General features: G+C 39.8%; 1 protein-coding gene and 1 non-coding gene across 7 annotated transcripts; both read left to right on the top strand.

Moving 5' to 3' along the window:
* The first annotated feature begins 16,113 nt into the window (after window positions 1–16,113).
* Window positions 16,114–68,423, top strand: KLHL24 (kelch like family member 24). Of its 6 annotated transcripts, XM_053565280.1 has the most exons (9): window positions 16,128–16,237; window positions 22,957–23,000; window positions 31,031–32,011; window positions 49,288–49,472; window positions 50,552–50,670; window positions 52,059–52,247; window positions 53,607–53,795; window positions 56,486–56,549; window positions 59,566–65,127. In XM_053565280.1, exons 3-9 carry the CDS (start codon window positions 31,092–31,094, stop codon window positions 59,595–59,597), a joined length of 1,698 nt encoding a protein of 565 aa, XP_053421255.1. In that variant the 5' UTR covers window positions 16,128–16,237; window positions 22,957–23,000; window positions 31,031–31,091; the 3' UTR covers window positions 59,598–65,127. The 6 variants fall into 6 exon arrangements, with proteins under 6 accessions (XP_053421251.1, XP_053421255.1, XP_053421256.1 ...); XM_053565281.1 differs by lacking the exons at window positions 56,486–56,549; window positions 59,566–65,127 and adding an exon at window positions 68,064–68,423; XM_053565275.1 differs by lacking the exon at window positions 56,486–56,549.
* LOC128568295 (small Cajal body-specific RNA 11) lies at window positions 46,203–46,341 on the top strand. Its single transcript, XR_008375102.1, has one exon. It is a non-coding gene; the product is annotated as a small Cajal body-specific RNA 11 (non-coding RNA).
* Window positions 68,424–72,089: the final 3,666 nt, after the last annotated feature.

Raw genomic sequence — 72,089 nt, 5'->3', positions numbered from 1 at the left:
TGGCTGAAGGGTAAGCAAGGGAGCCCCCTCGCAGGAGGCTCCAGTAGCCAGAGGGGCCAGACAACTGCTGGGGAGACACCAGCACCTTAGTGTCTCCCTCCCCTTGCACCTGCAGCTGACTAGGGAACCCCATTTCCCAGGCCCGGTCAATTTCATCTAGGTTTCCAAGGCCTGAGAACCAAAGGGATTGTAGCCAGCCATTCATTTGCTACTGAGTCCAGGCTAAATGTAACTACCGAGGACCCACGCACATTAAATGTAACTACGGAGTCCCTGCTAGATGTAACTACAGAGGACCCATGCAACCATATATACATACCCCTAGACAAAGAGCCTGGAGAGAGAGACAGAGAGAACCAAAGCTCCTGGCAGAAACAACCCAGTTGGGGGCGGGGGGAAGCTCTCTCTCTGTCTCTCTGGGTTCTTTGTCCAGGTGTGTGTGTGTGTGTGTGTGTGTGTGTGTGTATGTGCGTGTGTCTCTCTCTCTCTCTATAGTTTCATGGGTCCTCTGTAGTCACATCCAGAGGGCACTCGGTAGTTACATTTAGCCTGGACTCTGTAGCAAATGAATGGCTACAATCCCTTTGGATCCCAGGCCTAGGAAACCTACATGAAATTGACCAGGCCTGGGAAATGAAGGTGCCCTATTCAGCTGCAAGTGCAAGGGCACACTAAGGTGCGGGTGTCTCCCCAGCAGTTGTCTGGCCCCTCTGGCTACTGGAGCCTCCTGCAGGGGGGTGTCCCCTGCCTACCCTCCAGCCCACTGGTTTCTCTGCTCTCTGCCACTGCACCAATACCGCCAGGGCGGAGGCAGCAGGTCTTCCCCTCTGTTCTGCCGAGCTGGCTGGGAGCCACCTACTCCTACTGTATTAGCTTCAGTAGGAGTTTGAGTTGGCCCAGGCTATAGTTAATAGCACAGTAAATAGCTCAGACAATTCAAGTGATTTCTATTTTTTGTTTCTATTTCTTTGCACTTTCTGCCTCCTCCCTTTTCCCAAGCTTTGCTGTTACCATTAAATTTTGTTTCAAGTGGAAGATCTCTGATTCTGAGCAGAGTCAGATCTATCAGCTATACCTTAAATACCTTAACATCTATGGTTCCCTAGTACAGCTTGGATGCTCATGTAATAAACAGAGGAAAATGTCCCCAACAGCAATGCCCAACTTAAACTTTACTCCAGGAGGGGGAGGAGGTTGGGGTGCTCTCACTGAATGGGCAGGGGGGTGGGGGAGTGGGGGTATGGGGGCACACCTTTTGTATGTAGAACATAACTTCAAGACAAACTCTACCTAACAAAAGCAAATATTTTGACCTGGTTGCTTGTGCCCTCACATTAACCTGAAATAAATTTACTTAAAAAAATAAATTTTACGGGTGGTGCCTGTGGCTCAGTGAGTAGAGTGCCGGCCCCATATACCACAGGTGACAGGTTTGAACCCGGCCAGGCCAAACTGCAATAAAAAAAATAGCTGGGCATTATGGTGGGCATCTGTAGTCCCAGCTACTTGGGAGGCTGAGGCAAGAGAATCACCTAAGCCCAAGAGCTGGAGGTTGCTGTGAGCTGTGACACCAGGGCACTCTACTGAGGGCGACAGCTTGAGACTCTGTCTCAAAAAAAATAAAATAAAATAAATAAAAAATAAACTTTACTCCATCATCTTGGATGCAAATTCATCTTACCTTTAGGCTTTAAGGCAAATTTCATTTCCAGACAATTTGCAGTCAGGCAGTCAATTCTCTGTATCCCTAATTTTATGGCTAGTTCCACTCTGAACCAGCTAATGAAATGGAAATGGCTTGTTACTAAGCCCCTACCTTGAAAGCCTTTCGTGAACCAGTGCCAGAGGGAAGGAACCAGAGTGGAAATGGTGGGGAATGAAGAAATAAAACACACAAGAGGCAAAGATGGGATCCGCAGGACTGGAGCAGCTAAGACTGCAGCCAGTACTAAACCGTGAAAACAGTTTTATTATATAGTGTCTACACAAGGTCACTTATTTAAACAAAATTGCTTGCTAGAGGGAAATTGATGTGAATCTAGTACATGGAGTAAAGATTAACTTTAGGGAGGAAAAGCTAAGTGGTTTCCCCCAAAAGATAAAAAGGAAAGTATGCAAGGGCTATGTGAGTTCTCCCAGAGGAGAAAAGCATGCTGCTGTTAAGAAAAGAATCTTGTTGTTCAAGAAGGAGAAGCAGCTGGGAGTCGTTCCTTGAACGTCTCCCCAGGCTGTGGGGACCTTGCCTCCTCACATCCACACTCCACAAAAGCCCTGGGAACCTTGATACCCTGCCTAGGTTCCCAATGCCTGGTCAGCCTGGCATCCCAAAGATGTGAAGGCAGTTACCCTGCAAGAGGACTAGAATCTTCTCAGTCACTGTCACAGGACTTGTGGGAGCTACTGTTATTGTAATGTGAGCAAAGGTGAAAGGTCCCAACCTGGAGTCTTGGCTCAGCTTACTCATGGGCAGACCATGGGTGGTAACCAAGGGGTCAAACAGACCTCAGGGAAAAAGAAGCCTGAGAGGCTGATCTCAAGCCCACCAGCTGCTGAGGCTCTGCCCTGTCTCCTGCCAGGCTCTGAGATGGTTCCTAAATCAAGTTGGAGTCACAAAATCTATGAATACATTTGGGAGGGGTGGGGACAGATGAAGCCAGACTCTGCTTTCCTCGTTGGCCTCAGTTTCCTCAATTGTATAATGATAAGACTGTATCTGATCACCTCCAATTTTATTTCTCATTCTATAAACTCACCAGAAGGTCTAGCCAATTCTATAATGAGACAGAATAATAATATTATTTAAAGGTATGTCCCATGATAAATAGGTAATAATTGTGAAAGTGCTCTATGAAGCAGTAAAGCCTTATGCTTATGAGATTATTATTGCTATTAATTGTCATAATTATCATTCTTTCTCCAGGGCCATTAGCCATTACACTCTATTAGTTAATGCCACTATTACTGTCACTTAAATCTTTTTTTTCTTTCTTTTTTTTTTTTTTTATTAAATCATAGCTGTGTGGGCGGCACCTGTTGCTCAGTGGGTAGGGCGCTGGCCCCATATACTGAGAGTGGTGGGTTCAAACCTTGCCCTAGCCAAACTGCAACAACAAAAAAACAGGGTGTTGTGGCAGGTGCCTGTAGTCCCAGCTACTCAGGAGGCCGAGGCAAGAGAATCGCCTAAGCCCAAGAGCTGGAGGTTACTGTGAGCTGTAAAGCCATGGCATTCTACCATAGGCGATAAAGTGAGACTCTGTCTCTAAAAAAAAAAAAAAACAAAAAAACATAGCTGTATACATTAATGCAATCATGGAGTACAATGTGCTGGTTTTATATACAATTTGAAATGTTTTCATCTAACTGGTTATCATAGCCTTCACGGCATTTTCTTAGTTATCGTGTTAAGACATTTATATTCAACACCTAGTAAATTTCACATGTAGGTGTGGTCCCACCAATTACTCTGCCGGTCACTTAAATCTTACAGCTCCACTGTTCCCTTACATTGTCACAGTGTTTCATCAACCACCATCTCAGTCATTGTCACTTTAGCCCCTTGTTTTAAAATGTAGGTTTTATGGGGCGGCGCCTGTGGCTCAGCTGGTAGGACGCCGGCCCCATATGCCAAGGGCCCCGGCCCAACTAGGGGTGGGCGCCTGTAGTCCCAGCTACTCAGGAGGCTGAGGCAAAGGAATCGCCTAAGCCCAGGAGTTGGAGGTTGCTGTGAGCTGTGACACCACATCAAGGGCAATAAAGTGAGACTGTCTCAAAAAAAAAAAAGTAGGTTTTATTATGATTCAGGTATTATGAGGCCAAGAGAAAAAGAGACGAATGCCATTAAGAAGATGACATGTAACTTACCGTTCCCAAGAGAAAAGGGCACATCATGCCATGCTGGGCCACACAGGGAAGCATAGGGTTGGTCAGAAATCAGAGGAACCAAGGGGTACACATGGACAAGAGCTTTTATTGTGATTTTCGCAGGAAAGAAAGATAAGGCAGGGTAAATAGGCTGAGGATTAGCTAGTTTGGATAATTTCAATGGGCTTTGGAGTATAGAGGCTGTCTCTAGTTGCCTGTTACCTACTTCTGAGATACTTGGAGCAGGGGGTTAGTGTCCATGTGTGAGAGCCCTTTGAGAGTCTCATAAGGTAGGTGATTGAGCTGAGGGTGTTTGGGTTGCTTGGTTTACATATGAAAAGCATACTCCTGGGCAAGGTGTTTGCTATCTCTAAGAATTAGTTCACACAGGTTCAGGCAGTCCCTTCCAATGTCTGCAAGACCTCAAACTGTCAAAGTATCAAAATAAAACGATATGCTTACTAAATACCCCCAAGTAGGTATTTTTCCTAACTATCACAGTTAACCTGATTGAAAATAAGAGTTCACAACTGGGGCGGCACCTGTGGCTCAGTGAGTAGGGAGCCGGCCCCATATGCCGAGGGTGGCGGGTTCGGACCCAGCCCTGGCCAAACTGCAACAGAAAAATAGCCGGGTGTTGTGGCGGGCACCTGTAGTCCCAGCTGCTCGGGAGGCTGAGGCAAGAGAATAGCGTAAGCCCAAGAGTTAGAGGTTGCTGTGAGCCGTGACGCCACGGCACTCTACCGGAGGGCGGTACAGTGAGACTCTGTCTCTACAAAAAAAAAGAGTTCACAACTGAGTGAGGTCTTTCTTTCTCTACTTTCATTTATTCGTTCAATAAGCATCTGATATGCTGGGCAGTATGATAAGCCCTGGGTTACAAAGAAGAAAAACAGTCTTTTTATTTAAGCCAGAAATGCCATAAATGTCCTAGTGCAATGATGGTTTACTCATAACATAATGAAATAAGTTACAAAGCCTGTGGTAAAGGTTACGACAGTAAGAAGCCTAGACTGTCCCATGACAGGAGAAGCACCAGATAGCCTAAAATAGATCAGATTCCTCAATGCCATCATCCCTACCTCTACCCTGACCCCATAGTGGGCGGCTCAGGAGTGGAACCTGTGTTAAAACTGCAAAATTCTCCTTGCTTCTCCCAACAGTTTACCCAATAAAGTCCACTGAATAAAATGGTTCTGCCTTTCCATTTGGGGGAACTAATCACAAGAAAATCATGCAATAAAAGCAAAAAAACTATATACAGAAAGATGACCTTTCAGAGTTATCAAAATAGAGGAAAAACCCAACTAGATGTAGCATAAGTGTCTAAAACCAGTGGAATAGTTGAACAAAGTATAGTCTATCTCCCTAGAGACACTATGAAGAAACAGATTGTATACTGCTTACGAAGAGCACCAGCCCAGACTTTCTAACTTCAATTCTTTGGGCAAACTAGTTAATAATTCTGAGTCTCAGTTTCCCTGTTTATAAAATGGGGGCAGCATTAGTAGTTACTACCTCACAGTGTTATGTGGAGTTTAAATAAACAGTGCAGGCAAGACATTTAACAAGCACCTAGAATAGTGCCCAGTAAGTGTTGACTGTTACTGATATTAATGTGAAGTTAAGGAAAAAATTTATCTGAGTGGACCTAACAAAAGATGGAAAATGTTCCTATCTTAAGGAAAAATCTTAAGTGAAGAAATATATATAAAATAGTATGTAAACAAATTCTGAGCCTGTGAAAAATATAGGTGAAATATTTGAATAGTTGAATGGATAGCATAATGTCATTATGAATAATATTTAATGAAAGATTTATTTTAATCTTATTGCAAATTTCTCTTCAATAAGGAAAGCAGAGAATATAAAAATAAAATTAAACATAAAAATATAAGCGAATACCAGAAGTACTGGTATGCTAAGAAATTTGAAAAACATCAAAAATAAATTAGTTCTAGGATTCATGTCTACAGAATTGATGAAGCTAAATCATCTTCATTTTGGAGAAAGGCATCTTTTTTTTTTAGCATATAAAACCCTAATTGATCTTAATATTTGGTAATAACAGGCTCATGGAATCTAGTTCTAAGTCACACAATCATTCTCATTGGGACTTGGAAGAGGCAGCAGATAAAGACAGATCAGAGAGAAGGAAACAGAACACCTCGTATTAAATAGTGACATGTGAGTTTATTCTATATGTGTAGTACTAACTTTGACATGTAAAAGTATTTATGAATAGACATAAACATACCATAAGTATGGATATAAAGGAATAAAAAATTGGAAAAATGTTTCTAAACAGTAGCTATCTCTAGGTCAGAAGATTGTAAATGATATCCAATTCCATACTTAACCGTTTCAAAATTTTTCTGCAACTGGTAGGTAATATTTTTTAATTTGAGGGAAAGGAACTTTATTTTAAAAACTATTAATTTTTTCTCTTTAAGGCAAAGAGATAACTAATGAAAGATAACAGGGAGTACACACAGCCAGCAGTGTCATAAATGACTTAGTGCATGTGATTGTTTACTCTAAAAAGTCCCTGAGTTAGAAGCTAAAAATAGAAAGCCCCAGCAGAACTTGGGGAAGCAAATTGTCCCCACCAGAACTGCTATGAGCAGAGAAAACTTCCATTAAACACGAGAGTGGGTGGCTTGGAGGATGGAAAGGTAGGCTCAGGGGCCTCCTGAGGAGTGCGGTCTGTGTGGAATGAGGTGTTCACCCAGGGACCCAGCTCAGAAAGCCTTTGGGGAGTTTGAGAACTGCTATAAACAGATTTGGAGCCAAGCACCGTGATTTGCACCTACAATCCCAGCACTTTGGGAGACTGAGGCTGGAGGATTCCTCGAGCACAAGAGTTCGAGGTTACAATGAACTATGATCATGCCACTGCATTTCAGAGTGACATCTCACCTCTACAAAACAAAACAACCCATATAAGTTCCAGGTAGGAACTAGGTTAATTTTGATCCCAAAGTAAGCAGCTATGTTCCATCTCAAATCTCATCAACCTATAAAGTTGTTGGCTTTTCATTCCTAGGACTAGAACCTGACTTCTGTTCATTTGTGGCCTCTGATGTCCATACAATTCCTTCCCAAAGAATCCTATGTGTTCCCAGGTATGTCCTGATTTGGGGGCTTCCTTAACCAAAAGAACTTTTCCACTAAAGCCCCTTCAATCAAAAATTACCTGTACTTCCAAAACTAGATGGGCTTTTGGAAATAGTTTAGCTGAACAGCCTCATGGGTGCAAGGCACAGTGCTCTTTTAAGTAACAAGGAAATTGGGACCAAGGGAATTAGGCAATTTGTACAGGATAGCTGAGTAACTTATGAGAGGGCTCCCCAGTACCACCCTCTTTTTCTGTGTATTTTTTTTCTATTGCCCCTGGATATTCTCTGTTAAAGAATCTTCCTTTGCTAGGATTCACCAATGCAATGTTAAGTCTTTTTACAACAGTACTTATCATTACAGCGTGGCAGAATACTCACTACTGGGTCTTGACCAAACATACACACCATTTATTGAAGACTATGCACTCTTTTTTATAAGCTATTTCATTCTCACAATAAGATGTTACTAGATTCTATTTTCAGACAAAGAAGCCAAGCATCAAAGCAGTTAAATAAACTTCCCAACATCACCCTGTTGGTGGTACCAGAGCCAGAATTTGAATCTGTCGAACTGAACCTAGCTGGGATTATAGGCTCCCACCACAATGCCTACCTATTTTTAGAGATGGGGTCTCACTCTTGCCCAAGCTGGTCTCAAACTCCTGAGCTCAGGTGATGCACCCACCTGGGCCTCCTGGACTGCTAGGATTATAGGAGTGAGCCACTGCTCCTGGGCCCCCAAAGTGACATTCTTGATTTTCTATAAAGATGCATTGGCAGGGTTGACCTTGCCAGGAGCTGGTTCTTCACTAAAGTAAATTCAGCATTCCTTAAATGTTCTCTCTTTAATTTCTTTTTAATTTATGTTGAAATTATCTTTTTCCTCAATTAAAATGGCAAAATTTAAGCATCAAAACATTGTGTTAGAATTAAATTCCTAAACTGTCTTAATTCTAGACACCCCCATAAAGTTTCCAAAAAAGTATTTATCCTGGATTTGTTTTTATTTCACTGAGTGTACTAAGTATTACTATAATATATTATTACAAGGTAATATTTAGAAAATGAGCAAAATAAAAACAAGCCCAAGGTAAAATTTTTACAAGAACTATACAGGAGAAATCTTAGATACTCCCTGTTTGTTTTATTTTCCCATAATACAGTACTCTTCACAAGTTCTGCATTATAAAATATCAACTCTGGCATTTGAATTAATAAATAAAAAACTAAGGGCCCTCTAATTTCTTATTAGTCTTCAGGACAAAGATCACTCAGAGTTCATCCTGAAAAGCATCTAAATTTAGAGGTTTGCTGCAGGAGCAAAACTTTCATGTACCAGTAATAGAACCAGCCTTTCCAAAGAATGTCAGGCATGTGCTTGCAATGCTGTCACAAGCAGGGTCAAGAGGCTCTGTCCTTATGCGCTGGTGACCTGGGAGGCCTTACTGTTTTCTAGGCCAGTCTCAGAGTGAGCTGGGGTTGGAAGCAAAGGAGATTGTGAAATAGTGGACACGGGTACTTATTTTTATCACTTTAGTAGGGTGAGGATTTTTAGAAATATTTTTTAAATATGTAAATAGCGCAAATATGTAAATAGTTGTGTTCTTTATTTTTTTCCTGTCAAAGGTTAGTGAAAGACACAGAGGTCTTCTCAATCCCTGACTCTTTGTCCCTTGGTCTGCGATCCAGAGGCAACCATGATTCCACCTCAGTTATGTGGCCTTCCATGTGAAAATTTTAAGAGCAGAGGTAGACTGCTCTCCTACATCTGGTTGGCCATCTCTCTTTAGAGGACAGGATCCTGGCTGGGTGTTCAGAAAAGCTGGCTTTGGTTTCTAGGTTTCTAAATCACTTCATTTCCTCAGGCTTGTTTTTCACATCTGTATGTTAATAATAAAGGTTATACATTCTTTTTTAAAATGTAATTTTATTTTATTTTTTCAAGCCTTAAAAGACATTTCTTTAGAGACTGGAACAGGACAGGAGGTCTGCTGCAGACATCCCGGGATGGATACAGCCCCTTCTCTGCACACCTATTGCAGGGTTTCCAGGAGAGCTGCCCGTAAAGCAATTGAGGAGACCACAGGTGGACAAAACACACTCTCCGAAACTACAAACATTTGGGAAAAGGGAAGTGCCAGGCGCAGCGGACACAAATCAAGCTGGTGTTAGAACATGCCTCTTAAGTGGCATGGGGATGGGTGGAGCCTTGGAGGAAAGAAACTGGAGATAAAGGCACAGCCTGCTGGGGCCAGCAGCAGGAACTCTATGTGGGCCCCAGATTTCTTTGGGGCCCAAGAAAAAAGAGTAGCTGAGCCTGGCATCTCAGTGGAGGAAGGACCAAGTATGCCTTAACCCTCTGAACAGTCAGAGCCCAGGGCTCACAGTGGTCACCTGTTGCCCTTATTTGTCTAGTGTGGCAGGTTTGGTCTCAAACAAGATCCTGAGGCCACCGAGGCATCAACCACTTGGCAGTTCATCAAGTTCAACCTGTGAAGGACAGTTTCAGGAACAAACCAAGGATGGCCATCCTCTCCCCGCCCTCCTGTTGGAAAGCCCTCCCCCCATCCCCCAGGCTTCAGCTGTGAGGAAGCACACCTGTGGCAGCCTGCACCCACAAGGGGACAAGCTCGGTGAGGGTGCAGGGGCAGCCTGCCTTCTACGGAGCAGAAAACTTACCTCTTTCCCTAGATCTCAAAATGGGAAAATTTCCAGCTACATCTTTCCTTGCTAAAATCTAATGCCAGTATGTCTGATCTGAAGCTTTGCCTGGCCTAGTCAGGCCTGTGCCTGGCTGGGCTGGGGTAGCATGGGGCCCCAGAGATGCAATTCGAATCTTTCCTAGTATCTAAATATTATACTAACCAGGCAGAGGCAGACCTCTCTAAAGCTTTGGAGATGAATCATATCTTACCTCACCAGAGAAGAAAGGAGAAAGGAAGTGGACTTCAAGACTGGGGAGGATCAGGTGGCACCTGTGGCTCAGTGAGTAGGGTGCTGACCCCATATGCCGAGGGTGGTAGGTTCAAACCCGGCCCCGGCAAACTGCAACAAAAAATAGCCAGGCAGGCGTTGTGGCGGGCACCTGTGGTCCCACTGAGGCTGAGGCAAGAGAATCGCCTAAGCCCAGGAGCTGGAGGTTGCTGTGAGCTGTGATGGCACAGCAATCTACCAAGGGCAATAAAGTTAGACTTTGTCTCTACAAAAAAAAGACTGCGGAGGATCAGGTGCCATGAGCAAATAATGAACTGTGTTTACTCTTCTGTTCTCTCAGCACTCAGAGTTGGGGGGGCGTGGTACTATGGAGCAGACTTGCTGAGAGGTGAAATGTCTGTGGTGAGAAATGGGATGAGCATAGCATGAAGGTCATGGGCAGAAATAATTTGTTATTTATGATTTTGTCTGTCTTCTGAAGAGTGGAACTGAACTGTCTTGTTTGACCTTACAAAAGCAATTGATGTAACCTAATTGTATGTACCTTCATATTACTAATATTAACCTGAAATAAATAAATCAGAAATTAGACAAAAAAAAAAAAAGAACTGTCTTGTTTGAAAGGTGGTGAGTATGAAAATGCAAATTACTGAAAAAGTGATGGGAGGAGACAGTGTGTTTGGGAGGAAGGTGGCAGAGACGACTGGAAGGGAGGAAACCCAAGCAAAGGCTATCAGTTGAGAAAAGAAAAGCAGCTGAGAGGAGGGAGCATTGATGTTTAAAGGGGGTTGCTATGGAGTTTTGCAGTGTGACAGACCAAGTAATTCTCTCATCATGAAACCATCAGAAAATCTCCATTCACCAGAGCTTTTTAGCTGGGATTTGTGGGAGAGGAGCTCAGAGTACAGAGCCTGGAGCTTGTCAGAGGTACGTGGTATAAGCACAGTGTGAGTGTCACATGCTAAAGGACTGGAAGGTATGCGTGACTTCAGAGCAGGTGAGGGAGAAAGGGGATAATCAGAGACTACCCCACAGAAGTCTCTGGAGAAGAAGGGGGGGGTGGACCTTAAAAGATGACCAAAGTCGCTGTCGCACTGGCTCGCGCCTGTAATCCCAGCACTTGTGACTGAGGCAGGTGGATTGCCTGAGCTCGCTGGTTTGAGTCCAGCCTGAGCCAGAGCAAAACCTAGTCTCTAAAAATATAGCCAGGTGGGCGGCGCCTGTGGCTCAAAGGAGTAGGGCGCTGGCACCATATACCAGAGGTGGCGGGTTCAAACCCAGCCCCAGCCAGAAACTGCAAAAAAAAAAAAGAAAGAAAGAAAATATAGCCGGGCATTGTGGTGGGTGCCTATAGTCCCAACTACTTGGGAGGCTGAGGCAAGAGGATCACTTGAACTCAAGAGTTTGAGGTTGCTGTGAGCTAAGACATCATGGCATTCTACCAAGGGTGACCAAGTGAGACTCTGTCTCAAAAAAAGAAAAAGAAAAAAGGATTACCAAAGTTTCTACTACAATTACAAACAGGGGAGACTCCAAGTACTGGAGGCCAAGACAGGGAGCAGGGAGGTCTGACTGTATCTGGTGTGTCCAGGGAGTGGTCCTGACCACTGTCTGCATGGGGAAGAAAGATAAACCTGGGGAGGGAGAGCAGCTAGTGGAACTATGGATACTTGGCCATCTTTAAATCTTAAAGGCTGTCATGGGTGCTACAAAGAGGAGAACAAAGACTGCTGTGTGGGACTTGCAAGAAGACGCACTATGGCTCCACATTCTAAATCCCTGAAAGGAGAGAAAGTAAGTCTGAAGACCTTCTGGCTACCCTGACTCCAAGCATTTTCCTCCTTCAAATGACTAAAGACCTGGATTATAAACACCACACAAAATAAACCACATAATGTCTTAATCTCACTCAGGCATATTCGCCCTGGACTTGACAGCTTGGCCTCTATTCCAGCCCTAGCTGAGGAAAAGGCTCGGCCACACTTACTGACTTGTGGAGGAGGTGTAACTCCCAGGGCCCTCCACCAATGCCAAAACCACCCCTAGAAGGCCTCTGCAAGCGTGATCAGATGTCTGTCTCCAAAGTTGCCTGCCTGTAGGTTCCTCCCCACCCTTCTCTCTCAAAGTTGTGATTGATCACCCTAAACTTCCTCCTCCAAGTGTCTGAAGACCTCATCATGCAGGCCAGCTCCAAGTGGATCTCAGTTGCTATTTTTCTCTCTCAGGTCCCCTTAACTTCAAAAAGTAGAGATCATATCATTAGTTAACAAATACTTACTGGGCACCTACCAGGTACACAGGGATACAAAATGAATAAGATGATCCTTGATCTCAGGGGCCTCAGAGAGTACTCAGTTGGGAAAGGCACATAGATAAACCTGGACAATTAGCGTGACAACTGCTAGGAAAGAGGTAAGCATGGCTACTGTGGAAAAACAAATGGGAGATGCCTAGCCCAGAGGGCAGTGGGGGAGGAGGGGTCCCCAGGAGAGAGGACTCAATAGGCTGCCTCCTAGAAGGAAGAGTTAGGGGCTAGCCTAGAGAATGGGGTGAGGGAAGGGAGGGGGCATAAGAAGCCAAGAGAGCAGGGTATGGATGGGAATAACCTGGAGATCAAGAGAGTAGGAGTCAATGGGCGACTGTGGGTAGTTCATTGAGGCCATGTCCAGGTGTCAGAGGTAGCCCCTAGGGTGCATCACAATGGACCTTGTATGCATTGCTGGGGAAATAGGACTTGATGGAGGCAGTGATTGATACACTAGATGCTTAGTTTTCTGCCTCTGACCCCAGGACACTGATCCAGCTTAGTGCTATGTACCTGCACACATCCCTAGACACTCCTCCCTGAGTCACTGTAAAGTACAAGTCACCAGGGCACACCCCAACTTGGCTTGAACCCCATGCACACCCTTATTCTGTCTTTTACGTCACCAAATTTTCCCAGTGTAATTGTGCAAAGAACCCTGAGGTTTCAGGTCAAGATCTTCCTATTCAGGAAGTTCCTACTCAGGATGACTTATAACCTTGTGGGCTGTACCATATGGAAGCAATATATGCACAAATGTAAACAAGTGGAAAACAAGCTAACATCACATCCCAGGTCAGGTGTGACTATTCAAAAGCTGAAGGATCAAGTTTCAAAGTCCAGAAGTACTATCATAAGTCACTAGGAATAACAAAGCTGAAGAGCAGTAATCAGTGAGCCTGGGTGCTTATAAGTAAAGGAGCTGCTGAAGGAAGACCATGTTAACCGGCTGAGTAATTACCCCTGAGGAGAGGAAATAATTAAGTACGCACACACCCCCCAAGAAATGTAAAATCAGTATAAAAGCAGCATTGTACTTCTCAACAGCAATACTGGAATTTGAGACATTAAAGCAATGTATTCAAAATCCTGAATAAAAATAATTTATCATCTAGAATTGTATATCTAGCTAACAGTATCATCCAAAGGTAAAAGTAGAATAATTACATTTTTATACATGAAAGGTTAAAAAATATTTACTTCCCCTGGACTTTTTCTTAAGAATATGCTCTCTAAAATGCAAGGCAGCACTAGATACCACAGAAGAAAACCCTAGGATGCTGGGGAAAGGAACTCCTAAAATTGTAACTCTGCAATCATGCTAAAGAGAAGCTTCCCAAAAAAGGAACTGGGGACCAAATGGCCCTGAGAAGAAAAAAATATACATCTATTACCTACAGACATGAACATACAGATTTACACACACACGTGCATATGATGGATATTCTGTTGGGTTTGATTGTGTGAAGATTATATTGAAAGTATTTTATCATTATTTTAGAGAAACTCAGAGGAAATGTGATAGATACATAACAAAATAAGTAAACAAAAACAAGGACATTTATTAACTCCAAGGAAAACAAAAAAGAAATTGTATACTAATTGACTCAAAGATAACTAATAGTTTCACTAGCAAAAATATTAATGATTTAGCTAGATTATAATATCAGAAAGATGAGAAACAAGGATGATAGCTTCCTTGAAGAAAATAGTCATACATTATTTGGAAATACAGATGTAAGTACTAGTAGAAACAGCTCGAATAGTTGAAAGTGTTAGCGGGCATTGTGGTGGGTGCCTGTAGTCCTAGCTACTGGGAGGCTGAGGTAAGAGAATCGCTTAAGCCACAGCACTCTAGTGAAGGTGGCGTATGAGACTGTGTCTCAGAAAAAAAAGATTATCAAACAGTTGAAAGTGGTTGCCTATGGAGAATCAGAAATGGAGATGGGCAGGAAATGGGATTGCTGTTTCACTATTAGCGTTGTAATACTTTTGTAAATAAACTTTTTAGAAAGTTAATTGTGTACCTATACTATATTTTAATAAGTAATGTACCTAAATTATTTAATATATATTTATCCTCCAGCTTCATCACTTAATAACTGAGTGACCATGGCAACTCTTTATCCTCTCAGTGGCTTAATTTCTTTACCTATAAAATGGATAATGCCTATCTCATGAGGATTAAAAGATATATGTAAAGTGCCTAGTAGAGAGCCTGGAGCTTAGTAGGTATCATATTTTGCAATGTAAAATGCACTCCATGTGTTAATGCACACCCATGTTTTTGGCCCAAACTTTTGGAAAAAACCCCTTGAGAAAATGGTCAGCTCTCCCCTCAGAGAGACACATCTGGTGAGGGCTAATGCTTCCCTGGTAAATGTGAAAATTACCCTGCCCTCCTGGAACTTCCTGCTCTGTGAAGGCTGCTCCTTCCTTCTTTCCTAGGAGCCCTTTCCTCCCACCCCAGGTCAGGGGCAACTGAGAGGGCCACATGGGTGGCCAGTGGGGCAGGAGCTTCTGTGGTCACTGGCCCACAGGCAGTCAGGCCTATCCCTGAGACCTGTGCAGGACTTTTAGTCTTCTCCATGGAAACGAGCTTTGGTCCTGGCCATGGCTTCCCTTGTTAGCACTGCCACTGTCCCCTCCCATGATGACTGGCTAGGCAGAAGCAGCTCACCAGCTTAGATCTTCCTGGACTGGAACCTGGTGAGCCTGGCCAGGAACAGGCAGGAGTACACGGTACCCTGCTCCCCAGCGGTACTACCCAAGTATAAGGTACATTCTCATTTTTCACTCAAAAATGTGGGCAAAAAGCCGGGTGTTGTGGCGAGTGCTTGTAGTCCCAGCTACTAGAGAGGCTGAGGCAAGAGAATCGCCTAAGCCCAGGAGTTGGAGGTGCACTCTACTGAGGGCAATAAAATGAGACTGTGTCTCAAAAAGGGGGGGGGGGGCAAAAAAAAGTGCATTATACATGGCAAAATACTGGGTACTCAATAAATGGCAGACATTTCATTTTTTAAAAGAGATCAAAAAGAGGCCTAAAAAGCATGCTCCTTTTGAAGTCCTGAATACAGGCTTTCCATATTATTTCCGCCTCTGATCACTGGAACACACTCTCTTATTTAATAGAGGCATGACTGTATTCATGACGTGTAGAAGAGGGACGTAATTTTCATAACAGAAACCAAAAACTAGTTTAACGGCTGCAATTCAGGAGGTACTATATACTCATTCTTAAAAACAATATTTGCAGAAACAAAACAGTAAAATATTGTCCTTTTTGAACTCTAACTTGGGAAATAGGAATTTGCAAAAACTTAGTTCGATTTGTGTGTACGTTTAAAATGAAAAGGATTTGATATTAGGATTTGATACCAGTGACATTAACAGATTTACCAAAAAAGGTGATTTTTCTTGAGCCTTCTAGTGACAGGGTCCTTCCTAGTCCCTTCCACTCCTGAGGCCCTCAGATTTGCCCATTGTGTATCAAAAGGTCAAATAAAAAGATCTCTAAGCCTCCTCCCAAGCTCTAAGGTTCTGAGTTCCCGGTCAAGGCCTTTTTGCCTTGGGATGTGTGTGTGTGGGGGGGGTCTTTTAAAGCAATGAACATAATGATTCCGCTTTCCCACCAGACTCCTTACACGGGCTCCGTTTCCTTAACCTGCCTCTATTTAAAATTTAGTGTTTCAAGTCCGCAGCCCTTGCATTGGGTCTTGCCAAGTTCTGCGCACAACAGCCCCTCTGTTAGGGGGAACCCCAGGTAGACCCGAAGGCCACCCGGGGAGTGGTAACTACAACTCCCAGGTTGCCCCTGGGCGGGGGCGCCCACCGGGATTGGCCAGGGCTGGGTGACGCTCACTGTTTTGGCCCGGACGATCACATGTTTCCTTTGTTGTGAGCTGCGGCCGAGACTGGTGGCTACAGGAGACGCCGGGCTGGAGAGTGCGCAGCGCCGCCGGCCGCTGAGGGACCGCGGGGCCCACCACAGCTGGCTGCTACCAGCCTTTGCCTAGAGGTACCCGGGAATGACAGCTCTGGGACCCGTCGCAAGGCGAGAAACCGGCCGGAGCCTGAAAGCTCGGGGGCGGAGGGGCTGCAGAGGTCCAGAACACCGGGGTGTCTGCGGGAGGGAAGCCAGCGGCGGCCAGAAAGACAGCGGGTCCGAAGCGAGACTGCAGCTGAGGCTACAGGGCCCATTTCTGAGGCGAGGAGCCCCCAGAGTTCAACTCGGGGTCTTCAACCCCAGCTCGGTAGCGACAGTCCTGCGGGAAGGCACCACCGCCTCCCGACACTCCTGCCCTGGAACCGCGGCGCGGCCTGCGAGGGCGGGGTGGGAGGGGTGGACGCGGGCGTTGGGGGTAGCAGCAGGCGCCGTCACCTCGCCGCCTCGGGGCCGGGGGCAGCTAGGGAACTCGGCTGGGGAGACGGTCTTGTATGTTCTCGAGGGGCTTCGAACCGGGCGCTGCTTTTTATTACGGGAAGCGCCGACAGTGTGACGGTCCAAAATCCAGCCTCTGCGTTTGGTGGGGCGACTGTTGGTCCCCGTTGGGAAGGACTGACCGGGTCATGGTGGGTCTGAGGAATGCGGGCCAGAGAAGCCCCAGCAAAGGGATTGCGAAAGGTGCTCGGCATTGTCACCTGACCGTTACCCCCGCCCCCCGCGAGCCTTTGTTTACCACGGTCGCTACACCCGGCCTGCGGCGGCAGTCCCCGGGGAGCCGTGGCGGGCGGGGGCGCGGGCTTTCTGCCGGCCTAGTCCCCGCCTCAACTCCCCTCCTCCCTACCACTCCAGGATTTGGTTTCTTAATTTAGTCCCTGGCGTGCCCGCCCGGGAGTTCTGCACACCCCAGGCTAAGACTGTTAACGCCGCTGGGATTGGGCGCCTGCGGCAGCTTGTGGGCGGAACCCCACGGGCCCGTTCCGAGTTTTTATTGGCAGATGTCTTGTCACTAGCTGGGCCTGGCCTGGCAGTTTTCCCCGCCCCCTTGAAGGTGAGCTGGAGGACGCGCGGGAGCGCGCACTCTGGCCGCTGGCGTGGCTGCTCCTAGAGTAGGGCCGTACGGGCGGCGCGCTCCCCCTTCGGCCGCTGGCGGCAGGCAGCCTCCGGGCCCCAGCGGATAATGTTCAAGTCGGTAGGACGTTCTGGGCGCGCAGCGCTCGGCAGCCGCGGCCAGTTCTCCGTGCACTGGAAAATTTGCCCTTTAAATGGTATGGGGTTAGCTGACTGGGTGGCGCGAAGGAAGTCCTGCGAATTTGTTCTTGCGGATTCTGTAAACAAGGTTTACACAGCTAAATATAGACCATAACCCTCCTTTTCAGGGGACCTCACTGTCGCCCCAGAGGCTGTGACTATTTACACAGTATTTCAGTGGATTTTAATCATTTGCTCTTGTGACCAGTTTTTCTTTAAAGTACGTCTTCGTGCTTATAACTAGTACTGTTTAGGTCCACCAGCTAAGAGATTAGTTTTTATCACCCTTGTCTCGCGCACGCCTATGTATTAATCGCCGTGATAATTACAGTTTTTGAGAAGTGAATTGCAGATGTGTTTAAGTTAAGATAATAGATAAAATCTGCAAGACAAATCGCTTTTAGGCTTGGTGTGTTGCAGATGGTTTTCCTAATCTCTTGAATTAACAGGGTACTTGGGTTTTATCAGATTTCCTTTTTTTCTGTGTCTGTAGCAAGATGGAGCTGTCCTGGGTGAAGCAGGAATTGACTATGAACGGTTGTTGTTGGCTATGCATTCTTAGTATGTTTTTAAAATTCACGTGGAGATGGCTACCCCAGAATTAGCGGCTCCTGGAATTGGAGACTTGAAGGCATTTTACTGTACCTAAATAAGTGTAAATGCTTAACGAATGTTTTTTAAAAATAAAACCATTACTGGCTCGGGGTCCGTACCTCAGTGAGTAGGACGCTGACCACATACACCGAAGGTGGCGGGTTCTAACCCAGCCCGGGCCTGCTAAACAATGACAACTGCAACCAAAATAATAGCCGGGCGTTGTGGCGGGCGCCTGTGGTCCCAGCTACTCCGGAGGCTGAGGCAAGAGAGTCGCTTAAGCCCAGGAATTCCAGGTTGCTGTGAGCTGTGACAGTATGGCACTCTACAAGGGGCAACAAAGTGAGACTCTTGTCTCAAAAAAATAAATAAAAATAAAACCATTACTTTATAAAGGTCTGCTTAATTTATACAAAGCCAGCAGCATAATTTTTAAACAGGAAAACGGAATAATATTCTGAGTTAGGGCTATTGGCTTTAATTTAAATTCACCTGGCTTTTGCTCAAGTTGTTAAAACCTTAATGCTTTTTTCAATAACTTTTTTATACTTTCCTTTTTTTCCTGCCATTTCATTAAAACTCCAAAGGTCAGACCTATGAACAATACTGTTAATTAAATATGCAACTGCAGTTATTTTTGTATATACTTTTACCTAAAAATTTAGAACTTGTTTTTCAATTTTTAGGAATGGACTATAAAATGAAAACTGTAATTTTTCATTTGCATTTAAATAAAACATCCTCTGAAGTATATATATGAACAATCCATTTTGTGTTATTTTATTTCTGTTATGGCGAACAACTAAGGTATGTAGCTGCTCGAAAACTGTTGACATTTTAAAACCCCTGTTCTTTCTCCTACTAAAAACACAATAGCTAAACTTTTTTAGCAAAATAATTTATCATCTGCCTAAATTCATCACCCAGGAGCTGTAATTTTTCAAAATTTGGCCTTTCTTAAAGACTTAAAAATGATAACTTTACTCTTCTCTAAAAGTTGCTGTTAGTACTTTGAGTCACCACTAAGGTAAATAAGTTACTGACTTATAAGTGTTTTTGCACATAGAGAAGTCATCTAGAATACTAGATCTCAAATTTGTTCAAGTGCCAGAGCACCTGGTGGTATCCTTGGCAGATTTAATTCTAATTTTTAATAAAATAATTTTGCTGACAGAAAGCATAACTATATCATAATTCTGTAGGATTTTCAATATTTAAATAAAATAACGCATTAAATACTTAAAAGGCACTACATGTTTGCAGGATAAAACTGACCTTAAGTTTACATGTCAAGTCTGGGGAGAAACATAAGTAGGCTCCATAGGGCAGTTTGGTATGCCAGGTGTGATGTCTGCTTAACTTTTTTTTTAGGGTTTGGGGAATATCAGTAGCCAGAAGTTTTATGTCAAAGGAAACAAACACTTAAGAAAAACTGAAATTTTTTTTTTCCTAGGGTTAGGAGAAGATAATACTCCTTTTTAGTTATAGAAACATATTGTTTAGTCTGATGCATTTACCTTTTCTAATTTGTTTTATCAGATGCCTCTTCTATTTCTTTTTCTTTCATCAAAGTCAAATACTTAGGATAGAAAAAAGTGTACACATTGTAAGTGATATTATCTATATATTATATGTTGTATTATGTACATATTTTGAGCACCTCTTACAATTGCATAAGTCAAACATGACTTGTATCCATCTTTTGTTATTGGTATTTATTGAGTATTAGAATTTTAATACAGTTTTTCCTTTCTTAAATGTGCATATGTATTTTTTGGCACCCTCTGTATTGTTTTGCCCATCTGAAGTTCTAGTAAACATGGAATAATCTCTAGTTGCTATAATTCTAGCCAAAGAAACTTGAGGTTTTAGGTGGTTTCTGATGTCTTAGGGTGAGTAAATACAGTCTTGGTGATTCTATTAGGGAACTGGACATGCTGAAAATTTCACGATGCAAATATGTAATTTTTTAAAAGTGGTGATCAAATAACCACTTGAATTAGATTTTTGAGACGATTGGGGTGAAAATATATCTTGAAGTGCATAAAAACTGGTTTGCGGGCGGCACCTGTGGCTCAGTTGGTAAGGTGCCGGCCCCATATACCGAGGGTGGCGGGTTCAAACCCGGCCCCGGCTGAACTGCAACCAAAAAATAGCCGGGCGTTGTGGCGGGCGCCTGTAGTCCCAGCTACTTGGGAGGCTGAGGCAAGAGAATGGCTTAAGCCCAGGAGTTGGAGGTTGCTGTGAGCTGTGTGATGCCACGGCACTCTACCGAGGGCCATAAAGTGAGACTCTGTCTCTACAAAAAAACAAAAAAAGCAAAAACTGGTTTGCATAATACTTTTAAATATAGTATCTTTAAAGATAAACCTGTTCTTGGCTAGCTCCTCTTGTCTCTTGTTCTGCATTTGAGGTTAAATTTGAGCAAATGGAGTTAACGTGAATATAGCATGTGGCAATTCACTATTATGAATATGGGCCATGATGGTTAGGGTGTTCTTAGGGTTTTTTTTGTTTGTTTTGTTTTTTGAGATAGAATCTTATGATGTCGCCCTTGATAGAGTGCCATGGCGTCACAGCTCACAGCAACCTTAAACTCTTGGGCTTAAGCAATTCTCTTGCCTCAGCTTCCCAGGTAGCTGGGACTACAGGCGGCCGCCACAATGCCCGGCTATTTTTTGGTTGCAGTTGTCAATTGGTGTTTAGCTGGCCCAGGCTGGGTTTGAACCCACCAGCCCCAGTGTATGTGCACCCTAACCATTGAGCTACAGGCACTGAACCAGGATATTCTTATTTTTTTTTTTTCCTCTGGTATTAGTCTTTAGAAGACCTTCAATAATCCATATCATCTTTAAGACTGATGCTAACCTCTTTGTATGGCATTTCTAATTCTAAAAGAAAAATAATCTTGTACACTACTACAGTTATGCTATAAATCAATTCAGATATTATACATCTCTTTCAAACTTTGTACCCTGACCTCCTCTGTTCCTTGTCCTTATCTGTTAGGTTAGTAAGGATTACCTAAAACTCCTGGGGAAAAAAAAAAAAATGCCCAGGTGAATTACTCTGCCCTTTCTATTCAATAAGGTATAATTCTAGACCAGATTGGTCATGAGAGGCTCTATTTAAAATTTGCACCTGTGTTTTCTGCTAGAGAAATGCTGAGGATTTGAATCTATTTTAGTATCAATCTTGGAGTTCTTGTTTGATTCTAATCTTAGCCAACCTCACAGAGTTTAAAATTGGATCTGAATCCAATTATTTGTGAGCCCAGTGCTAGACACAAACTAGATTCTCGATAAGTGTATCTTGAATTGACCTAAACCCGTACATTGCTTAGGGTTGATCTTTTTTATCCATTGGAAAGGAACACTTACTTCACTAGGGCTAACAATCTCTTAATTTGACCTAGTTGTGATATTCTTTACCAAGGGTACACACAGACTGACTTCTGAAAGTGAGGAACCACAAGATAACATTTACTTCATAATCATCCCACTGTCGGGATAGGTATAGAGATGTGTTTGTGTATATATGTAAAATCAGTAGGATATTTGGTTTGGGGGTCAACTTTTGAATTTGCCTAAATTTGCTAAGAATTTATGAGTTCTATTTAAAAGTATCTGGGCCACTTTGTGTTTAAATGCTGTTGCTATTGTGTGCACCGCTCAAGTTTCGGGTATTTTCTCTTAAGCATTGTTCTCTTCCCCTTCCACCAAAATAGGGAGGAATTGTTCTGAATTAGTTGATTTCTATAGGAATTAAGTCTATATGTTTGAACAAAGCAGAAAAATGTAATTTATATATTAAAGATAAAAATTATTTGACAACTTGAGATTCTCTATGGAAAATCTAAATAAGAATTTTAAGAAATGGTTTTTTTCCTGAATTATCTAGAATTCTTGAGATTGTTCTCAAATTAGTTTCGTAGGTATATAATACATAGTGACTAAACTGTTTATTTCTGGTAATACTGATAGAACAACTCTTAGAATTATTTAATGGCCCAAAACCCAGATGAAACATTGGTTTCCAGGGCGGTGCCTGTGGCTTAGTGGGTAGGGTGCCGGCCCCATATACCGAGGGTGGCGGGTTCAAACCCGGCCCCGGCCAAACTGCAACAAAAAATAACCAGGCGTTGTGGTGGGCTCCTGTGGTCCCAGCTACTCGGGAGTCTGAGGCAAGAGAATCACCTAAGCCCAAGAACTGGAGGTTGCTGTGAGCTGTGATGCCACGGCACTCTACCAAGGGTGACAAAGTAAGACCCTGTCTAAAAAAAAAAAAGAAAGAAACATTGGTTTCCAGATACTCTTCAAATGTCCAGTACAGACTTATCGTGGAGTATATATTTTTCGTTTTTTTGTTTGTCTGTTTGTTTTTGAGACGTGGTCTTATTATGTCCCTCTCGGTTGAGTTCTACGGTATCACAGCTCACAGCAAACTCTTGGCCTTAAGCAAGTCTCTTGCCTCAGCCTTCCAAGTAGCTGGGACTACAGGCGCCTGCCACAAAACCCGGCTATTTTTTTGTTGTAGTTATCATTGTTTAGCTGGGCTGGGCTGGGTTTGAACCTGCCAGCCTTGGAACATGTGGCCTGCACTGTAACCACTGTGCTTTGGGCACTAAGCCAAGTGTATATTTTTCATCTCAGTTGAGATTAGCTTGCTGTTGACATTAATATTAGTTGATTTTTCAAATCTTAACTGCAGGATAAAATTGTTGAGTAAGGAAGACGATAAATAAGAAAACTACTTTGTATGTAAAAGAGCATAAAATTATTGATTTGCTTTAATGAGGTATTATTCATTAATTTTTTTATACAGAAGTGAACACCTAGTCAGAAACTGGAATTTACTAAAAACTTTGTTCAACATACTAGTAAATAATACCAAGTGTTTGTGAACTGATTAGTATCTGATTTATGTGTTGCTATTCTCTTATTATATAGGTGTGGAAATTCATTGGGGCTTTGATCAAGCAAATGCTAAAAAGGTATATTTATTTATACACTGTTTAAACATTGTTATTAGAGAATTTAAACTATTTTCCTTTCTTTAACCAGGAGTAACGAGGAACAATTCTATACTTCAGATCACGAAAGAAAGCAGTGTCACAATCAGTTCTGTTACTCAATATTTACCCACTCCTTTCTCCTGCTTCCTGAAGGCCTCAATCCCTCTTCTGCATTTTTCTCCAGTGTTTGAAATACCAAAATGGGTTATCTGCACTCATTTTTCTGGGACACAGACCAAAAGCATGTAATTTTCAATCTACTTAGCAATCAGAAACTAAATCTACAGTATTCATGTGTTCTACAGTTGGAAATAAACCTAGACTACGCTTAACTAGTAGAATCTTTCTGTTAAGAAAGGTCATTCTTTTTAAGTGAGAGTATAGCTCTGGTTATAAAGTTCCTGAAGAAATGAGGGAAAGAAAAAAGGGGAGCTTTTTTAGACAAATCATGCACCTTAACTTTGGCAGCCATTTGTTAACAGTCTGATGGTTCATATACAACTAACTCATCAAGATACAATGTTTACTTGTACATTTCTTTAGAATGAAATGAGTAATTTTTCTTTACATTTTTAACCATTACTAGTTAAAATGAATTTATATAAAATGGGAAGGCAAAAGCTAGTGAATTATATCTAGAATCCCAAAAGATACACTTTGATGCATCTCAGATTTCTAAGATGCCCCTATACAAATCATTCATCTAATCATAAATAGGAAGAATTTGTATTTGGGGCTATTGTGGAGACTGGCTAATAGGACAGGTCAGAAAGACCAGAAAAAGTGAAGATGTCCAGAAAGCCAGGAGGCAGCAGGTGAAAGCTGTTTGGATAGATCTATGAGATAATCTATCTTATGTACAAAGCAGTAAACAAGGATCTTTTACCTTTTGAACAGAAGGTGATTTTAAAGGTTTTCCAGGATTTTCAGTATAGTACAAAAAAAAGATCTTTTTTTGTCAGTCAATAAATCAAAATCAAAAAACCTATGAGAATAAGAGGCAGAAAATAGCATAAAAAGACAGGCCTTTAACTCATATTAAGTCTAATCAATCCCCCTTTTAATAGTACTTCACTCAATATGCTATCCACAAATTTAACAAATTCTAGATACAGTTAAGATCATTGGCCACAGACAGCAGAGTGCGTTTTCATATATATTTTCCTACTTGTCCATTTTAGCCAAAGGGAAATTCTTGGTTCTTATAATATGTTCTTTTGCTCTGAACACTTTCATTTAAACATTGAGAAAATGAAAATGTATAGGCTCAGCGCAGGTAGCTCAGCGAGTATGGCACCAGCCACATACACTGGGGCTGGCAAGTTCAAATTGAGCTCAGGCCTGATAAACAACAATGACTACAACAGTAACAACAACAAATAACTGAGCATTGTGGCAGGCACCTGTAGTCCCAGCTCCTTGGGAGGCTGAGGCAAAAGAAACCCCAAGAGTTTGAGGTTGCTGTGAGCTGTGACGCCACAGCATTCTACCACGGGTGACAAAGTGAGACTCTGTCTCAAAGAAAAAAAAAAAAGATCACTAGTCAAAATCTAGCCAAATAACTTCAGTGAGTTTTTCAAACCTGAAATTAATGCAGCAAGAGTTTAAATTAGATAAGCTGATATGAAGACTCTAGATTGGGGAATCTGACTTGTGGCTAATTCAACCGTAATTTGAATCTAGATTAGTAAAGTGTTAAGAATAAAATGAGTTATATTCCATGTCACATTTATCATAATTAAAACAAGTGATCCTTTTGATCACTTGTGATATTATGTACTTTGAACTTTATATAGTTTCAATAACAAAAAAATTAATATTCAGGTACAGTAGTGGTCTGTCTTGATATGGATAGATTTCTGCATATTGAACTGTTACTGAGGTAACTTATAATTAAAAGCATATTTTACGTGTGTGCTAATGCCCACACGTTATGAGAGCTTGGAATCTGAAAGTGATTCTGTGCATAAACAGATTTTTAAAATGTTAGCATGTGTGTGCACGTGCACACACACGGGCAACCTTAACCCGTGAAGTTGGATGACCCATGATGAAGTAAACATGAAGTCTAAGTGATTAGAAAAATCTTTAAAGAGGTAGGAAGAAGCCACTTTTTTTAGTTAGTAATAATAAATTTTAAAACTAATAAAATATTTTTCTTTGGACTCGGTGCCCATAGCACAGTGTTTATGGTGCCAGCCATATACACCGAGGTTGGCAGTTTCAAACCTAGCCCGGGCCACCTAAACAACAATGACAACTGCATCAAAAATAGCCAGGTGTTGTGGTAGGCACCTGTAGTCCCAGCTACCTGGAAGGCTGAGGCAAGAGAATCGATTGCTTAAATCTAAGAGTTTGAGGTTGCTATGAGCTGTGATATCACAGTACTCTACCCAAGGCAACAGCTTACGACTATCTCAAAAAAAATTTTTTTTTTTAAATATTTTTCTTTTTGGGTGGCGCCTGTGGCTCAGTGGGTAGGGTGCCGGCCCCATATACCAAGGGTGATGGTTTCAAACCCGGCCCCAGCCAAACTGCCACAGAAAAATAGCCGGGTGTTGTGGCAGGTGCCTGTAGTCCCAGCTACTCAGGAGGCTGAGGGCAAGAGAATCACCTAAGCCTAGGAGTTGGAGGTTGCTGTGAGCTGAGACGCCACATCACTCTACCAAGGGCAATAAAGTGAGACTGTCTCTAAAAAAAATAAATAAATAAAATATTTTTCTTTATATAAAGCTTATTAAATTAGCTTTAATGTTAATGATAAAAGTTGGTTTATTGGGCAGTGCCTGTGGCTCAGAGGAGTAGGGCGCCGGCCCCATATACCAGAGGTAGTGGATTCAAACCCGGCCCCGGCCAAAAACTGCAAAAAAAAAAAAAAAAAAAAAAAAAGTTTGGTTTATTTTTTGAAATTTTGGATTAATATGAGAGTACATACAATTAAGTTGCACTGTTTGTAAGGTAAAGTCTGAGTTGTAGTTGTGTCCTTCACCAAGGAAGTGTACCATATAACCATACATTGTACCCTTTAGGTGGGAACTTATGAAACCTCCCCTCTTTCTTCCCCCTTCTTGAATTTGATTATGTTTCTCTTTAATGCAGACCTATGGTTGTTAATCTACTAGTTTCAATTTATTACTGAGTGCATGGGATGCTTGCTTTTCCATTCTTGTGATATTAGCTTGGGGCAAAAGTAATTGTGATTTGGACCCACGAATTTTAAATCATTATAACTAGACATAACATCTTTATTAATCAAAATAGGCACTATTATAATCAACACATTCTTGGCAATGAGAGATAAGTTTCTTTCTTCTTATGGCATAAAAATTCGTGTTATGGAATCCATAAAAATTCCATAAGCTCTTGGAAAGCATTTTCTTGTTTTTTGTTTTTGAGATAGAGTCTCACTCTGTCATCCTGGGTATAGTGCCATCGCATCATCATAGCTTATAGCAACCTCAAACTCTTGGACTCCAGTAATCATCTTTCCTCTGTTTCCCAAGTAGCTGGGACTACAGGTGCCTGCCACAATGCCTGGCTACATTTCTATTTTTATTTATTTATTTTATTTTCTTCTTCTTTTTATTTATTTTTTTCTTTTTCTTTTCTTCTTCTTTTTTTTTTTTTTTCCAGTAGAAATGGGGGTCTCACTCTTGCTCAGGCTGGTCTCGAACTCCTGAGCTCAAACAGTCTACCCACCGCAGACTCACAGAATGCTAGGATTACAAGCGTGAACCACCAGCCTGGCTGGAAAGCATTTTCTGCATCCTGCTGGTTGTGGAAGTATTTTCTATGCAAAAAAGTTGTCAAGATGCTTGAAGAAGGGGCAGTCAGTTGGCAAGAGGTCAGGTGAATACAGCCAAGGAAGCAAAACTTCCTAGTCCAGTTAGTTCAACTTTTCAAGTATTGGTTGTGCAACGAATCAGGCCCTATCTGTTGACCAGCGCGAGCTGCAGGTCTTGCAGGTTTCTGTGCTGCCTCTCGTTGATTTGCTAAGCAGACTTCTCAGATATAATGGTTTATATTATACCTGAGAATAATATCAGACCACCAGCAGGTCACTGAACATTGACCATGACCTTTTTTTGGTGCAAGTTTAGCTTTGGGAAGTGCTTTGTAGGTTCCTGTCACTCCAGCCACTGAGCTGGTCATTGTCAGTTGTGGTATGAAATCCATTTTTCATCACACATCATAATGAGTTGGAGAAATGGTTTGTTGTTGTTGTGTAGAATAAGAGAAGATGACATTGCAAATGACAATTGCTGTGATTTTTGGTCAGGTCATGAGGCACCCGCTCATCGAGCTTTTTCACCTTTCCAGTTTGTATCAACTGTTCCAACAATCGTAGAATGGTCAACACTGAGTAAAGGCAACTTCATGTGTACTTGTCAGAGGATCAGCTTTAATGATTACTCTCAGTTGGCTGATGTCAACTTCCCATGGCTGGCCACTACGCTCCTCATTTTCAAGGTTCTCCTCTCATTTGCAGAACTTCTTGAATCGCCAATGTGCTGTGGGTTCATTAGCAGTTCTGGGCCAAATGTTTTGCTGATGTCCCTGCAAAATGCATTGCAAGTTGTCCCTGCTGCTTTACAACTTACTTTGAACTCAAATAAGAAAATTGCTCAAATCTGCTTTTTGTCTAATAATATTTGCATAGTCCAAAATAAATATAAAATAAACAGCAAGTGATAAGTCATTAGCACAAAAACATAAAATGAGAAATGCACATTAAAATGGTGTGTAACATAACCACATTTATTTAAGAATGTATTCCAGTATCAAATGTCAAATTTTAGCAATGCAAGCACTACAATTACTTTTGCACTAACTTGATTCTTTACTTAAGAGAATGTTCTCCAAATCCTTACAGGTAAACACAAAAAACACAAAGTCTCCATCTTTATTTATGGCTGAATAGTATTCTGTGGCATACATGTACCACAGTTTACTTACAAAATATTTTAAACTCAGATGAATTTTTATTCAAATCGGTTTTAAAGTGAACAAAATGAAATGGAGCTTTTATTTGTTTTCAGAGAAATGTGTTACCTGAAATCCCCAAACCATGATTAAAGTTAAAAATCTAGTTTGCTGGGGGACGCCTATGACTCAGTGAGTAGGGTGCCGGCTCCACAAACTGAAGGTGGCAGGTTCAAACCTGGCCCCAGCCAAACTGCAACAACCACAAAAAAAAAAAAAAATAGCTGGGTGTTATGGTGGGCATCTGTAATCCCAGCCACTCGGGAGGCTGAGACAAGAGAATCGCCTAAGCCCAAGAGCTGGAGGTTGCTGTGAGCTGTGATGCCACAGCACTCTACCGAGGGCAACAAAGTGAGACTTCGTCTCAAAAAAAAAAATCTAGCTTGCTTAGACCATAACATATATGTAGACAAAATATTCCCTCAAATTTAAAAGAAACTAACTTCACTAACTACATTTGTGGAAGTTGCTTTGTTAGCATTTACTCCAAGAACCAGCCTAAGCATTCTCTTTACTTTGATGTGTATTAACTTAAAAAGGCCTTCCACATGAATTTCCATCGTCAGAACTGTTTCATTATATTGCAAAGGTTTGTTATATGTTTAGAAAATGTATGTATATTTGTATACTTATAATTTTCTGATTTTTTATTTATTTATTTATTTATTTTACTTAGAAATGAGAGTAGGGTGGCGCCTATAGCTCAGTCAGCAGGGCGCTGGCCACATACACGTAGGGTGGCAGTTTCAAACTCAGCCCTGGCTTGCTAGGCAACAGTGACAACTGCAGCCAAAAAATAGCCGGGCATTGTGGCAGGCGTCTGTAGTCCCAGCTGCCTGGGAGGCTGAGGCAAGAGAATCTCTTAAGCCCAAGCGTTTGAGGTTGCTGTGAGCTGTGATGCCATGGCCCTCTACCCAGGGTGACAGCTTGAGACTCTGTCTCAAAAAAAAGACATGACAATAAAAGATTATCCTTGTTAGTCCTTCACTTTATAAATAATTCCTGCCTATTTAGAAAAATCTATCTTTATCCTGTGTATGTATAATTCTGAGGCACTTTTTCATTAATTGTAGTACCTACCTCATAGAATTGTTATGAGAATTAAATTATCTAATTCATATAAAGAGTTTAGAAAGTGTCAGGTATATGGAAAGCAGTAAAAAAAAAAAAAAAGATTAGTTTTATTGTTCTTGTTGTTGGTTTGTTTTTAAATGCATATAGGAAATACAGCCTTCATGGTTTCAACTAGCTGATATGCAATACACAAATTTGGCACTTAATACTTCTTAAAGCCTTACCTGATAAATTTCCAAGAACTTACTCAGTTTTTGCCAGGATTCCTAGAGGGGACTAAAGAGCATTATACAATTCTTCAGTCATTTTGGGACTTTTTGGATATCAACATACTGCCTCAGAATCCCCACTTAATGATCTCAGATGAAAACATTATTTCACATTAGTCTTTATTCCATTTAACTAATAAAATTACTTGAATTTTTTCTGATTTTACCTGCATAATTTAGGAATGGACAGAGATATGGAATATAAGCTTTTACTTATTCAGATACTGTTATGACCAGGTACTTTTCCCTGAACAATCAGCATAGCCTGGTAAACATCTGCCCAAGAAAAATTCTATCACCTAGACTTTAGATAAAGTTTAAGTGCTAATTGATAACAAAGTTATAAAAAAAAATCTAATACAAATTTAAGGGGGAGCTATGCTATCTGTTCCATTGTGACTTATTGTCTGTGCTACTTAATAGGGTTAATTATCTTTTTGTGAAAACGCTTTGTTACAACTATATTTTTCTTAAAAAGCACTCCAGCAGCAGTATCTTGCATCTCTGTAAGCCCTTGGTGTAGCACAAGTATCTTGACAGTAGTAGATGTTTAATAAATATTTGTTGTTGATGATGGTGGTAGAAGCAACAAAATTCAGTACATTCAGTGAAGGAATAAATGAAAATTGGAAGTATCTAATGAATATTGGAAGTAGGACATCTGTAGTTTAGAGTGATTAGGAAAAAAGGATGGATATAAATAACACGAAAAAGAAGAGAACACTGTAGTAAAATGAGTTCTCAATTTTGATATTACGTGTTTTTCCCCCTTTGTGTCATTTAAGGACTTAAAAACGAGATACAATTAAATATGTGATAAGTTTTATAAAATATGGTCTAAAATTGTTAACTCTCAAGTCTCAGTTTTATTTGTGGCTTGTGAAAGTAGGGTGGGCTGCCACCTGATTATCTGATTGTCCTTAGCCTCCTGCTTTTTGCCACCATACTGCCAACTTGATCCTTGTAATTGCTTAGGAATGCAATGACTGAATGACTGACAGATGAGCCGTTTCAGGAGGAAGTTGGGACCTCTAGAAGGGATAGTGTATGAGATTCTGAGGGTATGAGAATAGATGAGAGTATTCTAAACACTCTTAAACCAGTTACCAGTACATTTTGGACCACGTATCAATTTTTGAAGATGTGGAAAGAAGGTGGGGATAAAAGAGCCCTCTTAACATTGAAGAGAATTGATAGGTATAGCCGAGTGCCTCAGTCTGTTAGTTCCTTATCCAAAGTCATTTCTTTCTTTCTTTTTTTTTTTTTGTAGAGACAGAGTCTCACTTTACCATCCTCAGTAGAGTGCCATGGCATCACATGGCTCACAGCAACCTCCACCTCTTGGGCTTACACGATTCTCTTACCTCAGCCTCCAGAGTAGCTGGGACTACAGGCACCTGCCACAACGCCTGGCTATTTTTTTGTTGCAGTTTGGCCGGGGCTGGGTTTGAACCCACCACCCTTGGTATATGGGGCCGGCACCCTACTCACCGAGCCACAGGCACCGCCCTCAAAGTCATTTCTGAGGGAGTTTGGGGATGTTTCTTATTACTGAAAGGGACCATTAATTGCGTGATTCTGTTGTAGTGTTTACATCAAAATGAAATTATGTAACTTGAATGCTGAATTTTTTTACATATTGAAATGTTTTTCTTTTTTTCTTTTTTTTTTTTTACTTTTTAGCCACATAAAGAAGATCCTTAACAATCATTTCTCAACAATTTTATAGTCAACTGATGTAACAATGGTACTAATATTGGGACGCAGACTAAACAGAGAGGATCTCGGGGTGCGTGATTCCCCAGCAACTAAGCGTAAAGTTTTTGAAATGGACCCTAAATCTCTGACAGGTCATGAGTTTTTTGACTTCTCTTCAGGATCATCCCATGCTGAAAACATACTCCAGATATTTAATGAGTTCCGAGATAGCCGCTTATTCACAGATGTCATCATTTGTGTGGAAGGAAAAGAATTTCCTTGTCATAGAGCTGTTCTCTCAGCCTGCAGTAGCTACTTCAGAGCTATGTTTTGTAATGATCACAGGGAAAGCCGAGAAATGCTGGTTGAGATCAATGGAATTTTAGCTGAAGCTATGGAATGTTTTTTGCAGTATGTTTATACTGGAAAGGTGAAGATCACTACAGAGAATGTACAATACCTCTTTGAAACTTCAAGCCTCTTTCAGATCAGTGTTCTCCGTGATGCATGTGCCAAGTTCTTGGAGGAGCAACTTGATCCATGTAATTGCTTAGGAATCCAGCGCTTTGCTGATACCCATTCTCTCAAAACACTCTTCACAAAATGCAAAACTTTTGCATTACAGACTTTTGAGGATGTGTCCCAGCATGAAGAATTTCTTGAGCTTGACAAAGATGAACTTATTGATTACATTTGCAGCGATGAACTTGTTATTGGTAAAGAGGAGATGGTTTTTGAAGCCGTCATGCGTTGGGTCTATCGTGCTGTTGATCTGAGAAGACCCCTGTTACATGAGCTCCTGACACATGTGAGACTCCCTCTGTTGCATCCCAACTACTTTGTTCAAACAGTTGAGGTGGACCAGTTAATCCAGAATTCTCCTGAGTGTTACCAGTTACTGCATGAAGCAAGGCGATACCACATACTTGGGAATGAAATGATGTCACCAAGGACTAGGCCACGCAGGTGAGAAGTCTGTTTTCAAATACAGTTAACAAAAAGTTTTGGTTTCCAGAAGGCCTCCTGAATGTAATCTCAGTATAGTCATTTATGTGTATAGTCTACAGAGGGCTTCATATAATGTTAGATTATTTGGGATTATGTAAATCATTAGAATATCTCTCCTAATGAAGACCAGGTTCAACAACAGCATTTTTTTGAGGTATCAGTGGCTGTTCTGAATAGCTAGGGTGTTGGAAAGGACCTTTGCAACAGTGCATTTCTCAACACATTTTTACTAATTTCTCTTAAGCTTTGTAGGGCCCCAAACTATTCCACTTTCGGGTTCTTTGGATACAGGGTAGCTAAATACTACACGAGGCTCTCATGAACTACCTCTACTTATAAAAAAAAAAAAAACAGTTTGCATATTCACAGACTCGTCTTTTTCCTTTTGCTGTTTTGGGCTGGGTTTGAACCCGCCACCTCTGGCATATGGGGCTGGGGTCCTACTCCTTTGAGCCACAGACATGGCCCCAGACTCGTCTTTTGAAGTAGAATAAGTAATCTGATACATGTTGAAGGAATTCCCAGATGTAAAATCCAGGCCTCAAATCTTTTTTTTTTGCAGTTTTTTTGGCCAGGGCTGGGATTGAACCTGCCACCTCCGGTATATGGGGCCTGTGCCCTACTCCTTTGAGCCACAGGCACCGCCCTCACATCTTTTTTTATTGCCACAATTATTATATGTAATGTCAATCTCAATTCGTTAATCTTTTTCTGATTATAAAAATTAATCTTTATTATAGAAAATTTGGAAGTTTTATATTTCGGGGTAAATACAATTAAGTATTATACTATATTTTTCATCTTCTTACAATAGGTTATTTCTATAAAATACCTATAGATTTTAATTCCATGAGCTATAGAAAAATGATATCCATGCCATAATAATGGAAAGAATACTGTTAAACGTATCTCATTGTGGATAAAAAAGAAATACCTATTGTGAGAAATAATATAGCAAAGAAGCTTTTTTATTTTTCTAACAAAGCTAACATTGGTATTGGTTTTTCACTTACTGTGGTAAAAAGCACATCACATAAAATTTACCGTCTTAATCACTTTTAATTATATACTTTAGTAGCATTGAGTATGTTCACACTGTGGGAAAGTTTCTATTTTTATTTTCCCACACCATCTCCATTTTTCTACAAATTTACTGTAACATAGGTTACAAACCACATTTTAGCTTTGATTTTTTAGTATCTTTTTTTTTTTTTTTTTTTTTTTGAGACAGAGTCTCAAGCTGTTGCCCTGGGTAGAGTACTGTGGCGTCACAGCTCAAAGCAACCTCAAATGCTTGGACTTAAGCAATTCTCTTGCCTCAGTCTCCCAAGTAGCTGGGACTACAGGCACCAGCCACAATGCCTGGCTATTTTTTGCTTGTAGTTGTCAATGTTGTTTGGCAGGCCTGGGTTGGATTCGAACCCACCAGCTCTGGTATATGTGCCTGGCGCCCTAACTGCTTGAGCTACAGGCCCCAAGTCAAATATCATGTTTTGAATATAATTATATTATCAGATAGCTTGTTTTTGTTTTGTTTTGTTTTGTTGGAAACACAGTCTCCCTATGTCGACCTGTGTAGAGTGCTGTGAAGTCACAGCTCACAGCAGCCTCAAGCTCCTGGGCTTAAGCAATTCTCTTGCCTCAGCTTCCCAAGTAGCTAGGACTATAGGTGCCCACCACAATGCCTGGATATTTGGCCAGGGCTGGGTTTGAACCTGCCACCCCCCGTGTATGTGGCTGGCACCCTGCCAACTGAGCTACAGATGCCTTCAGATACCTTGTTTTTTAAATCTACACTGGTATGGATATAGCAGGATTTAATCTGTTATCTGTTTCTGCTTATGCAAAATGAGAGTGATGATAGTGTTTATAGTATAGATTTTGCACTGAAACTAACAAATGCAATAATTCTTGTTTTTTTTTTTTGCAGTTTTGGCCAGGGCTGGGTTTGAACCCGCCACCTCCTGCATATGGGGCCGGCATCCTACTCTTTTGAGCCACACGCACCACCCCAAATGCAATAATTCTTAAGTACCAAGAATAATACTTGGTGCATTGAAAGTGCTTTTTAATTTTATTTTTATTTATTTATTTATTTATTTTGGAGACAGAGTCTCACTCTGTCACCCTCAGTAGAATGCCATGGTGTCACAGCTTACAGCAACCTCAAACTCTTGGGCTTAAGTGATTGTCTTGCCTTAGCCTCCCAAGTAACTGAGTCTACAGGCACCTGCCACAATGCCCGGCTATTTGTTGCTGTTGTTGTTGTCGTAGTTGTCATTATTGTTTAACAGGCCTGGGCTAGGTTTCAACCTGCCAGCCCTGGTGTATGTGGCCAGTGCCCTTGCCGCTGAGCTATAGGTGCTGAGCCTGCTTTATAATTATTATAGTAGAACCTCTGTGAATTGACTACCCAAGGGACTATAACTAGTCAACATACAGAGGTGGTCAGCATAAGAAACTAGGCCTACTGTATACTGATACATACGTGTGGTACATGTCTGTTTTATGAAAATTTGGTCAACTTAAGGAGGTGGTCAGTTGTAGGAAGGTGGTCAACTATGGAGGTTCTACTGTATATAGTATAATGTAGGCCTGACTCAATTTAAGAAAATTCTAGCACTTAAAAGTCCGAACTTTTCATAAATTAAATATATTGTATAATTATTATCAATATTGAAAAAATATATTTCTTTGTATTAGTATGAGAATACATTTTTTCTTCAAAGTTATTTTATGAATATACTGATGATTTTTTTAAAAGACCATTAAGACATTTGGGTTGACTTAAGAATGTGGAAAGACCAGGGTTCCTGAATTTATTAATTAAGAAAGCCAAATAGCTTCAGGGGTATGTGAGTAGTAGCTCTTCTAGAACTCTTCTGGACACATAGTATTCCTCCAGAGGGAACATCATTCATGTTTCCAATCAGAATGCCCTTGTTGGGACATTATTAGTCAGTTGGGACTAATAATACACATCTAGCATACCTAATACACGTAGGATTAAGTTAAGGTTATATGTTATAAAATTAAAGTAATTTATTATTAATATGTTTATAAAGACATGATCTGAATGCAGATTACAACCTAAAGGTTCTGTCACTTCTTTAAAAAGATACTTTTCAGGCTGGGTTCCTGTAGCATGGTGATTATTGTGCCAGCCACATATACCGAGGCTGGCAGGTTTGAGGCCAGCCTGGGCCAACTAGACAACAATGACAACTGCAACAAAAAATAGCCGGGCATTGTGGTGGATACCTGTAGTCCCAGCTACTTGGGAGGCTGAGGCAAGAGAATCGCTTAAGCCCAAGAGCTTGAGGTTGCTGTGAGCTGTGACACTACAGCACTCTACGGAAGGCGACATAGTGAGAGTCTGTCTCAAAATTTAAAAAAAAAGACATTTTTCCTAGTTTACTTAACTACTTGATCTCCAAAAATGTATTTTGGAAAACCAATCCATTTCATACAGTGGAACACATAACATATACAAATGATTGCAACGTCATTTTTCTTTAGGAGACAAATAGAAAAAAAGGCAAACTCTATTTGCAGACTGTTATAATAGCAAATTTTTTTTAATATGGGCATCACATGAGGAATGTAAAGAGGAATCCTTTGTCTTTAACAACTCCACCATTACTATCTCTCCCTTACATTCTGTCTTTCACTTAAGTGTTACTGCATGTTGGCACTAATCACTAGGAATTTAATTATCTAAACAGTGTGTATTGTTTGTATAGGTTCTCAACTTTCTGAGAAACTCCAGCTTCTTTCTTTGAAAGAGGAGGGATGCCTCTACTTCTTCAACACCAGTTCATTCCTCTGACTTCTGCTGAATGACTACTGAACCGCCTCTCTATCAAGTCATCACTGACCTTCTCTAATTTATTTGCTAGCCTCTTTTCAGTCTTTATCCAGCTTGAGCTTAGGATTTGACATAATTAATTGCTTTGTCCATCTTGAAACCTTCTCTTCCATTGGCTTGTGGAATATCATTCTTTCCGTGGTCCACCTATTTCTCCAGCTGCCCTTTTTCAGTTTGATGGTTCTTACTCCCATAGTTGGTCTTTGAAATGTTGCTTCTCTGTCTGGTTCCCATGTCTTTGTCTTGCTTCGTATACTTTCCTAGGTGATTCTCATGGTTTTAATTACCAAACCTGTGTCTCTAGCCTAGGCTTTTTTCTTTTATTATTTCTTTAATTTTATTTATATATTTCATTTACAATTTTTACCTCTTTTACTTAATTGTGCATCTCTTAAAAATAACAGGTAAATAACATCGTTTAAAATTCATAATTCATATTTAATATCTAATCCATATTCAAATTTCCCCAGTATTCCAGACTGTCCTTTAAAGTCCTGAATCCAATCCAGGACTTATTACATCTGGTTATTTCCATGAAATCTCTTTTATTTCAAAACAGTTTCTTTTTCACAATTCTGACTTGTTGCTGGGAAAGTTGTCCAGAAAAATATCCCACCTTTTAGATTAGTCTGGTTGTTTCTTTATGATGTCATTGAGCTGTTTCCTGGAAACTGGAAATTGGCTCTTCAAGCTTTGCCATAATGGATATAAGTTAAATAATTATAACTATAATTCATTATATAACATGTACATTATACATGGCATGTATCAGGTGACACACCTCCTTGTCCTAGTGTTAGTGATAGATAAACTTAGGATTAGGTTGATGACAGTCTATCTAATCTTTACACTGTACAGTTAAATTATACTCCCCACATGAGCCAGTATTTCTCTAGTATTTATCCTATGGCAAGTAGGCTCCAGAGCTCAGCCCGTACTGGATAGCCTACTTGCATACCCACATGTCTCTTAGATGACAGAAAAACCCCGAAGGGTGTTATATTAAAAACAAACTGTGTGGGTGGCACCTGTGGCTCAGTGGGTAGGATACTGGCCCCATATACCAAGGGTGGTGGGTTGGAGCCCGGCCCCGGCCAAACTGCAACGAAACAATAGCTGGGTGTTGTGACAGGCGCCTGTAGTCCCAGCTACTTGGGAGGCTGAGGCAAGAGAATTACCTAAGTCCAGAGTTTGACGTTGCTGTGAGCTGTGACGCCATGGCACTCTACCAAGGGCAATAAAGTGAGACTCTTGTCTCTAAGAAAAAAAAAAGTAGTGTGGGCTGGGTTGTGGTGGCTCATGCCTGAATCCTAACACTATGGAAGGCTGAGGCAGGTGGATCGCTTGAGCTCAGGAGTTCTCAGACCAGCCTGAGCAAGAGCGCGACCCCTTCTCTACTAAAAAAAAAAAAAATACATATATGTATCAAGCATTGTGTCAGGCACCTGTAGTGCCAGCTACTCGGGATCCTGAGATAAGGGGATCACTTGAACCCAGGAATTTGAGGTTGCTGTGAGCTCTTATGACACCATGGCACTCTACCAAGGGTGACAGAGTGAGATTCTATCTCAAAAATTAATTAATTAATTTAAAGTTCCACAAAAATAATACTATATAAGATGCACTACTCTGTTTTTATTCAGTGCCCTTAGCACCCTAATTTTCTCTCTGACTCTCATCCTTTGTCCCTGAATCCTCAACATTTGGAAACAAGTAAGTTCAAAGTTTAATACTAGTATAGAAAACCTTTGGTGGGGGGGGAGTTGATATAAACACATACATGTTTGGACCCAGGAGTATTTTTTAACTCCATAGAGTTCATGGTAACCAACTTAACAAGGGCTAAGTTTTGTCTAATACTTGAGTTGCCTCCATGTGCCATCCCCCTATATGCTAAGTGCTGTGCTTCAAACTGTCCATCTGGAGAAAAATAACTTCTCTGCCATGATGGGCCTCTCTGCCCCAACCTTGTCTCATTTCAGGAATCTTTTTTTTCTTTTGGCCGGGGCTGAGTTTGAACCCGCCACCTCCAGCACATGGGGCCGGCAGCCCACCCCTTTGAGCCACAGGTGCCACCCACATTTCAGGAATCTTAATTGTGGTATTTACTCTACTGTCCCTGATTCTGAAGTTTCATATTTGTGACCATTGTTTAACAATCTGATTCTTTTTTTTTTTTAAATTAAATCATAGTTGTGTACATTAATGCGATCATGGGGCACCATATACTGGTTTTATAGACCGTTTGACACATTTTCATCACACGGGTTAACATAGCCTTCCTGGCATTTTCTTAGTTATTGTGTTAAGACATTTATAGTCTGCATTTACTAAGTTTCACATGTACCCTTGTAAGATGCACCACAGGTGTCATCACCAATCACCCTCCCTTCACCCATCCTCCCCCCTCGCTCTCCTCTCTCTCCCCCTTCCCCATATTCTTAGGTTATAACTGGATTATAGCTTTCATATGAAAGCCATAAATTAGTTTCATAGTAGGGCCGAGTACATTGGATACTTTTTCTTCCATTCTTGAGATACTTTACTAAGAAGAATATGTTCCAGCTCCATCCATGTAAACATGGAAGAGGTAAAGTCTCCATCTTTCTTTAAGGCTGCATAATATTCCATGGTGTACATATACCACAATTTATTAATCCATTCGTGGATCGATAGGCACTTGGGCTTTTTCCATGACTTAGCAATTATGAATTGGGCTGCAATAAAAATTCTAGTACAAATATCTTTGTTATAATGTGATTTTTGGTCTTCTGGGTATATACCTAGTAAAGGAATTATAGGATTGAATGGCAGGTCTATTTTTAGATCTCTTAAGTGTTCTCTGAACATCTTTCCAAAAGGAATGTATTAATTTGCATTCCCACCAGCAGTGTAGAAGTGTTCCCTTTTCTCCACATCCACGCCAACATCTCTGGTCTTGGGATTTTGTGATATGGGCTAATCTTACTGGAGTTAGATGATATCTCAGAGTAGTTTTGATTTGCATTTCTCTGATAATTAATTGTGATGAGCATTTTTTCATATGTCTGTAGGCCTGCTCCTGTCTTCTTCAGAGAAGTTTCTCTTCAAGTCTCTTGCCCAGCCTGCGATGGGATCACTTGTTCTTTTCTTGCTTATACGTTTGAGTTCTCTGTGAATTCTGGTTATTAAACCTTTGTCAGAGACATAACCTGCAAATATCTTCTCCCATTCTGAGGGCTGTTTGCTTGCTTTACTTAACTGTGTTCTTGGCTGTGCAGAAGCTTTTTAGTTTGATCAGGTCCCAGTAGTGTATTTTTGAAGCTGCTTCAATTGCCCGGGGGTTGGGGGGGTTCTCCTCATAAAATACTAGCCCAGACCGATTTCTTCAAGGGCTTTCCCTACATAGCAATCTGATTCTCACTCAACTCTACTATACCTAATTTCCTGCCCCTGCTTAACCCCAAATACTGATTTCCATATTCCCATAGGAACCTGAAGAACAGTTTTTTTTAGCTGGTAGTTTGATTCTGATATTGCTGGGTTTGCACTGTGACCTGATCCAAATTGTCTGGAAAGAGTCATTCCCCCTGGTAGATTCTAATTTTCCTTTTTGGTAGGAGTGGACTTTCTGTAAAATGAGGCTCCCAAGTGGAAACACAAATGGCATTAAACTGGACAAATGTCTTCCAGTATATTACTATACAAAGCAAATTGTTCATATATATCTGCAGTAGAGATATATATGAACAGTAGAGATAGCTAGGACTTAATAAGCTCATCATTTTGATAGCTAAGACTTAATAAGCTCGTCATTTTGATAGGACTTAATAAACTCGTCATTTTGAGGTTGGAATCAGTCAATTAAATACTTTTCTGATATTTTCTACTGTATATATGCATCTAGGAATCTAATTGCTGTAATGAGAACAAAGTTCCATTTCCTGATGGAAACCAATTAGAAGACTGAGGGAGTTATAAATGTATATATTTTTTAAGAAATAGTGTTTTGTGGGCGGCGCCTGTGGCTCAGTGAGTAGGGCGCCGGCCCCATATACCGAGGATGGTGGGTTCAAACCCAGCCTCAGCCAAACTGCAACATAAAATAGCTGGGTGTTGTGGCGGGCGCCTGTAGTCCCAGCTACTTGGGAGGCTGAGGCGAGAGAATTGCCTAAGCCCAGAAGCTGGAGGTTGCTGTGAGCTGTGTGATGCCATAGCACTCTAGTGAGGGCGATAAAGTGAGACTCTGTCTCTAAAAAAAAAAAAAAGAAAGAAATAGTGTTTTGTGATTATTAAATAAGTCCCTTTGGGCGGCGCCTGTGGCTCAAGGAGTAGGGCACCGGTCCCATATGCCGGAGGTGGCAGGTTCAAACCCAGCCCCGGCCAAAAAAAAAAATAAGTCCCTTCATTTCTTATTTTATTATAGACAATAAAACTGAGGTAGAGTTAAGTGAAGTGTTCTTGGTCATGAATCTAGTTAGTAGGGCAAGAGCAGTAAAGGTTGTGTTCTGAATTCCTATCCTAATCTCACTTCAGAATGATATTCTAAGGCTGGGTACAGTAGCTCACACCTGTAATCCTAGCACTCTGGAAGGCCAAGGCAGGTGGATTGCTTGAGCTCAGGAGTTCGAGACCAGCTTGAGCAAGAGTGAGACCCTTGTCTCTACTGAAAATAGAAAAAACTAGCTGGGTGTGCTGGTGCATGCCTGTAGTTCCAGTGACTCAGGAGGCCAAGGCCTCAGGAGGATCACTTGAGCCCAAAGAGTTTGAGGTTGCCATGAGCTATGATGATGACACTACACTCTACTCAGGGTGACTGTCTCAAAAAAAAAACAAAACAAAAAGATATTCTACTGTATTTATAGGATGCCTAGCTTCCCATTTTTATAAATGTTAGTTCATTGTTATGTTGAACTCAAACATTTTTATATAAAAAATATTCATTGTGAGTCTCCCTTTACCTTCGTTCTCCTCCCCAAAGGAAACCTCTATTACCAGTTTTTTTGTACTTTTTTTTTTTTGAGACAGAATCTCATTTTGTTACCCCTTGTAGAGTGCGATGGTGTCACAGCTGACAGCAACTTCCAACTCCTGAGCTCAAGTGATCCTCTTGTCTCTGCCACCCAGGTAGCTGGGACTGCAGGCACCCATTACTACGCCCAGCTGTTTTTAGAGATGAGGTCTCGCTCTGGCTCAGGCTGGTCTCAAACTTGTGAGCTTCTTTGCGTGTATGTATTTGTGTGTATGTGCTTACTTCCCCACTTTTTTAATACAGGTGGTTGGGTACTACACTCAGTTCTGCTTTTACCACTTAAAAGTATCTTGGGGGCCAGACCTGGTGGCTCATGTCTGTATTTCCAGTAATTTGGGCAGGCTGAAGTGGGAGGATTGCTTTAGGCCAGGAGTTCTAGACCAGTGTGGGCAAAATGGTGAAACCCCCCCATCTCTACAAAAAATTAAAAATTCAGCCAGATGTGGTAGCATATACCTGTAGTCCTACAAGCTACTCAGGAGGCTGAGGCAGGAGGATCACTTGAGCCCAGGAGTTCAAGGTTGCAGTGAGCTATGATCATACCACAGTACTCTAGCCTGTGTGACAGAGCAAGACTCTGTGAAATATTCTTATACATATGTCTTTACATACATACAGTTAATTTATAGCATGAATTACTAGAAGTGGAATTGCTCTGTCATAGGTTATGTACGTTTTCAATTTTTATAGGTATTATAAAAATTGCCTTCCAGTTTATACTTTAGCCAAAAACATGAAAGTGATTATTTCTGTACTTCTTTGCCAATAGTTTGTTTACATTAGTTTTTGTGAATCTTTGTTACTCTGGAAAGTAAAAATAGTATCTCGTAATTTTCCTTAGTTTCAAAAGCCATTTGTAGTTTGTTCTGCAATCCATTAAACTCTAATATACCCAAATTCTGATTGCAAATTGAAGCCAGCTCACCAGCTCAAGCTTAAAAGAGAAATGTATTAAGAGCATACAGGGGTCAGTCTTATAGAACCGAAGAACAAAATTGAATAGATCAAAGAAGACCAGAAAAGGCTACTGAAAATGCATCAGAAATCAAGTCGTGCCTTCTCTCCACCTGTCACCTCTGCTTTTCCGGGCACATCTGCATCATTCTCTCGTATTAGTCAGGAATATGGCCAATTCATGGTTTGTGGGCTTATATATTACAAGCTCAGTCACATGGAGAAACTGAATCTCTCCTTCTCCTGGGGAGAGAGAGCCTTCTTTGGACAGCTACCTATGTCTGTGGGAGCAGGATCATGTAGTAGAAATGTGATGATTAAAACTCTTATCTCCTGCTGGGTTGACCAGACATCCATCCAGTAGTGGCCAAGTGTGGGGTTGGAGAAGTTGGTATGTTAATTGGAGAAAATTTAGACAATGAGATAAGCAAAAAATACAACTCAGATTCTCATCTCTCAAGAGGTAACACTAAATATTTGGCCTTATTCTTCTCTTCGTCTAGGAATTTAATTTCATTTACAGGGTTGTTACCCATTTCATAGTCTGTCTTTATCACTAAATATGTGGAAAATGTATTTCTATGACATGAAATCTATGACAGTATACCATAACCACCCCTTCCCACATTTGTTTCTGACTGATTTGTTTTTGTTTTTGTTTTTGTTTTGTTTTGTAGAGACAGAGTCTCACTTTATGGCCCTCGGTAGAGTGCTGTGGCCTCACACAGCTCACAGCAACCTCCAACTCCTGGGCTTAAGCGATTCTCTTGCCTCAGCCTCCCGAGTAGCTGGGACTACAGGCACCCGCCACAATGCCCGGCTATTTTTTGGTTGCAGTTTGGCCAGGGCCGGGTTTGAACCCGTCACCCTCGGTATATGGGGCCGGTGCCTTCCCGACTGAGCCACAGGCGCCGCCCTCCTGACTGATTTTTTACCATTAGGTAAGATGAGCATCTTTGTGGCTAAATATTTAACATGTCTCTAAATTAGTTCCTGATGATAAATTCTTAGATAATTACTGATTTTGAAAAGTAACCATTTTGAGAGGCTCAGCGAGGTGGGCAGATCACCTGAGCTGATGAGTTCAAGAGCAGCCTGAGTTAGAGCGAGAACCTGTCTATGAAAATAACCAGGTGTTGTGGCAAGCACCTGTGGTCACAACTACTCTGGAGGCTGAGACAAGAGAATCACTTGAGCCCAAGAGTCTGAGGCTGCTGTGAGCTATGGCACCGTGGCACTCTATTGGGGGTGACACAGTTGAGACTGTCTCAAGAAAAAAAAAAAAGAAAAGTAAGCATTTTGAGTCTTTGATTAGTACAGCCATGTCCTTCTAGAAGCCATCCTACATTTTGCAGTTTGAGGCAAAAAGCCTCACCACACAGGCTGATCTGTGTCCTCACCAAGTTGAAGGCTCTAAGGTTTAATGGCTGGTGTAAGTGTCTTAAGGGGTTATTGATATTGTTGAATTCTCCATGATTCAACAGTAAGAATAGATCAGACAATTAGGGGCAGATTTAACATTAACTGTGAGAGATGGTTAATTCATGTATCTTCTCATCTACATATATTCATTTGCAGTGAGAAATGGAAGCAGACTAGATATTTTAAGTCAGTCTGCCCAGCATATTCTCATACTGCCCAGGAAGCCAAAGTGTTAAAGATTGTTTGGCAAGCATGGAATCCAAACAAAAATAGTTAGCAGACCTTTAGAACTGGAGTCCTCTCAGCTAGTATAGCTTGGGGAAGTCTCCCTCACCATAAAAATATTCTTGCCAAAGAAATACAAATGTTCCAGTTAGCTGAGCTATGATTCTCTTTGTCCTAAGACAATAAGGACTTGAATGGAGAAAGCATATGTTTTACTCTATGATTATCTACTCTTTAATTCATTTACTTATTACTTCTAGGGCTAACATATCTCTCTTTCTGATGAATACTTCTTTGGATAAATTAATACATTGAATTTGGAAACTGTCTTACCTTACAGACTAGAAAACCGTTCTGTCTCTTTTAGGCTTAAAGTTTCCTATGTCTATTTTAGCCCAGTATTTTGGTTTGATGGTTTGGTTTTCAGATATTTTTGAGTTTTAGAATGGTGAATAGGTAATATCCTTAACCTCTTTCCCTTCTCCTCCTTTCCAACTTCTCATTACATAGAAACACACTTCTGAGCTAACACCTCGTCAGTCTCCATTCTCCTTTTCCCCTCTCTTAAAGTCTTTTCCTTGTCCTTGGACTGGCCGCCTCTCCTTTTCTGTGGACCATCACGGGTAAAAAATTAAATAAATTAAAAAAAAAAGAAAAACAACACACATCCTTTTCTGTTGTGTATGTATGTTTTTAAAATATATATATATTCAGTTATTCCTTTTTTTTTTTTTTTGAGACAGAGTCTTAACTGTGTTGCCCAGGCTAGAGTACCAATGGTGTTATCGTGGCTCACAGCAACCTCAACATCCTGGGTTCAAGGAATCTTCCTGTCTCAGCCTCCCACGTAGCTGGGACTACAAGTACCCAACATAACACTCAGCAGATTTTTCTATTTTTAGTAAAGGCAGGGTCTAGCTCTTGCTAGAGTGGTTTTGAACTCCTGAGCTCTAGGGATCTTCCCACCTTAGCCTCCCAGAGTGCTAGGGTTATAGGCTTGAGCCTTCATGCCCAGCCTTATTAAGTTATTCTTATTAGCCTGGATCACTTTCCAACCTTCTTTGTTGATGAAGGTTAGTTTGGCACTTCACATATCTCTGGCATATTTGGCATAAATTATAAGCATGTCTGTTAGCCAGCAGTTGCTGTATTTTACCTTTTATGATTTCTGGGTGAATCTGGTAATTATTGCCTGTTTTGTAGGTTTACATGCAGATTATTTGAGTACTATTTTGCATATCTGTTGTGTTAGATATCAAGAAAAGTATGCATGGACCTTTTTTTTATCCTCATCAGCTTTCATTAGTTTTTGCGTATTTACTGTGGGGCCCAAGGCAACTTTTAAACTCTTCTGCTTTGTGGCAGATAAAAGGTTGGAGGCCCCTGGTTTAAAGTATCTTGTGAATTTATAATTAACCTTTTACATAAATCAAGGAATGTGTTTTTTTTCTGAAACAGTCTCAGTATGTTACCTTCGGTAGAGTGCTGTGACTTCACAGCTCACAGCAACCCCCAACTCTTGGTCTTAAGCAATTCTCTTGCCTCAGCCTCCCAAGTAGCTGGGACTACAGGTGACTGCCACAACACCCGGCTATGATGTTGTTGTTGTTGTTGTTGTTGTAGTTGTCAATTGTTGTTTGGCAGGCCCAGGCTGGATTCGAACCCGCCAGCTCCTGCCGCTGAGCTACTGGCACTGAGCCAAATAATGTGATTTTTTTTTAAATTTGATCTTTTATGAAAAAAGAAGATAATGATTTTTAAAAATGTGTTACCATTGTAAAAAGGATAATTTGGTCATCTTGCTTTCCAAGAATAAGAGATAAGATTTAATACTAAAGCAACAAATACTTGTTGTCTTATCTTAGCAGAAAATCAGAATTTTACGTTAAATAATTACTGAAATAGAGTGATATCCACTCTTAAAATAGATACTTGGGTATCCAGACTTTTATTCATGCCATACTGCCATCTTGCCTGCCTTGTATTCTTCTTGCCATATCAGCCGGGGTAACTAACCTATTTACTTAAGGCAGTTAGTGCTCTGTCTGAAGGAAGTATTTTTCTAAGCTCAAGAAATAACCCTTTTATTGGGTTAACAGTCTCTAATGAGAACACCAGACTTGTATGTAATTAAGTTAAAAGCCATTCAGTTGCAAATAGGACCTCAACACAGACAAATCTACTAACTTGTTTACCTTTTCAGGTCAATACAAGTGCCAGTAGACACTGAAGTTATCCTTTACTTAGTGGTGTAAATGTTTTAGCAACTAGCTTTTCATACAGTTTTCTCTTCCTGTTCCAAGGTACAAAAACAGATAATTTATGTTAATTGGGTCTAAGAAGTCCTGAAAAAGGCAAGCAATTTGAGCAGAGGGAAAGTATAAAACAAGTAAAATGCTATAGGGAAAGTATAAAACAAAATGCTAAAACATAAAATAATTACTCTGGATTTTATAATATAACAATTAGAAGTGATTCAACCCTAGTGACAATATTTAGCATTTTATTTTGATTGATCAATATGTAATACTTTGAGGAATATCACATGGATTTGTCTTAGATTTTAAGTGTGGTTTTAGGAATGGATATTTCTATGGAGAGAATGAGGAGTTAGTAATTATACTGTTAAAGTATATGGTGCTATGCTCTCTTTCATATTTTCATTTTACTTGTCCTGGCCTATGCTCATTCTGCTCCTTGTACTTAGTTCAAACAGGGTAGTCTGGCAGGACACACAGCGATCTCCCTCTCAGTTTAGGAGAGCTGTCCTAAGAATAGGGCTGGCTCTTAAAGGCATAAGAGGACAATTTAAGAAGTAAGGAAAAAAATAAAAGAAAAGGGCTTGGCACCCGTATCACAGTGGTTACGGTGCCAGCCACATACATGGAGGATGGCAATTTCGAACCAGCCCCGGCCAGCTAAACAACAATGACAACTGCAACAAAAAGTAGCCAGGCATTGTGGCAGGCGCCTGTATAGTCTCAGCTACATGAGAGGCTGAAGCAGGAGAATCACTGGATTCCAAGAGTTTGAGGTTGCTGTGAGCTGTGATGCCACGGGACTCTACCAAGGACAACACAGTGAGACTGTGTCTCAAAAAAAAAAAAAAGTATGTCTGGCATAGAATAGGTGAATGATTCAGTTAGTTGACATAGCTCTGAGTAAGTACAGCTATGGATAGAATAGATCTGTTAAGGAAGACACACCAGTATTGCTTATGTTTTTTTTCCTAGTATAATTGTGTAACATTACACTGACTAAAACTATAAATGAGTATAGTGATTGGGTCTTTTCTCCCTCTCTATGTTTAAGTAAGAGAAGAGAGATTGTTGGCATTTTTCTTTATGAGACTTAACATGTAGCAACCATAAAAAATTACAAGACTTTTTCATTTAGATTATATTTGAAAGGGGAAAAAAGCCAAAGAATTTTAAAATTCCAAAACTATCTGTTGAGCCTTATGAACAAAAAATCTTGGATAGGCCTTTGTTTTTTTTCTGTCTCTATCTGAAATTTAAAACTATAAAACAAGAGAAGCCAGTAATTAACATAAAGATTCTCTTCATGGGTTTTGTTTGTTTGTTTGTTTGTTTGTTGGAGACATCTCACTTTGTCATCCTCAGTAGGGTGCTGTGACATCAGAGCTCACAGCAACCTCCAACTCTTAGGCTCTCTTGCCTCAACCTCCCAAGTAGCTGAGAGTATAGGCACCTGCCACAATGCCTGGCTATTTTAGGGACGGGGTCTTGCTCTTGCTTAGGCTAGTCTTCAACCTGTGAGCTCAAGACAGTCCACCCCCCTGGGCATCCCAGAGTGCTAAGATTACAGGTGTGAGCCATTGTACCCACCCCTCTTCATGGTTTTAAAAGTTGTTTTTCCCTGGCTCGCTGCCAGTGGCACAGTAGTTACTGTGTTGGCCACAACACCCAGGCTGGCGGTTCGACCCCATCCCTGGCCAGCTAAACAACAATGTAACACAGAAATAGCCGGGCGTTGGCAGTGCCTGTGGCTCAAGCAGCTAAGGCACCAGCCACATACACCTGAGCTGGCGGGTTCGAATGCAGCCTGGGCCTGCCAAACAACAATGACAGCTGCAACCAAAAAACAGCCGGGCGTTGAGGTGGGCACCTGTAGTCCTAGCTACTTGGGAGGCAGAGACAGGAGAACGCTTGAGCCCAGGAGTTGGAGGTTGCTGTGAGCTGTGATGCCATAGCACTCTACTCAGGGGAACAGCTTGAGGCTCTGTCTCAAAAAAAAAAAAAAAAAAATAGCCGGGAGTTGTGGCGGGAGCCTGTAGTTCCAGCTACTTGGGAGACTGAGGCAAGAGAATTGCTTAAGCCCAAGAGTTGGAGGTTGCTGTGAGCTGTGACGCCACAGCACCTACCGAGCATGACATAACAAGACTCTGTCTCAAAAAAAAAAAAAAAAGAAAAGTTGTTTTTTCCATTCTAACAATAGCCCAAGCTCATTATTGGTTTGAAAATTTCTAATGGTGGAAACAAAGAGCCAAGGCTGTAGTGGCAGATGTCTGTAGTCCCACCTACTTCACAGAGGGTGAGGTAGGAGGATTGCTTGTGCCCAGGAGGTAGGGGCTGCAGTGAGCTGTAATTGTACAACTGCATTCTAACCCAGGCATCAGAGTGAGCCCTTGTCTCTTAAAAAAAAAAGAAAAGAAAAGAAAAAAGGGAGGGCCACACAGTTCAGAGATAACCATTATTAGCATTTTAGTACATTCTTTCCAGACACATTTTTTACACAATATTGAATAGATGTTATGTACAATTTTTCATCATGCTTTGTCCTTTAACATTCTTTGTTATAAACTGTGCTAGCATTTTTAATGTCTGCCCAACATTTGAGTTGGATTACCTTAATTTACTTATCTTTATATTTAAAAAATATATGAATTTCTGAACAAATAACATGTATATAACAGGGTGTCCATAAAGTTCATGTGCAATTTACTATATTAACTGCATAATATATACTGTATATGGTATATATCATATAATAATTGCGTATAAGGTATATATTATGCAATTATTTATACACACACACATACATATACTCCTTTAAGGGATATTTGAATTATATTATAAATTACTTTTTTAGAGATAGCAATCTGATGAAAAAGCACCATTTTCCTACATTTAGAAAAAGTGCGTTGTCTTATGTGGAATCACTATAAAACTGCATTTGAAAGTCATCCTTAATATTACCAGGTTTCATTTGGGTTAGATAGACTCTTTGGACTGCTTTACAGTTTTATTTTTATTTTTTTTTAGAGACAGAGTCTCACTTTGTCACCCTCAGTAGAGTGCTGTGGTGTCACAGCTCACAGCCACCTCCAGCTCTTGGGCTTAGGCAATTCTCTTGCCTCAGCCTCTCAAGTAGCTGGGACTGCAGGTGCCCACCACAGTGCCTGGCTATTTCTTGTTGCAGTTTAGCCGGGGCCGGGTTCCCTTGGTATATGAGGCTGGCACCCTACTCACTGAGCCACAGCAGCGCCACCCTGCTTTACAGTTTTTAAGTCAAAACCAAAAGAAAAAAAAAAAAATAGAAAATTTCTGTGGTTAATGATGTCACTACTCTGTAAATATTCTCAAAGTAATTGCCAACCTGTAGTATTTGGCATGTACCCAGAGAATAAACTTAACTATTTATAATTATATGTTGTTTGTTTCTAGGGTTTTAAATAATCTTGCGTATATTTTAATTTAATATTATTGTGCATTCTAATAATAATTATTTTAGGTCCACTGGCTATTCTGAGGTGATAGTTGTCGTTGGAGGATGTGAACGTGTTGGAGGATTTAATCTTCCATATACCGAGTGCTATGATCCTGTAACAGGAGAATGGAAGTCTTTGGCTAAGCTTCCAGAATTTACCAAATCAGAGTATGCAGTGTGTGCTCTAAGGAATGACATTCTTGTCTCAGGTAAATACAGAATTTTTACAGTAGCTACTTTAAATTTGAACACAGATTGGCTATTTTAAACAATAACTGTGTCTTGAAATAGTAAAATTTGAATATGTGCACAGGCAAATCAGTTTATACAACAAATAAAACTGGGTATGATGTTTTGCTGTTAAAAACAGGCAGAAGATAATGCAGAATGGTTTACAAAAGATTCACCAGAAAATGCTTTAAAATTATTCATACTATATTTTAAATATTCTCAAATAGATAAAGAATATAATTTTTTTGAACTTTTACCTCTTTGTTTTGAGGAACACAATAAAGTATGTAAAGTCAGAAGTACTCATAGAATCCACATTCTCTGAAGTTCTCCCAAAAGTTTATAAAATAGGATTTTTTAAAAAATTCTTAACTTGAACTTCCTTATGATATGTGATATGTTACCTTTAAAATCAGACAGATAATAGGGCGGCGCCTGTGGCTCAAGGAGTAGGGCGCCGGTCCCATATGCCAGAGGTGGCAGGTTCAAACCCAGCCCCGGCCCAAAAAACCAAAAAAAAAAAAAAAAAAAATCAGACAGATAATAAAATGATGGACTTTTACAAAGTATAACTGTGTTATCTATGGTGGAAAGCCTGTTAATTGATAACTTAATTTTACCAGCTTTGCAGATTGTTACATTACTATCCATTAAATAATATGGCAATACATGCTTGATTTTTTTATAGTGGTATACTTTTTTAAAAAATGGGTTATTTTAAAAAATATATTTTAGGATAATTCTGTTGCTTGGGTGCGCCTGATGTCTAACTCTTAAATTAATCTCATTTGTAAAGTTTATATCCTGTATTTTATTATTTTGTGCCTATAATCATTACTTCTCAAGATAACAATTGGCCAACTTTAAATCTGTTCTGTAAACTATTTCCATTAAACTTTAAGAGGTGCTTATTATCATTTATTGAACTGAATTCTCTTACTTTTGAATTGGGTAAATAAATCTCATGTTTTTATTACCTGTGCTTTGGTGGCATATATCTCTTTGTGACAGATATATGGTGATAGTTTATTGTGCATGCATCGTTTTGCATTTAAAGGTGGAAGAATCAATAGCCGTGATGTCTGGATTTATAACTCACAGTTAAATATTTGGATCAGAGTTGCCTCTCTAAACAAAGGCAGATGGCGTCACAAAATGGCTGTCCTCCTTGGGAAAGTAAGAGAAACCGCTTTTTATTACTATTACTGGCACATTTCCAAAATAAATTACACAGCTGAATCCTTCATTTTACTCTCCCTCTGGGTATTTTAGATTCAAATTGTACTTCCTTCCATTTCTAACCTCAGTAGATAAACTGAAGATATAAACAAAGTGGCCCTGTACTTTTGAATGGATATTTTGTTCTCCCAATTTGGAATTTAAAGGAGTCACAGCAGATACAAAGACAGGCCAATGTCTAATTCAAGCAATTTTTGTCTTTTTATTGACTGACATTAAAGCAGAGATATATTTATCTAAAGTAATGTCATTCGATATTTTTTATTTTTACAAAATGAATTTAAAATAAGTGTTAAGGCTTGTCACCGTAGCCCGGTGGTTATGGTGCCAGCCATATGCACTGAGGCTAGTGGGTTCGAACCCAGCCTGGGCCAGCTAAATAACAATGACAATTGCAACAAAAAAAATAAATAAATAAAGCCGTGCGTTGTGGCAGGTGCCTGTAGTCCCAGCTACTTGGGAGGCTGAGGCAGGAGAATTGCGTAAGCCCAAGAGTTTGAGGTTGCTGTGAGCTGTAACACCACGGCACTCTACCAAGGGCGACATAGGGAGACTCTGTCTCAAAAAAAAAAAAAAAAAAGAAAAAGGCAAGAGGATCACTTGAGCCCAAGAGTTGGAGGTTGCTGTGAGCTATGAAGCCACTGTACTCTACCCAGGGAGACAGCTTTGAGACTCTTGTCTCAAAAAAAAAAGTTTTATTGATTGGTTCACTTGTCATATAAAGATATTAATTTGTACTACCTTACTCATGTTTGTGAAAGAAAAATGTATGTGAAAGCTGTTTAAGATACAGAGTTCACTTTGAGTCAGGTCTAGGCATTTCAGCGGCTAAAAGATAGGGCTGCCTCAAAATTCTTCGTCTAGTAATCCGTACATAATATTTTCAGTTTATTTCATTTCAAATATTTTATAATGGATATTTCAGTATCTATGTGTATAAATATTTAAGCTGTATCATACAGTTCTCATTGTGACAATAATACCCCCAAGGGGGTAGTAAAGATTGGTTCTGGGGGGTGAAAAAAAAACAATACCCCTTCATGTATAAAGCACAGATATACATAAAGTAAGGTAAACAGGTATACAATTTATCTGTAGTATTAAAATTTCATTGAGTGGGCAGCTATTAGGAAAACAATATTTAAAAAGTCTCTCTGGTGGTAGGTAGTACAGGCTGAAAAAATAATCTTAGAAACTCCGAGCTAAATATGTTGCAAAAATGGTTATGAGGGCTTTTTAAAGGAGAAAAAGCCCTAATTCTTTAATGAACTAGCTCAGAATTCAGACTTTTGAAATTAAAACTGTTCCATGTATTTTACATATAGGTATATGTTGTTGGAGGCTATGATGGGCAAAACAGACTTAGCAGCGTAGAATGCTACGATTCCTTTTCAAATCGGTGGACTGAAGTTGCTCCCCTTAAGGAAGCCGTGAGTTCTCCTGCAGTGACTAGCTGTGTAGGCAAATTGTTTGTGATTGGTGGAGGACCTGATGATAATACTTGTTCTGATAAGGTAAGCCATATTCTCTTAAAGAAATTACCAATGGTATATACAAGAAGGGAAATACAGAAGGCTCTTATCAAGTAGGTAGATAGGTTGCTTGGTATGAGAGGGTCTTATCTACTACCTTATCCTTTTGGGGGCAAACACTGAATTCTGGGTTGCTAAAATGAGGCCTTAATACATCTAAAAATTTTCTGTAACAAATGTGATTCAACCTTTTTGAAATGAGACTAATGTCAGCCTCAAGTGTCAGTGTCAAGATTTTATGCTTAATAAATTTTTCTGAGCCGGCTCGGCACCTGTGGCTCAAGCCGCTAAGGCGCCAGCCACATACACCTGAGCTGGCTGATCCTCCAAACAACAATGACGGCTGCAACCAAAAAATAGCCAGGCATTGTGGCAGGCGCCTGTAGTCCCAGCTACTTGGAAGGCAGAGGCAGGAGAATCGCTTGAGCCCAGGAATTGGAGGTTGCTGTGAGCTGTGATGCCAGGGCACTCTACCAAGGATGACAGCTTGAGGCTCTGTCTCAAAAATAAATAAATAAATAAATAAATAAATAAATAAATAAATTATTCTGAACCTTTTACTGCTATCATCTACAGAATCTAAAAATTATTCACACAAAACACACTTGGGAAGTGAATTAGCAAAGGATGAAACACAGTAAATACATTGCTTCCAAATGGGTCATCTTCTGCATAATTGCATATTACTTTTCAGGACAGACAATAGGAAAGGAAACCGGTAGTATAAATAGAGGATGACTCAAAATTGTTGCAGTTCATTGGACTCCTAAGAGAAAAGAACATATGCCGTACTGACATCTTAGGAATAATACCATGTTTGGAAAAAAGTGTCTAATGCCTAATTGGCTTAGCAATATTAACTGAATTTCATCATTCATTTTTTTCTAAATTAAATTTAATGTGATTAAATGTTATTTACTTAGAATTCTTTAATTCAGACTTTGTGATAATTTGAGGTATACTGAATTTGCGGTTTACTTGTGTTCTTTTGAAGAAAGGACTCCCTGAAAGTATAAGGAAATTGTATTCAGATTGAGGTATAGTTATCCCATCAACATAATTTTTATATTTTTAATTCTGGTGGAAATAAGTAAAGCAAACCTAGTAACCATTCATCCTAGAAATAATCTGTTATTCTATTCTGCTTGACAGTAATAAATTTGTATTTCTTTTGAGAATTTTCATAATTCAAAAATTCTACCATCAGGCTAACCTTCCCTAATTCTCTAAATTAATGGGATTTTATTTTTAATCATGTTTCTATGCAGTGGTAGGCTTTTTATTAAATAAATTTATATTCTTATTTATAAATTATAATTAAATATTTGTATGTATTATTAGGTTCAATCTTATGATCCAGAAACCAATTCTTGGCTACTTCGTGCAGCTATCCCAATTGCCAAGAGGTGTATAACAGCTGTATCCCTAAACAACCTGATATATGTTGCTGGTGGACTGACCAAGGCAATATACTGTTATGATCCAGTTGAAGATTACTGGATGCATGTGCAGAATACATTCAGCCGACAGGTAATAACATGAAACATAACATAAAAAAAAAATCTAAGTCTTTTTTTTTTTTTTAATCTAAGTCTTAAGAGGGACCAAGTACATGATCATTATTACAACATTGGAGTTTTACATTTAAAATATTTCATGTGCACATAAATTATAATTTAAAAAAAACTCCACATAAAGCATTATGATATATATCTGTTTTGAACTCATACCAATGAGTTGTTTTATTGCAATAGCTTCCTTTTTCCCATCCCATGGTCACCATGGGATGTTGCACTTGGGCTGTTGATGATTTTTTCCTCTTGACCTTTTTCAGAATTCTACTCCAGCCTTCTTCTCTGTCTCATATTTCAAAAGGAAGGAAATGTTCCCAAACTGGTTACTTCTTTGGCTAGCAGCTAGGTAACTTGTTTTTGTTATAAAGGAAACGGTTGTGCTCAGGTTTCTTTCATCCACACACTCCACCTGGAGTCCTACTCCCTGCCTCCACTGCCAGCCCAAAAAGGCCTTCCCTCGACCTACTCTCTTTCCTTCCTCCACCAAAATGCTTGATGCTTCTGCTGCTGGAAGTCTAGCTCTACTCACACCACTCTAGAAGTTTTGTGCTAAGATGGACTAATAATCTCCTTGCCCTCATACATACTCTCTTCTTTTTCCACTCATTACCTAAACATGGGTGATCTTTGATCCTCTTTCCTCTGCCTTCTTCCCAGTTAATACTCGATTCTTAAATGATCTCATCTACTACTCAGTGCTGATCACTTCCACATCCTTACCTCTGTCAAAGCCTCTCGCCTGTGGTCCAAATTCAAATTTCCAACTTCCTATTTGGTATTTGTCATGTATGTTACAAGACCTTAAACTTAAAATAGAACTCATTTTCATGCCCAACTCTATTTTTTTTAATATTTCCAAACAACCTAGACACTTAATTTAATAGATATTCCTCATTTTCTCTTAAATTAAATCAATCCAGAATATCAGTTTTACATCCTCAGAATTTCTCTTATTTTTCCCATTCCTATTGTTCTTACTTTCAAGTTCATCAGTTATTACCTAAACGAAAACAATAATATCTAATTAGTTTTCCTTTCTCTAATACCTTTTTTTTTTTTGAGTTTTTTTTTTTTATTTTTTAAATTAATATGAGGGTACAATTTTTAGGTTACATTGTTCTCACTTTCCATTTGTAGACGAGCCCCTGACCCAGGGGGCATGTTATATATCCTCACAATGTGCACATTAGGCTTTCTCTAATATCTTGTCTCTCTAACTCTTTTGACACCAGTTACTTTCCAACAGATCTAATTATGTCTCCTCCCTGATTGGAAAACTACTGAATAAAATCCAAAAGTTTTACCATGTCATTCTAGACTCTCTATTGTCTAGCCCTTGATTGCTCTTTCAGCTTCACTTTCTATATAATTTTACCCCAGTTACCTTAAGTATCTGTTATTCGTGTTCTCTAAACAGATCATAAATAATCATGCTGTTCTCTTAGTTTCTCATGCCTTTTTTACCTTCTCTACTTGTGTAATAATTCTACTCAAAATTCAAGAACCACTTGATAGTTACAGCAAACTGAGTTTCCCTAGGCCAAAATTGATCTTTTTTCTTTCTCATCTATTAAAGTACTTAACACTTCTGTGTGGCAATCATATATTCCCCTATGGGTATACATTATCTATTTCTTTTTTTTTTTTGCAGTTTTTGGCCAGGGCTGGGTTTGAACCTGCCACCTCTGGCATATGGGGCCAGTGCCCTACTTTGTTGAGCTACAGGCACCACCCAACATTATCTATTTCTATACAGGAATTCAGCCTTTTTAAGGAAACTATTTGTTCTAACTCATCTCATACATATCTTGCAATTATTAAATAAGTAAACAAATGACAAAGTGAAGTCACAAAGGGACCTAATTTTAAGATTTTTTTTTTTTTTTTTTTTTCCAGAGACAGAGTCTCACTTTGTCGCCCTTGGTAGAGTGCTGTGGCATCACAGCTCACAGCAACCTCCAGCTCTTGGGCTTAGGCAATTCTCTTGCCTCAGCCTACCAAGTACCTGGGATTATAGGCACCCACCACCACGCCCAGCTACTTTTTGTTGCAGTTTGGCCGGGGCTGGGTTCAAACCCATACCCTCAGTATAGGGGGCCAGCACCCTACTCACTGAGCCACAGATACCACCGATAATCATTTTTTTTGAGACAGAGTTTCACTGTGCTGCCCTCAGTAGAGTGCTGTGATGTCACAGCTCATAGCAACCTCCAACTCTTTGGGCTTAAGTGATTCTCTTGCCTCAGCCTCCCAAGGAGCTGTAACTACAGGCACCCGCCACAACACCTGGCTATTTCTTGGTTGCAGTTGTTGTTGTTTAGCTGGCCCAGGCTGGGTTCGAACCCGCCCCCCTCGGTGTATGTGGCTGATGCCCCGTGCTGTAACCACTGTGCTACAGGTGCTGAGCCTAAGATAATCTTATATGCAGGATACATAAGAGGTACAGCATAGATAGACTATAAGGATGGCAAATAGTTTGAGTGTGGTATCATTTTCTAAAGTGGTTGATGCTGTGGTATAGTCTCTAGTTAGTAACATATTTGGAACAACATTGCCCCAACTGATAAAAGAGACATAAGAGCAAAATAGGCTCTTCAACAGAGTGAGTATTTTATATTTTAGTAAAATTGAATCATATTTCTCTAGAGTAATGGCCTCTCCTGGAAAGCACAATCTCCAACCCTGTGGAGTGGAAAGTGTGCCCTACCACGTAAGACCATGTTGATGAAGAATCACTATTCATTTGCAACTTGGCTATTCTGTATAAACTGGTAACAGAGTTTAAAAAGATAATATCCATCATCTAGTTTTTTTTTTTTGTTTGTTTGTTTGTTTTTGTAGAGACAGAGTCTCACTTTATGGCCCTCGGTAGAGTGCCGTGGCCTCACACAGCTCACAGCAACCTCCAACTCCTGGGCTTAAGTGATTCTCTTGCCTCAGCCTCCCAAGTAGCTGGGACTACAGGCGCCCGCCACAACGCCCGGCTATTTTTTGGTTGCAGTTTGGCCGGGGCCCGGTTTGAACCCGCCACCCTCGGTATATGGGGCCAGCGCCCTACCCACTGAGCCACAGGCACCGCCCCATCATCATCTAGTTTTATGTAGGGCTTACAGTGAATACATTTTTAACTAGATTTTTGTGGGGTTTTTTGTGGTTTTTGGCCAGGGCTGGGTTTGAATCCGCCACCTCCAGCATATGGGACCGGCGCCCTACACCTTGAGCCACAGGCGCCACCCTAGATTATTAAGATAAAACTAAGAAAAAATAAGCAACAGGACACACATGGCACATTTTCTCTAATTAAACAATAGCATCAACGTTAGAAATCTTAAGGAAAAACACTTAGATCAGAAGTTATTAAATATAGTGAAGACAAAACTGAAGTCCATATCTAGTACTGGGATTTGGGGGATTATCTTCTCTTCCTTCTTCATTCTTACTGCCAGTTCTACTAAGTATGCCAGTGTGTACATTACTGATAGGTATTTTTGAACCATTTATAAGGTTTATTTATAACCACCTTTTTAATGCTAATCAGTTCAAAAGAATAAGTCGAACTAATTTCATTGTAGGCAGTTAAGTGAGTCCAGAGCTATTGCTTTTTAAAAAATGTTTAGAATATTAAATGATGAAAAACAGGCTCGGCACCTGTAGCTCAGGTGGCTAGGGCACCAGCCACATACACCAGAGCTGGCAGGTTCAAATCCAGCCCAGGCTGAAAAATAGCTGGGCATTGTGGCAGGTCCCTGTAGTCATAGCTACTTGGGAGGCGGAGGCAAGAGAATCACTTGGGCCCAGGAGTTTGAGGTTGCTGTGAGCCGTGATGCCACAGCACTCTACTCAGGGCGACAGCTTGAGACTCTATCTCAAAAACAACGACAACAACAACAAAAATGATGAGCTCTCTTTTTACAGTCCTGATGGACCCAGCCTAGTTCTCTGCTTGTCTGTATTTCCATGCTGCTTGACTTTGCCTAATTCCTAAAAGCCACACGTCTTATTCTTTTTGTGTGTGTGTGGAGGATGCAGGCAATGATCCCGCTACCTCTCACACACACTTCTTACTCTTATTCTAAACATACTCGGCTTTTTAACTTCTGTCAGGAACCTCATTTTAAAAAATGGGGGAGGGAGCAATTTTTTAAGTCAATGATGAAAAAAATTTTTTTAGTAGACCAGGTTTTAAAATGTCATTAAAGATTAGAATATTTAAATGAAAAAGAAATCTGATTGGGGGATATTGTTGGCATTTTAACATTTAAGCATCCAAAATAATGAAGGAGAGTTTTCTTTTTTTTGTAAAATTAGGATTATGTTTCATTTCAGTTTTTTAAAATAATATTAAAACTTCATATATTTGTATATGAAGTTTTCTCACTAGCTGTCCTTACTCCTGAGTGAAGAGTACGTTTTTCACATAGTATAAATAAACACATAGTGTGAACAAACAGTATTTTACATAGTGTGAAATGAATTATTACATCGTATCTGGTTCTAATACAAATAATTATTTTTAAGATTGCTCGCTTCATTTAACTCTGATCATTATTATCTGAAATTATGTTAATATCCAGATCATGTGATTATATATTGTTGTTGTATCATCATCACCACAGCAACTAGTTCACTAGTGGGAACTAGCTTATATCTGAAAATTAAGGATATTTTTGTTTTCATTATATTCATAACTTTTAGAATTCATGGAAAGAGCTCATTGTACTTTAAATGAAAAATATTGTAGTTTGGCCCTTATTGAGTCAATTCATGATAGTGTGGTATTTTGGATAAAGTGTCATCCATTAATGATAATGGGCCAGGTCATTCTGGGTATAATAAACTCTGATATAGGCATTTTTAAGTCCTCAATAATTCTTTCAGGCCTGAACATAGTAACCTTTTATTACATAATTCCACCAATATTTGATTTTGTCTACAAGAGTGAAATTTATATACAACAAATCTAGTCAAGTAAAAATGCTTATTGAACTTGGTGGTAAAACCTATTTTATTGGTATTTATGTGGAATCAGGATAATAAGATACACTAACTTCTAAATTAAAATGAAATGTAAATGGAAGAATATTTGGTCTGCACATAATCAGATCCACGTAATAGCAAGCTAATTTTTAGTGTCAATTCTTTCTTTGAAAAATTACTCTTAACCTTGCAAGAATATGTTTTATACAGTAATATTATTGACAGAGAAGAGTAAAATTTAGCTAGGAATCCCATTGAAAGGAAAGGTAACTGTAAAATATTTTTTGCTTCATTTCTATGTCCCAGCCAAAGCCCCTAATAACACTGTTTTGTTAATTTGGTTATAAATTGTTCATTCATTCATTCATTCAACTTGTGGGTGATCCCATGTAATGAATAATGTTCCTACTCCTTGGTCATGTAATAGCTACTTTCTGTAATAAACTTGCTGCAATGGAGAAGCAAGCCAAGCTCTTCAAAAATATTTTTTGTTTAATTTCCATTAAGTTAAAACCTTTCTACCAATCCACCATGCCTACCCTACTTTCTACATCTTGGCCCCAATTACTAACATTTAATCTGTATTAACACTCACTTTGTCCATGTAAAATTATCCAGGACAGGATAAGGGAGTATAGCTCATCTCCTTATTTTTTGACTGTTTTAAGCCATCATTTGCTTTTCAGTTTGTCATCAAATCCCTTATCTTAAATGGCTAATTTTTTTTATATATATATTTGATTAAACAGGAAAACTGTGGCATGTCTGTGTGCAATGGTAAAATATATATCCTGGGTGGAAGACGGGAAAATGGAGAAGCCACAGACACTATTCTCTGTTATGATCCTGCAACAAGTATCATCACAGGGGTAGCTGCAATGCCCAGGCCAGTGTCCTATCACGGCTGTGTGACTATTCATAGATACAATGAGAAATGCTTTAAACTCTAAAGCCTGGATACCTCACCCAAGAAGCCACACCAATCCAAGATGAGATGTTGTTACAACTCCAGAATGCGAACTTGACTTTACCTCCTTTGTACCATATACAAAAAATAGTAAAAATAATAATTTGGCACCTTTTTCTCCCAAATAAGCAGTCTTTCAAACTGAAATAAAGCCTTCCCTATAATTTAAAAAAAAAAACAACACTTTTTTTTGTTAAAGGTAATGGTGGTTGTTGCTTGGCCTTTGAGAGTGTTCCTTTTTAAGAATTTGTCAGAAGGCTATGTGGAGTAGAAAATAATAATGTCTGTCTGTATACCTTTTAGGAATTTGTGAATAGTCTCTTCATTTACTGATGCTTATGTGCAAGACTGCGTATTTGTTATTGTGTCATATAGGTAGAAAAAATTGTATGACTTGAGGCTACATTTAGGTTGAATCACCTAATGCTTAGAATGCATTCTAAGGGGAAAAAATAAATTTTAAAATCTTTGTGATAGGTTTTTTTTTTAATTGAAGGTTTTATTTCTGTCATTGATAAAAATACAATGAAAACAATTCACATATCATAAAATACTAATTACTATGACTTTATTCTTAGAATTGCTGACTTATATTAAACATGTTAATATTTAGTGGGGTAGGAGGGTTGGGTAGAAGAGAGAAAAAAGTAAAATTTCCAGGGGAATTTCAATTGCAGGTTAATTTCTCAGAAAAAATTAAGAAACCATTGAAAGAAAATGTCCCACTGTGGCTCTCTAAGGCCTCTAAGGAAGCTCCTTTTCTTGAACCTAACATGAGTTAAAATCCATTCTGCAATATTGTCTTGTGAGAAACTAGGACAGGCTTTCTCCCCAGCCCAGTGGGGTTTGGCCTCATTAGTGTGGTGCTTTGTGTGAGGACCTCTTCCTTAGGTTATCCTACTTTCTTACGAACAGCCAGAAATCCTGACAGTCTCTACAACTAAGGTATCTTTAATAGGATTAAGCAGGGACCACCTATCTCAGTGGGTCCATTTTTCTTTTAAAATTAGCTGCAACCCCCAAAATTTAGTAGTAGTTCCCATCTGCCAAAATAAGTCATCCATTGAGTACCCAATATTTTAATATTGATCAACATTTTAAGCTTCTAAACAACAAACCACTTTTGTCTAAATATCTCAACTTCCAGTTCATAAAGCTTATCAGTTCTCAGAGACAGTAAATTTTTTTTTTCTAAGGCAAATAGATAAGACAGGAATATGCTATAGTGATTATCATAATTCTGGGTGGACAGAGATAATTTACAACATTTTAGGGATGTTCTAGTTAGCCTGCTCTATTGCTAATTCCCACTCACTGTTGTCACTCACATTTTAATTGTATATTCTTTGTCATAGGAGCAATGATGAAAATATATGATTACAGTGTCACCAGGCTTCTGTTAAAATTAAGGCTGTAATCAAAAACCTAACATTGGTAAACATTTTTTTTCTCACCTTAGAATGATACAGAGATTTCAAATAGACATTGGAAACTTTAATCTTTAATGGTTAGGTAGAATCAAAATTCCCAGGAAAACTCTAAAAAAATTTTAACAAATTTTTAGGGAATTTTTGGTTGTTAAATCATAATTTTAAAATGATAGATACCTTTTTGTAATAAGTATCAGAGAAATTCAGAAAACAAATTTTCTGTCATTTCAGTTGGAAGATAGTTACAGGTATAATTGGGATACTTTAATTTTAGAGTAAACATCTACTGCGAAACCTATTTAGGTCAGAAGTTCTTTAGAGTAAATGAGATAATGTGTGAAAAAGTGTTTTGTTAATGCTGAAGATTGTATGTATGATAGTTATGTTTTATGTTTTTTTGTAAGATCCTGCCCATTCATAAATACAGAGACTTCACATAAAAAAGACTTTCTCAAAGTAACTTTGTATTCTAGTATTTTTGTCTATCTTAAAAGTATTAACTATTTACTTTTGTTATGCATTTATTTTAATATCTATATGTTTATTATAGTAAATTTGAAATGATATCCTAAAAAATTGGCTTAAATACAGACCTCATACCAATATTATTTTTTTCTCTACATAATTTAAAATGAAATAAATTAAGTAGTTGTAATTTATGTTGAAGGCCACCAGGATCTTAGCTTGAATTCTAGAAAATTAAGTAACTATGTTTAAGGTTACCCAACTGATTTTTTTTCTTGAGACAGAGTCTCACTCTGTTACCCGGAGTAGAGTGCAGTGGTATCATCATAGCTCACAGCAACCCCAAACTCCTGGGCTCAAGTGATCTACCTGGCTGAGACTGCAGACACTTGCCACCACACCTAGCTAATTTTTCTGTTTTTTATAGAAGCAAAATCTTGCTTTGTTGTTCAGGCTGGTCTTGAACTCCTAGCCTCAATCAGTCCTCCCACTTCAGCTTCCCAAAATGCTAGGATTACAGACATGAGCCATCACACCTGAATCTCCCAAGTGATACTTTAATTTTTCAAAATTATTTATTTTCCTATTCTAATTCTTGATAAATAATGATGTTAGCTTTGATAAAATAGAAAAGAATTTTAGAGTATAATTAGCATATCAAAAGGACTGTATCAACCAAATGGTTGTTAAATTATATTCAGTCAGTCATCACATAGTTGACAAATTTTTATTTTGATAGGTTATCCTCATATGAGCCCTTTTCTATGTATATATGCACAAGTGTATGTATTATAGGTAGATAGTATAGTTGTATGCACACATATTTACATACACCAAGAATTTTAGCAGTCTGTGATGATCATTTAAAAACCTCATAAAGTACAAATTAGTTAATCATTTTAAATTCAATTTCAGAAGACTTTTATTTGGGCATTTCGAGAGCTTTTTTTACATTTGAAAGTACATGATGAGTATTAGTAATGATGACTTGCATACAGTCAGAATCTATATAATACATTTGGTTTCAAAGGTCAGAAGAGGCTCGGTGCCTGTAGCTTAGCTGCTAGGGCGCCAGCCACATAACACCGGAGCTAGTGGGTTCGAACCCAGCCCAAGCCCTCCAATTGACAACAACAACAACAACAAAAATAGCTGGGCATTGTGGTGGGTGCCTATAGTCCCAGCTACTTGAGAGGCTGAGGCAAGAGAATCGTTTAAACCCAAGAGCTTGAGGTTGTTGTGAGCTGTGATGCCAAGGCAACATAGTGAGACTCTATCTCAAAAAAAAAAAAAAAAAGTCAGAAGAGAAGAGTTAGCTAAACCTAGCTGCGATACCTCAGTTAAAAATGGAATTCAAAGGTATGCTTTATGGAACAACAAAAAAGTACTGTTGGGGTTTTTTGTGGGGTTTTTTAGTGAACATTAACTATTTTCCATGTTTTCCTCTATGTGAGTGAGCTACAAAGTGATCTAATTTTTATAGCAGAACAACTTCTTTTCTTCTCTCATCTTACTACTGACTTTACTGCACAGGTATGAAATGATAGCCTATTGGATCTTCAGTAACTTTTTTTCCTAGATGACTGAAATACAGGTATTTACTCCATTTAAGCCAGGTGTTAAGAAAAGACGATGTAAATACTCAGGGAGGGTATTAACTTGTCCCTTTTGCCTGTTTGGGGTATTTAAAGTGCTATAACTAAACAACCTTCAATTTATGATTCCACAGTAAATTAAATTTGGTATAAAGGGGCTTCACACATGGCAGTGGTTAAACATTCATTCTTTTATATTAGAAAGATGAAAATGTTTTGTGGACTGATACATTTTCTTTTATGAATATGAATTATTTATGTATCTTTACTATCAAATACCCTTTTTGAAACTCAGGAAAGACAAAGGTTCAATTACATCACTTTTGTCAATATGCAAACCAGGTATATGTGTTTTGGGGTTTTTTTTCCCGATTGTCTGGATATGGCGATAGATTATTTTTTTTAATTGCTGTGAGAACCCATATATGAAAAGAGAGGGGTTGAATTATTTGTGTGTGCCTTTTATGTCTTGAGATTTATATGTGGGAAAGACAACATCTACTTCAAACTCTGTTTTCAAAGAGGGAGAACTATTGATGTGGTGCAGAATGACAAGATAATGTCTCTTAAAGGCTTCCTATGGACTGCCTTTGTTTTAGTAAACTCAAGACACTAGTTAACTTCAACATAGTTTTGGCCTTATTAGAAGTTTTTGTGCATCATATTGAAAGCCACCTCTCACCCCATTATTCTTTTTAGTTGAATAAATAAATTTTACCATACCAAGTAACCAGAAAGGGGCAATTTGGTTGACCTTTAAGGCAGTAGGTTTGTCTAGCCTGCTATACTTACTGTCACAACTGATGCTAGGCACCAGGAACCATTTGAGCCAGGAGTGTGATTTGATAATTCCAGAGATGTTTGCAACATACTTTAGACATTTTTAAATATTTTATATGAATGTTTTACATTTGTGTGATGGCCTTAGATATTAAATTTACCTAGCGCTAAAAGATGATCATAAATAATTTTTCAGAACAGCAACAGTCATAGCTTATTTTATATACTGTTCCAAAGGTTTGTTTTAATGTTCTTAAAATAACTGCACCTGAATTGTTTATGTGCCTTAAGTTCTCCAGTACTATTTCAACTCATTTCCAATCTAAATAAAGCTTACCTTAGATAAGGTTCATATTTGTTTCCTACAGAGTAAACTACCCTTCTTAAATTTTTTAATGAATATCAACCATGTGGTTGCTTGGCAGAATGAAAATGTTATGGGAGGTTGTTGAGTGTTTGGAGTTTTATTATATTTTATGTTTTTATTTTTTGATACCTAGGTGCTGTTTAAGATATTCAGACAAACATTTATCTTACACTGATTAAACTCTCGTAATATGTCATTTGCAATATCTACATCTAATGTAACGAAAGTATATCCGCTTATTTTTGTTCCCTTCTTATGTACTATTTTTTTTCCTCTGCAGGCTTTTTCATTAGACCTTCTTGAAAAAGCACTTACTCTTCTTGTCCCCATCACCCTCCCCATAATTTCTTTATTTAAAATTTTGTTGAAAATTTCCAGATCTATCTAAGACAGTGGTTCTCAACCTTCCTAACGCCGCAACCCTTTAATACAATTCCTGTGGGTCATGACCCACAGGTTGAGAACCGTTGATCTAAGACAACACAGTTTTAAAATTGAACAAAAGTATAATCTGCTTTACAACTGCTGTACAGACCTGTGGCAGCCAAAAGTCATTTGTTTTCAATTAGAAGATCCAGAATCTTCACAGTAAAAGAAAAAAAAGCTTTGTATTTCATTGTTCTCAATTCAGTTGTAGCACATGTAGTATATTTGCATAGTTTCATTTTTTAAGTTGTTATATCTAATAAAATGTCTTTTAACCATTATTACTTGACTATATGGTTGTATTAAATTTTGTTTACCAAAAATTTGTTGTTCTGTTTTATTTTAAATATATCCAAGTGGCTGTGCCAAAAATAAATGGGGAAAATACTATAGACAGACACACACGCACACATGTGTACTTATTAGTATATACACAAAATGACTGGAACAGTAAAGAAACTAAAAGCACAAAGTAGCTTTTATTCCACCTGGGGTGCAGGTAGGGTGACATTCTTGACTAGGGAAAAATCCACACATGGGCTATGGCAGATGGGGATTTAAAGGGTTAGGGCAGCCAGGATTGGTTTGTCCATAGCTTTACCTGGGCAGGTAGGTAGGAAAAGGTTACGGAGGCCTGGATTGGTCTGTTCACTATTTCCTGGGAGGGACATGCTTCCCAGGAAAGGATCCTTCCTGGGTGGGTTGGTAACCTGATTCTATCATTCCTGTCCCCATAATCTATTATGAGGAGGCTGGGTGATGGGCATGGTGTCTCTTAGGCTGCTTCCTGTAGGAGGAGGGGGCTGAGTGGACTGCCTGTAAAAAGAAAATGGGCGGGGGAAGGAAAGTGACGTTTACAGGGAATATTTCTGGATTTTCAGTCTGAGCTGGTTGGTATTCAGTAAAGTGAGGATATGAGCAGTTTTCGGGTGACTAGTCAATAAATCAAGAGATGAGGCAGAGAATTGCTGATCTGTAACTGAGAATGAAAAGGATTATAATTAGTGACTTTACCATCTGTCGATAGGTAGGGGAGAAAGGCCAGAATCGACAGGAGGGGTAGCCAGAAGGAAAAAAAAGGAAGAAGAAAAATTGAGTTTCTTCAGGGAGAAAGTCTTGGAAGGTGCCCTGTAGCCACAGATCTTTACAGGCTTCAAGGAGGTCATCCCCAGTTTGAATACGTGAGAGTAGCCAGGCATCCTGAGAAAAGTTGTGGAGAAAAGGAAAAAAATCGGGAGGAACGTTAAACATTTTATTAGCAAGTGGATTCTTCAGGGATCCTGGTGAGTTTTGAGGTGGTGGGGGACAATACTTGTGACTTTCGGTAAGAGTTCTTCAGCATTGGAAGTTTTTATGTAGGACACAGCTTTATTCAGGATTGGTGAATCCAAACTGGGGGTTCCACAAGGTGAACAGCTGTGGGGCTGCTTCCACTAGAAAAATTGCCGGGAGTTCTGAGGTTGTAATTATCCAGGGAGTTCTCTGATCCTCCAGTAACCATCAATCTTCAACAGCTTCTGTGTCTTACATTGCGATGCCTGGTGGTGCCTGGGCTGTGACTCTGCAAAGTGCTTTTCTGTCTGGTTCATTCCCTGTTGGTTCCCTGCTAGGCGCTGAAGCTAAGGGGATACAGGAGAGAGTGCAGCTTTTTGTCCATCACTCCCAGATCCAGCCTTACTGTTGTAACAGAGGATGACAAAAATAAATTTTTGAAGAGACATAAAAATATGTCATAGAACCCCATACAATGTTTAGACCAGCAGTTCTCAACCTGTGGGTCGTGACCTCTAATTAAAGGGTTGCGGCATTAGGAAGGTTGAGAACCACTGTCTTAGATGGTTATAAACATTTTGGTGCCATCAAAATAAAGTGGCAAGTTAGAGTGCTTTTTAGATAGTAAATGTTAAAATGTTTTCATTTGACTGAATTCTTCTGTAGCTGCATCTTAAGTGCACAGGCTTCATCACACCTGATTCCAACGTGCTCTGCCAGGGAGCCTTTTATGTCTCAGTCTTACTTTCCCTGTTAAGGGAAATGCAGCTATGTATTAATACTCACCTTACAGCAGGCATCCTCAAACTTTTTAAACAGGGGGCCAATTCACTGTCCCTCAGACTGTTGAAGGGCCAGACTATAGTTTAAAAAAAAAAACTATGAACAAATTCCTATGCACACTGCACATATCTTATTTTGAAGTAAAAAACAAAACGGGAACAAATACAATCACACCACTTCATGTGGCCTGCGGGCCACAGTTTGAGGACGCCTGTCTTACAGGCTTCTTGTAAGGAGGTGAGATTATGCAATGTATACTGAAGGGTGAACATGGTCCTGGCAATGAAAAGCAACCCATAAATGTTAGGGGTGTTTTTGAGACAGTCTCACTTTGTCGCCCTTGGTAGAGTACTGTGGTGTCACAGCTCACAGCAACCTCCAACTCCTGGGCTCAAGCAATTCTCTTGCCTCAGCCTCCCAAGTAGCTAGGACTACAGATGCCTGCCACAATGCCGGCTATTTTTTTGTTGCACTTGTCATTGTTTAGCAGGCTGGGCCGGGTTTGAACCTGCCACCCCTGGTGTATGTGGCCGGCACCCTAACCACTGAGTTACAGGTGCTGAGCCCATAAATGTTACCTTAAGATACTCAGATGAGTCTGTCTCACACTGTTGCTTCCTTCTCTATGCACTGATCTGAGCCGCTGACAAAAATGCAATGTGAGCTAATCTTACTGGAATTAGGTGATATCTCAAAGTGGTTTCAATTTGCATTTTTGGTGATTAAAGATAATGAACATTTTTCATGTGTTTTTTGGCCATTCGCCTGTCATCTTCAGAAACGCTTCTGTTCAAGTCTCTTGCCCACAAAGAAATGGGGTTTGTTCTTATTAATTTGTAAATTCTAGTTACCAGACCTTTATCAGAATCATAACCTGCAAAAATCTTCTCCCATTCTGAAGGCTGTCTATTGGCTTTACTTGCCCTTAGCTGTGCAGAAGCTTTTTAGCTTGATCAGATTGCAGTAATAATATTTTTGGTGTTGCTTCAATTACCAGGGGGTGGAGGGTCCTCCTCAAAATATTTTCCCAGGCCATTATCTTCAAGAGTTTTCCCTGCACTCTCTTCTAGTATTTTTATGGTTTCATGTCTTAAGTCTTTTATCTAGTGAGAATCAATTTTTGTTAGTGCTGAAAGGTGAGTGTCCGGTTTGTCTTCTACAGGTTTTCAGCCAGTTCACCCAGCACTATAACTCTAGCAAGATTAGCCCACATCATAAAATCCCCAAACTGCAGATGTTGGCGTGAAGGTGGAGAGAAGGGAACACTTCTACACTGTTGGTGGAATTGCAAACTAATACAGCCTTTTTGGAAAGAAGTTTGGAGAACTCTAAAGGAACTAAAAGTTGACCTACCATTTGATCCTGCAATTCCATTACTAGGTATCTACTAAGATGAACAAAAATCATTTTACCACAAAGACATTTGCACCAGAATGTTTATTGCAGCCCATTTCATAATCGCCAAGTCACAGAAGCAGCCCAAATGCCTATCAATCAACCCATGACTGGATTAATAAATTGTGGTATATGGCTCTGCACCTGTGGCTCAAGCGGCTAAGGCGCCAGCCACATACACCTGAGCTGGCGGGTTTGATTCCAGCCCAGACCTGCCAAACAACAATGACGGCTGCAACCAGAAAGTAGCCAGGCGTTGTGGTGGGTGCCTGTAGTCCGAGTTACTTGGGAGGCAGAGGCTGGAGAATCGCTTGAGTCCAGGAGTTGGAGGTTGCTGTGAGCTATGATGCCACAGCACTCTACCCAGGGCAACAACTTGAGGCTCTGTCTCAAAAAAACAAAACAAAACAAATTGTGGTATATGTATACCACAGCTATATATATGTATACTATACAGCCATAAAAAGATGGAGACTTTACATCTTTTATGTTTACCTGGATGGAGCTGGAACATATTCTTAGTAAAATATCTCAAGAATGGGGAAAAAAGTGTCCAGTGTACTCAATACTATTATGAAACCAATATATAATCACTTACACATTCATACAAATGATAAAATACAAATCCAGTCCAGAGAGAAGGAGGGGAGAGAAGGCAGGTGGGAGGGTAAAGGGAGGGGGGAGGGTATTTGGTGGAATCTCACCCAATGTGCACGATGCAAGGGTACATTTCAAAACAACTAAGAGTATATTATAAATGTCTCATACAAAAAATAAGTGAGGTGATGGGCTGTTAATCTGTCTGATTTAAGCATTCCACATTGTATATCAAATCATCACATTATACCCCATAAATGTATCCATTTATGATTTAATAAAAATTAAGGTAAAAAAATTATAAAAATAAATTAATCTTTAAAAAATGCAATGTGCAAAGGCAGGGAAGGTACTGAAAGAATTAAAAATATTAATTAGGGTGGAGCCTATGGCTCAGTGAGTAGGGCGCAGACCCCATATACCGAGGGTGGCACGTTCCAACCCGGCCCCAGCCAAACTGCAACAAAAATAGCTGGGTGTTGTGGCAGGCACCTGTAGTCCCAGCTACTCAGGACACTGAGGCAAGAGAATCACCTAAGCCCAAGAGCTGGAGGTTGCTGTGAGCTGTGACGCTACAGCACTCTATCGAGGGCAACAAAGTAAGACTCTGTCTCCAAAAATATGTATATGTATTGATTACCGGGCAGCGCCTGTGGCTCAAGGAGTAGGGCGCCGGCCCCATATGCCAAGGGTGGTGGGTTCAAACCCAGCTCCGGCCAAAAAAATGCAAAAAGAAAAAAAATTATATATATATAACATATATATATATATGTTATATATTTATATATATGTAATTATATATATATATTCTAACTTGGCGCCTGTGGCTTAAGCAGGTAAAGCGCCAGCCACATACACCTGAGCTGGCAGGTTTGACTCAAGCCCATGCCCACCAAACAACAATGATGGCTGCGACCAAAAAATAGCCAGACATTGTGGCAGGTGCCTGTAATCCCAACTACTTGGGAGGCAGAGGCAGGCAAATCGCTTGAGTTGGAGGTTGCTGTGAGCTATGATACCATAGCACTCTACTCAAGGTGACAGCTTGCAGCTCTGTCTCAAAAAAAAAAAAATTCATTAGCTTATATTTCGAAAACCATGGACAATGTTAAGTAGGAGCCTCTTGTACTTTAAATTTTCTCTTTAACTAAATCACCTGCTCTCCTAATAGAATAAGGGGGGAAGGGGAGGAATGGGCTATCCCTGCCTTCTGCTTCTCTACTATTAACTGGTAACAGAGACAGAAAATCAGAAGGTATGATTTCCTCCCAATTATATTGGGGTCTTTTGAAAACTGGAACTAAATCTTACTGCATTTGTCATATTTTTTATTTTCCATACTTTATAATGTTTTTCCACCCATTAGAGGCCTTGCTGACTGGATGCCTCTCCCAGGGCTAGCTAATTCCCAGAGACACCAGTAGACTACTTGTCAGTGAGCTTGCCTTTCACATACAAACTGACAAATCCAAGTCCAAATCTTCAACCACATCCTTTATCTAACTCTTCACAGACCAAGTCATCATTTTCCCTGCCCAAATTCAACTCAGGACCAAGTACCAGGTAACTAGAGACAGCCCCCCATGCCCTAATGTCTGCAAGAATTATTCACATTAGCCAATCCTGAACTGTTCACCTTGCCCTGCCTTTCCTGAGGAAACCCCAGTATACGTTGTGACTATGCTTTCCCCTCACTCCTTTCTGCTTCCTGCCAACAGTGATTCTTCCCCTGTGATCACTCCTGTCATTTGCAGGCAATTTTTGAATAACATTAACCTTTTCTTTCAATGGTATGGACCTCTCCAAATCACCCAGCGACCTCTCTATAAATTGACATTCAGGCACAAATCACTTATTCATTTTGTATTCTGATACTACAGAGATACTTAATGTTCTAAGTGCCAATTCTGGTTTTTATGGCTATGCCAAAGTCTCTTAAAAATAGACCTTAAAACAGGACTTTTGAGTCATACTTTGATAAACGTAGTAGTCCATATTTGCATACTCTAGTTGAAGTCCTAAAGAAGAATTTGTATTAAAAAAACAAGGCTTTGAGTACTTATATATTTTTATTTTGATAAAACGTGATAAATCTCTCAATGGAAGAACAGAGGATTTATTTTTTTTGAGACAGTCTCACTCTGACACCCTGGGTGGAGTACCATGTTGTCATAGCTCACAGCAACCTCTTGTCTCAGCCTCCCAAGTAGCTGAGACTACAGGTGCCTGCCACCATGCACGGCTAGTTTTTCTATTTTTAGCAGAGATAGGGTCTCCCTCTTGCTCAGAATGGTCTCTAACTCTTGAGCTCTGCCTGAGCCCTCCCAGGGGTGACAAAGTGAGACTCGTCTCCAAAAATAATTTAAAAATAAAAAAATAATAATAAAGTTAGTCAAGAACTTTTCAGGAGTGCTGACACTGACCCAAGAAAAGGAGCCCAGTGGTTGGGAGTAGGGGGGTTGCTTATGCTAGAAGCTGGTGTCCAACACCAACAGCTTGAGGGGCTCAAAAGAAGTAAAAGGAAAAGTAGTACAGAGTTCTGTAATTGTAGCCAAGACAGAAAAAATGTAATCAACAGCATCAAAGTTAAAGGGAAGTTATATAAGATAAGGACTTCAAGTTTCTCAACCAAGATGTAATTGGTGATCTAGCAAGTGCAGTTTCAGTTGGGTTATTTGAGTACAAGGAATGCCATATTTATTTTTTGCAACCCTAGAAGAAAACATTTTTCCTGGTTAGTATTAAGAGCTCCAAGTTGATCAAGTAAATAAATGAATTAAATTTCTTCAAGCTGTTATTAACCATTGGGACTAAGCACCATTGCCAAGCTCTGTGCTAAGTGCTTTTACATTCTAACTTAATCCTCATCGCAAACTTATATAGGGAGAGATGATACTTAGGCACAGAAAGGTTAACTATTTGGCCCCAAGACACACAGGTAGTAAGGTTTTTTTGTTTGTTTTGTTTTGTTTTGTTTTTTTGAGACAGAGTCTCATTTATCACCCTCGATAGAGTGCTATGGCATCATAGCTCACAGCAACCTCAAAGTCTTGAGCACAAATAGTTCTCTTGCCTCAGCCTCCCAAGTAGCTAGGAATACTGTAGGCGTGCACCACAAGGCTCAGCTAATTTTTCTATTTTTAGTAGAGACAGGCTCTCTCTCTTACTCAGGCTAGTCTCAGAATTCCTGAGTTCA

The sequence above is a fragment of the Nycticebus coucang genome, chromosome 16 (genome assembly GCF_027406575.1).
Source record: "Nycticebus coucang isolate mNycCou1 chromosome 16, mNycCou1.pri, whole genome shotgun sequence".
NCBI lineage: Eukaryota > Metazoa > Chordata > Mammalia > Primates > Lorisidae > Nycticebus > Nycticebus coucang.
Note: the sequence above shows the minus strand (reverse complement) of the source record. Positions and strands in the feature narration are given on the sequence as shown.

Bases quoted from the DNA above. Each gene is read 5' to 3' on its own strand.
- KLHL24 (XM_053565276.1), top strand. From the start codon at position 31,092: ATGGTACTAATATTGGGACGCAGACTAAACAGAGAGGATCTCGGGGTG. The intron at 49,473-50,551 runs GTAAATACAGAA...TTGCATTTAAAG, and splicing joins GAATGACATTCTTGTCTCAG to GTGGAAGAATCAATAGCCGT. The intron at 53,796-59,565 runs GTAATAACATGA...TTGATTAAACAG, and splicing joins AGAATACATTCAGCCGACAG to GAAAACTGTGGCATGTCTGT.